General features: G+C 39.1%; 1 protein-coding gene across 1 annotated transcript; it reads left to right on the top strand.

Annotated features, from left to right (window-relative positions):
- Positions 1-18,112: 18,112 nt before the first annotated feature.
- LOC132106001 (NACHT, LRR and PYD domains-containing protein 3-like) lies at positions 18,113-68,028 on the top strand. Its single transcript, XM_059511582.1, has 7 exons — positions 18,113-18,362; positions 27,675-29,472; positions 29,869-30,042; positions 30,130-30,297; positions 34,969-35,142; positions 40,382-40,428; positions 67,448-68,028. The coding sequence occupies exons 1-7, from the start codon at positions 18,113-18,115 to the stop codon at positions 68,026-68,028; spliced, it is 3,192 nt and encodes a 1,063-aa protein (XP_059367565.1).
- Positions 68,029-72,089: the final 4,061 nt, after the last annotated feature.

Raw genomic sequence — 72,089 nt, 5'->3', positions numbered from 1 at the left:
TGAACTATAAAGCCTATTTTATCTCATGAATAATAGTTAAGCTTCAAATGGGCAACAACACGAATATGGAAACGGATTTCTCCCGAGCGAGAGAATGAGAGAACCTTACCTTGTGCTTAGCTTTAAATTATTATTATTATTATTTTGTTTATAGCTAAGCCTATATTATTATATACTGCAATTATATTTATACATTAGAATTATACTTATTATTTTATTTATTATTTTATTTATTTTAATTATTTTTAATTATTGTTTTGTTCTGATAAATTTGTTAAATTTAAAGTATTTGTTGTAAAGGGAAGGGAACTAATAATATCCTGTTAGTACATTATAACAAAATTAGGCCTGCCGTTATTATTTCTAAATGTAATAAAATGCAACTTATACATGACTTATACATTTCTTTCCTCTCACAAACATAATTAGTTTTTAGTGAGTAAAAAAAAATGCAGCAAATGAAAATAGGTGGTTAATCTGTTAAAATTATATTTATACATGACTATATTTTTTCGTCTCACAAACTTAATTTATTTTCTCCCGGGGTCTTCTCGGTGAGAAGAACACCAAATCGTGAACAGACTCCACTTCAGAACATAGGCCTGCCTCATAGAGGGGGCTCTAGCCTGAGTGATAGTGTCTACCACCGCCGGTGGCAGATCACTTAGGTTTCAAAGATCTTGTCGCGGGTGCCAAATGGTGCCCAACCCCTGAGAGAGGAGGTCCCTCCTCAGGGGTATGCGCCAGGCAGGGCCTGTCATGAGGAGCATGAGTTCCCAAAAACCAGGTCCGGGTGGGCCAGTAAGGCACAACCAACAGGACCTGTTCCTCGTAATCCCTGACCTTGCACAGCATATGTGCAAGCAGGTTCACTGGGGGAAACACATACTTGCGAGTCCAAGGCCAGCTGTGTGCCAGTGCATCCGTGCCCATGGGGGCCTGGGACAGGGAACAGTACAGCTGACAGTGGGAGGACTCGTGGGAAGCAAACAGTTCTACCTGGGCTTCCCCAAATCTACTCCAGATCAGCTGGACCATCTGGGGGAGTCGCCATTCCCCAGGAAAGGTGAGCTGTTGTGAGAGTGCTTCGGCTGCACGATTGAGCTCCCCCCGGATGTGGATAGCGTGCAGCGAATTGAGCCGCATCTGACTCCAGAGGAGGAGATGGTGGGCGAGTTGAGACATGCGATGTGATCGTAGACCGCCCTGTCGGTTGATGTACGAAACAGCCGCAGTGTTGTCCGTGCGGACCAACACGCCCCTATCTAGCAACAGTGGCTGAAACCGCCATAAAGCTAGATGCACTTCCAGCAATTCTAGACAGTTGATGTGCCAGTCAAGGTCAAGGTCCTTGTCCTGTCCAGCTGAAGCTGCCTGCCCGTTGCATGTCGCGCCCCAGCTCGTGTTGGACGCATCTGTTGTGACAACAACATGCCGGGACACTTGTTCTAAGGGCACGCCTGCCCATAGAAAGGCAAGGTCTGACCAGGGGCTGAATAGGCGGTGACACGTCGGTGTGATGGTGACACGATGTGTACCACGGTGCCATGCCCATCTCGGGAGTGCAACCAGTGGGAGTGCAACCAGTGCTGAAGTGGCCTCATATGAAGCAACCCGAGTGGCGTGACTGCGGCTGCGGATGCCATATGCCCCAGGAGCCTCTGAAAGTGTTTCAGTGGTACCACTGTCCTGCCTCTGAAGAAACTCAGGCAGTTCAGCACTGACTTGGCACGCTCGGTGGTGAGACGTGCTGTCATATTCACCGAGACTTACTCCGTACAGATATAAAGGATTCTCTGCACAGGGGAGAGCTTGCTCTTCTCCCGGTTGACCTGAAGGCCCAACTGACTGAGGTGGCGGAGCATGAAGTCCCTGTAATCACACAACTCCTCTCGGGACCAGGCCATAAAGAGCCAGTCATTGACATAGTAGAGAATCCTGATGCCCACTTCCCAGAGTGGGGCAAGGGCGCCCTCCGCAACCTTCGTGAAGACACGGGGGGACAGGGAGAGCCCGAAGGGGAGGACCTTGTACTGCCATGCCTGACCCACGAATGCAAACCGCAGAAGTGGTCTGTGGGGAGGGAGGATTGAGACATGAAAGTACGCAGCTTTGCTGCAAACCAGTCCTGGGACTGAACGCATTTGATAATACATTTCTGCATCAATGTCTTGAACGGGAGTTTGGCAGGGCCCAATTCAAGACTCACAAATCTAGAATAGGTCGAAGGTCACCGCTTTTCTTGGGTACAATAAGGTAAGGGCTGTAAAACCTTGTCCTCATCTCGGCTGAAGTGACCGGCTCAATTGCATCCTTCGCCAGCAATCTCTTCGCGCAAGACAGAGGCGTCCCGGACTTCCAACGAAGTCTCGAGAACACCATGGAACTTGGGAGGTCGCCGGGTGAGCTGAATCACGTAACCAAGTCAGACCTTCCGAATGAGCCAGCGTGACGGGTTGGGCAGCGCAAGCCACATTCCCAAACTCTGTACAAGTGGCACCAAAGGGACAGTCGACATGCCTGCAGTGGTGCAGCGATGGGGAGTTGTGTCGGATGGCCCAGAAGGCATCGCGTTCTGAGTCATAAAGCTATGTTCCCAGAGGCACTGGCCAGAGATGCGTGGAGAGGCGTTGCATCTCCGAACTGTGACCTCTTGACCACTGGTGAAAAGGGGCGTCGTGGGTGAGAATGAGGAGGCAGTGCGTCACTCATCGTCAACCCGCGAGCCTTGCAACTCAGAGGAAAGGGAAATTGCTCTTTTATTGAAAAAGTGGGTGCCAGCGACCGTTGGACCAGCGGCAGAACAGAAAGAAACGTAAACTGAAGATTCTCAACTTGGCCCTCCTCTGGGGGAGTGGCGCTGTCTCCACCAGATCCTGAAGAACAGTCTCCCACATCTCCGAGTTGCCCGTGTAAGGGCCGCTTAGTCATCTTCCTCGAGGACTTTGCAGCAGGAAGTGACACGGGGGGCACCACTCTCCTGCGCGGGGCTCCACGCGCTGGCCTCAAAGAACTCTCAGCATGGGGCGGAGCTGGTGTGGAGGACATAGGGGGCGCCCACGGCGAAGAGCAAGCTGAGGCACTGCCCGCGACGGAATGGTGGCAACCAGAGGATCACTGTAATGATCTTCAAGGTTGGGGTAAAGGAAGGAGACCAGGGTCGGCGTACGGGGCTCGTGAGAAGCTTTATTTACAAAAAGAACCAAAAATAAAACAAAGAAACAGTCGCGGCAGGTGCGCGCACTTAACAGCTTTCGCTTTCACTTTACTGTCCGTTTCTGCAGCCTTCTCGGTCCAGCACGAGTCCCCGTCTCTCTCGTCCTTCGCCCGCTGTCGCGCTCCTTAAATGGTTCCCCACGCCAATCACTCCCGCTGTCACGCTCCTTAAATGGTTCCACACGCCATTCACTGCAACGAGATCCAGATGTTACTTGTTTCTCACCTGAACCACTTACCGCCGCTCGTCTCTTCACTCGCTCTCCCGTTGCAGACTTCGCTAAACCACGCCTCCCCCGCCACATACCCCCACCGCCCGACTCAGGCCGGGGAGCCATCCGGCCTGCAGCCCCCGCCCCCCCATTCCTGGAGAGGAAGTCGGCCACAGCCATCTGCGCCCCCAGCCTGTGAATCACCTTGAACTTAAACGGCTGTAAAGCTAGCTACCAACGGGTGATTCGCGCGTTGGTATCCTTCATGCAGTGGAGCCACTGGAGGGGTGCGTGGTCCGAGCAGAGGGTGGGGTAACTCCCACCCCAGGAGATAGTAACGAAGGGTGAGAACCGCCCACCTGATGGCCAAACACTCCTTCTCTATGGTGCTGTACTTAGTCTCCCTTTTTGAGAGCTTTCGACTAATGTACAGCACCGGGCGGTCCTCCTCCCCCATCTCCTGGGACAGGACCGCGCCCAGCCCCCTGTCCGACGCGTCGGTCTGCAAAAGAAAGGGGAGAGCAAAATTAGGAGAGTGCAGGAGCGGCCCGCCACACAGGGCCGCCTTAACTCAGGTAAAGGCCCATTGGCACGGCTCCGTCCATTGGACCGTATCTGGTACCTCCTTTTTATTGAGGTCAGTCAACGGGCTGGTGAGGTCCGAATAATGAGGAATAAACCTCCTATAATATCCCGCCAGCCCCAAGAACTGCCTCACCTCCTTTTTGGTCTTGGGCCTGGGACAGGTTGCAATTGCTGCCGTCTTATCAATTTGGGGACGCACCTGCCCGTGGCCCAAGTGGAAGCCCAGATACTTTACCTCCACCCGCCCAACTGCGCACTTCTTCGGGTTGGCCATTAGCCCCGCTCATCTCAGCGCCCTGAGGACCGCCCTCACATGCTCCATATGCCGCTGCCAGTCCCCATTATAGATGATAATATCATCCAGGTAGACTGCGGCATATGCAGCATGGGGCCGCAGCACTCGATCCATGAGGCGCTGAAACGTAACCTGGGCCCCGAACAAGCCGAACGGAAGCGTAACAAATTGGTGTAATCGGAACGGCGTGGTGAAGGCTGTCTTTTCTTTGGACATGGGAGATAAGGGGATCTGCCAGTATCCTTTGGTTAAGTCCAATGTCGAATAAAAACGAGCCGTGCCTAACCGATCGAGCAACTCGTCAATTCGCGGCATTGGATAAGCATCAAATTTGGAAACTGCATTCACCCTGCGATAGTCTACACAGAACCGTACCGAGCCGTCCGTTTTGGGCACCAAAACTATCGGGCTCGCCCAATCGCTGTGTGACTCCTCGATTACCCACATCCCCAGCATGGCCTCTAATTCAGTCTGAACTACCTTTTTTTTGTGTTCAGGCAATCTATACGGCCGGCTGCGAATTACAACACCTGGCTCTGTCTCAATGTGGTGCTGAATCAGGTCCGTACGACCAGGTAGGGGCGAAAACACGTCCGCAAATTCTACCTGCAACTGCACTATGTCAGTGAGCTGCGAGGGCGAGAGGTGGTCCCCTCCTAGGGCCAGTGCAAGGGGTTTTCTTTTAATAATCGCTTATGGCCCGAGATCCTCCTCCCCACTCACTACCGTCGCTAGCAACTCTGACTCCTCCCCGCTCCATTTTTTAAGGAGGTTGAGGTGGTAGATTTGCCGTGAGTCGCCTCTATCTGTCCGTACTACCTCATAATTGAGATCCCCTATCCGCCGTGTGACCTCAAAGGGTCCTTGCCACTTGGCTAAAAATTTGGAGCTAGAGGTTGGCAGTAATACGAGCACTTTATCTCCCGGTGTAAATTCTCGCAGCTTAGCTCCCCGGTTATATAGCTGGCTTTGTCTGCCCTGGGCCTGGAGCAAATTCTCCATAGAGAGCCGCCCCAGTGTATGGAGTTTTGTGCGCAGGTCCAGGACATATTGAATTTCATTTTTGCTATCCGAGTGTCCGTCCTCCCAAGTTTCTCTCAGGACGTCTAGCACCCCCCGGGGCTGACGTCCATAGAGAAGCTCGAAGGGGGAAAACCCCGTGGAGGCTTGGGGGACCTCGCGCACAGCAAATAAGAGGGGTTCTAGTCAACGGTCCCAATTTTTCACGTCTTCTTGTACGAACTTCCGGATCATGGTTTTTAATGTGAGTTTAAACCGTCTGACCAGACCGTCCGTTTGTGGGTGATAGACGCTGGTACGCACCACTTTAATGCCCAACAACGTTTAACGTGCGTGACATAAACGCGGTGCCCTGGTCCATGAGTATCTCCTTTGGGATTCCCACGCGGGAGATTAAACGAAACAAGGCGTCCGCCACACTCTTTGCCGAGATGTTGCGGAGCGCCACTGCTTCAGGATACCGTGTCGCGTAATCCACTAAGACCAACGCGAAACGGTGTCCCCGTGCGGATCGCTCTAACGGCCCGATCAGGTCCATACCAATTCGCTCGAAGGGGACCTGCACTAGAGGAATAGGGCGCAAAGGCGCTTTTGGAACGGCCGGTGGGTTTACCAACTGACATTCCCGACAAGACACGCACCACCTGTGCACGTTCTCGTGAATGCCCGGCCAAAAGAATCGGGTCGTTAGGCGATTTGCTACTCCTAAGTGCCCTGCCATAGGATTACAATGCGCCGCCTGGAAAAGCATTTCCCGACGGCTCCGCGGTACTAACAGCTGGGTTGTATCTTCCTTTGTCTGAGCGTCGTGGGTCACTCGATACAACCTGTCTTTAATAACGGCAAAATACGGGTGGGATAGCGGACGCTCAGGGTGGAGGACCCGCCCATCGATCGAGCGGACCTGCTCGAAGGCATGCTTAAGCGTCTCGTCCTGGGATTGTTCCAGGGGAAAGTCATCGCGGCTGGCAAGGTTTAGCCTTGCCACGCCGCTCGGTTCCCCTGGGACCGCCCCGCTAGGTCCTGGGACAGATTCTCCCACCTGAGCGCTCGCCCCGCCCCCCGGCCGGTTCTTTCCCCCGATGGCACCCGCTGTCAAATACCCCAGTAAATGCTGAAACGCTGGCCAATTCGTCCCCAAAATTAGCGGATGCCGGAGGCGCGGACTAACGGCCACCTCCACACTATGCTTTTGGCCCCGAAATTTAATGCCTATGGCTTTTAATGGATATTCCCTTATATCCCCCTGCACGCACCTCACCTTAACCATGCGGCCCGTATCCAATGCCCCGGATTGTATCAGGCTTTGATGGATGGAGGTCTGGTTACAACCTGAATCCACCAGAGCCTGATAGGTACCCCTCTTAATACTCACAGGTATTTGGTACAGCCCGGCTTGACCGCAGCCTGCGGGTCGTCCGGGATCCGGACCAGTGTCCCCAGCTCCATCATCGGGCACCTATCCACAAAGTGGCCCGGATCCCCGCAACGCCAGCAGGCTGGCCCGGGTCTCCCCGCTGCCCTGGTGGTGGGAAGTGGCTCAGGGGATTGACGTGGGGAAGCAGCCGGAGAGTTTTCACTCCCCCGTTGCAGCCGGGAGGGGCTCTCCGACCCCGGAGCATGCCGCCAGCTGATCCTCCGCCAGTTGGATGGCCAGATCCAGCGACGCCGGGCGGTGGCACTGGACCCACTGGGTGGTCTTCTTTGGGAGGCGGGAGATGAACTGTTCCAGCACCACTGCGTTGATGATGGACTCAGTGTCGCCGTCCCCGGCCAACAGCCATTTGCGGCACGAGTCCCGGAGCTGCTGCGCCAACACAAAGGGTCGGCCCGCTTCGGCCAGCTCCAGCGACCGGAAGTGCTGGCGATGTTGTTCGGGGCTGAGGCCAACCCTCTGGAGGATGGCTCGTCTCAGGTCGGTGTAGACCAGGAGGTTCGGGACGGGCAGTTGTTGGGCCGCCTTCTGGGCCTCCCCCGACAGCAGAGGGATCACCCGGACGGGCCAGCTGTCCATCGGCCACCCACATGCCTCTGCCGTCCGCTCGAACAGGTCGAGGAACGCCTCTGGGTCGTCAGCGGGTCCCATCTTGGTGAGCGGCATGTGGGCGGGCGGGGCGCTGGGGGAGGCCATCTGAATGATCCCCGGCGGCAAACTGAATGACCCGTTGGGACTGCCATAAGACAGCCCAGCAAAATCACCCAGCAGCCGCACAGGACAAACACTGCGAAAGGGGTAAGAGGTCCGTGGGGCATGGCCCGTTGGAGAAGTTCTCACTGTCACCTTCAAATCTCCCAGAGCACTAGCCGGCGGTCCTCCGCTCATGGCAGAGAAACCGGAACAGGTAGTGACAGAGGGGTCTGCTCCTTTCCCTTTAAGAAAGGAGAGACACGATCACAGCATTCCTATGGTTACACACGCAGTGAGTGCAGGAACCTTCCACAAACACGTCTTCAGCATGCTGTATGCCAAGACACAGAAGACAACACTCATTGCCATTGTCAGAGAACAGGAAACGACCGCATCCAGAAGGTCACGGATGAAACAGCATCTTTAAAAAGACGCGAATCGTCCGTGATGTGCTCTTTTAGGAAAACTGCTCTTTTAGTTGAAGCGCCCTGGGGAATCGCTGAAAGGGACACCGCAGTTCGCACCATACCACCAACCAGAACAATTTCCCAACACACTGCAGATGAATGGCTTTGTGGAGTATAACAGCTTTCATACAACCACTCGGCTCCAAAGCAAAAATCTAATGAGTGGATGCACCTGTCGCCTATTTATACCCGTTGGCACAGGGAGTGGCTCAGGTATGTGAAATCCACTAGCCAATTTTCATTGCCGTTTTCTCTTAAACTCAGAGATGACTGGCCTCCCAAGTGAGACCCCATATGTCGTTCGTCATAACTCGCTGTGACTGACAGATAGGGAACAGGTTTATATATAATCATTGGTATTGTTGTTATATTCTACTGTCTGTAATGTTTTTATACAAAAGAAAAAAAACATCAGTTGCACAAATGAAAGATTCCTTTAATGCATCATAATTTTTAGTTCTGCCGATTTACCGTAAATGGGGAAGTCATCCGACTGGTTGACATGTGTATTTGCTTTGTGAATGGGTCATCTGAAAAAAAAAAAACTGATAAGCTGCTCAGTGTGGTGTCAGGAACACAATTTTAACAATAAATAATATTTTGCACATGTATTTCTTAGTGTGACTGTTAAATGGTTAACTCTGATAAAGGCAATTTATACCTCTATTGATATTTTTTTATTTATCATTATGTGTCATTGTAATCGCAACGCTACAGCACTGGGCCTCCCGCCTAAATTAAATGAAAGCTATCGAAGACCAAATAAAGTATTTTTAAGCCTTGCTTTGACGATTTTTTGTTTTTAAATGACTTATTCAAATTACCTACGGTTTTTCTGCAATCTCAGTGATCCTCCGAGAAAACTAATCCTGTCCGAATGCAAATGTCTGTCATTGCCGGTGAAATTTTTTTTCACAACTTGTTTCCTTGTGTGTTTTGGCCAACGTGAATTACCATAGATACTATAACCACACGCATGGTTAATATATTTGACACCCAGCAAAGAAATAACAATAATAAAAATATAACAATAATAAAATCAAGAGCTAGATCACATACACTGTTAAGATTGGCTATTGTAATATCAGCGTCAGGTAAGAGTACTCACGTTCATTTTATTCACTCAGTTAAATAATGTTTTAATTACATATGTACCTTTTATTAAAATTAAACATGGGTTTACTACAAATAAATGAAAAAAAAAATTAAATGGTTAAACTATAGTAATCACACATTAGCATGGTTTTGTTACAAGCTTTACTATGCTATTTGTAGTAAAACTGATTATACTAATGGTAATCAATCCGAATGACCATAGCCTGCGAAATGCACGCATACAGAGCGTGTGATCTCTGAAACCAGGGGCGTAGATTACGCGGGGGACATGTCCCCTCCACTTTTATCCAAGAAATTCGTCCCCCGCACTTTTTTCGGGTAAATGTGTTCGTATAGAGGTTTTCAAGAGCTGGTGTGAATAAATATAGATTTAAACTCAAAAAGACAGGATAGTCTGCACATGACCTGATGTTTTTTTCGGACCGAGAAGGCGAAATGAACATCACGGAGCACTAAACTCTCCTGCAGTGTGTCTTTCATTCATGCTCGAAGCCGGAGGGCGCTCTCGCGCAGAAAGTCATATCAGGAAACTCTTAATATGGACAACAGCGTCCAGCTATCGCTGTATGAAATCAGTTGTTTTCGGTTTTGTTTTTTTCAAGTCCAAATAAAATCTACAGCAGGTGATAAATAAAGTATATGAACAATGCAGTGCTAATTGACATAGCATTTATTACAGTATAGAAACTATTCTGACTTATTATGTGATAAAAAAAAGTGTTTGTAGTATATAAACAACTCATTATTATTTGTTATTGTCCAGCAGTTATATATTTCTAAGCCAATTAAAAGCTAGAAATTATAGAAAAATTTAAGTTGCCTATAGTATCCACTACCAGTGGATCTTTCAAAAGTTTTTGAACAGTAAGGTTGTTAAATGTCTTTTAAAGAAGTCTCTTCTGTTCACCAAGCCTGCATTTATTTCATCCAAGTACTGCAAATCAGCGAAATTTTGAAATATTTTTACTAGCCTATTTAAAATAGCTGCTTTCTATTTGAATATATTTCAAAATGTAATTTATTGAGATTTCAAAGCTGATTTTTTTTTTTGCATCATTACTCCAGTCACATAATCCTTCAGAAATAAATCTGATTCTGATTTGCTGCTAAAAAATAAAAAATAAGAAAAGAAAACCCTCTTATTATGATAATGTTGAAAACAGCTGAGTAGAATTTTTTCAGGTTTCTTTGATGAATAGACAGTTCAGAAGAGCCGCATTTATTTGAAATAGAAATCTCTTGTAAAATTATGTCTTTATCATCACTTTTGATCAATTTAAAGAATCCTTGCTAAATAAAAATATTAATTTCTATAATATATATATATATATATATATATATATATATATATATATATATACTGACAGCTTTTGAATGATATAGTGTATAATGTTGCAAAAGCTTTTAATTTCACATAAACACTGATCTGTGTATCCTTCTATTCATCAAAGAATGCTGAAAAAATGTACTCTTCTGTTTTAAATATCGATAATCAGCAAATCAGCATATTAAGAACGATTTCTGATTAATGTGACACTGAAGACTGGAGGAATGATGCTGAAAATTCACCTTTAATCTCAGGAATACATTACATTTAAAATATATTAAAATAGAAAACAGTTATTTTAAATAGTATAAATATTTCACAATATTACTGCTTTTGCTGTACTTTGGATCAAATAAAGGCAGGCTTGGTGAGCAGAAGAGACTTCTTTCAAAACATTAAAAATCTTACTGTTCTAAAATTGTTGACTAGTAGACTATATAGATTACAGAAATGTTTTATCGTAATGTTTTATATATATATATATATATATATATATATATATAAGATGGCTACGCCCCTGTCTGAAACGCCCAGATGTACAAAACTGTCCCGGCCGAATTGGTACATTAAAAACACAGACGTCAGGTGATAAGAATCTAAACTTAAACGTAGTTTAGAAAACTAGTCCTGTCCGAGTAGGGATTTAGACTACGCTTGACAAGCCTTAGTGCTCATTTCTGATTTATATTGCTCACTGTGGTTGATTTTAATTGGCTTGCTTTTTAAATTTGGCAAAAAAACAAAAATCCATACGGGGAACTTTTGCTTGCGGTATGGACATAACCTCAGTTATTTTGAAAATGATGTCATGGTATTTGGTAGAATTAACTAGAACATGAACATGATAACTATCATTATTGATCTCTGTGAATCATGAATTTAATATATTATACTTTCAAGAAAGCATTTGCAATCGGTTTGTTTTACCTTTTAAAAGCTGTTTTATTGTATGCTTTAGCCTGTGTTTTTGTTGCATTTAAACAGTTTTGACCAGCAGGCATCACTATCATGTTGAGTTTTGAATAATTTTGTGAAGCAATTGGTTCAACTGATTTGAAGCTTCGAAAAGGTTAATATCTCCCATCACTAAGCTAAACTAGACAGGACAGCAGCACTACAGGACAGAAGTCCATCCCTGCACCAGCTGCTCTGCCAGTTAATCCAGCTGCTGTGAGAAAAGGCTATATAGCCTTCTGGATCTTCATGAAATAGCCTACTTGCTGGGACAATAACTTTATGACGTAACAACACAGTGAAATGCAAAAAATTTCCTGGGAAAACCTACCCGAACCACTCAAATAACAAAACATTACTATAAAATAACTGCTGTGAAGTAGTTATTGTACTTAAGGTTATTGTACTTAAATTTTAAACCAAAAAATTTTACTGTCTGCAACCGTAATTGAACCTTAACACATTAACAAAGATTAAATAATAAACAATAAAAAAATTAAACAATAAAAATTGTTTTTGATAAAACAAAATGCATATTCACAAACTTGTAAAACAGCTTCCTAGGAAGTTCAGCAGCATTTCCTGAGAATGAACCTTTCATTTTAACTGCAGGCAGATCATAGTTTAGGCGGGATGACATTTCTCAACTGGCTAAAAGTGAAAGAAACTACTGACAGGTCAGTGAAGGAAAAAGAAAGATCTACAAATATTACCTTTGAGGTGAGTTTCATGTTTTAGTTGTTTTCATGTATGAATGTCATCTTAAGATGTAATTGCTGTGCTGAGGTCATTCTGATGATTTTATTGAAATTTGTCACAAACAAACGAGTGTTTTAGTGGGTGAATCAGAAAGCTACAGATTTTGATATTGTTGGCACATGGTGTGTAATCACTGAATTTATTAGCAAGAGTTTTTTTTCTTAAAATAGTATTTCTTATGTACTCTTAACGGTTAGAAACTCTTCATGCATCTGCAGACAGTTTTGATTAAATACTGTGTCTATAAGGGAAACATTATAATACTCGTTCTGTCTACAATGAGCAGCATTTTAACTTCATTAACACTCTTTTGCCTAAGTTCCCTGGGGTTGTTATACACAAAAGAGTTAAAAACATAGAAATACAGAAATTCAAACAAATGTAAAGAAATGGAGAAAACAGCTTAGAAAGTTAATAAGTCTGATTCCTGTAAACCCATTCAACTGTAAACAGCCCTTGGCTGTGGGTGTTTGGTTTTAGAAGACTGGCTGTGAAAACCTGTTTTCTGAATTAGCCGTTTAACTGGTTCTGAAGACAAAAAGAAAAAAAACACACATCAACCCAAGAGAAAGTGGACGCTAATGACGCCAAAAGAAAAAACAAAACAAAACCCCTTCTAGCTTATTTTAAAACTCTAACCTAACGCAAGAAAAGAAAAAAAAAGCAAATCTTCAGGCCCAAGCGCCACATACTTCCCTATTCAACTAATAAAAATTAAACATACAGTGGTGGCGTTCACCTCTTACCTAGGGTCTCTAAACATATTGAGTTACCTAAGTTTTGCACAATATAGTCACACGACATCTTCCCTATCCAATTTTCTAGGCAAATTCAAAAAGTGGGACGGATCCCAAATTTCTGAACAAAAATACCAAGGATTTTTGTATAAATAAAGCAAGTGAAACACGAGTAAACCGACAGCAAAAAAGCAGGAAACAAAAGGTCTCCATTCCCTTCTTTCAGCATACTTTTATCTTTACTGGCAGTGGATAGGTCATATTGTTTTATGATGAGTGACAGCTTTATGAGCCAATCAGCAGTCAAGGGAGGCGGCCTAAGGGATCTACAGGAAAAGGGGAGAGAGAGCAAGCAGGAGAGAGAGAGAGAAAAAGACAGGCACAAGAACAAGAACATTTATGGACGTAACACACATAACTATGTTGCAATAGTTTTGTCTAGGACTATACAGAAACACAAAAAAGTAAATGCCTCCTTTCAACTTAGAACCCAGCTGCTGCAGAGACTGCCACAGTCTCAGTCTCAAAAATGGATATATTTTTTTAAGCAAACACAGCGACACAAGCTTCAGTTTTCATCCTCATGGTTATGCAACCCTTTGACAAAAAATATATATTAAATTAAATGCAGTATAACACAGGAACTGGTCACATGACAAAATAATTAACAACTCGAACTCTAAGACTCGTAAGGTGAACTAATAATTTCTGTTTCTGGTACAGACTGCATACAGTAGCTTCAGTTTATGGGAATGTCAAGTCACCTTTATTTATATAGTGCCTTTTACAATACAGATTGTTTCAAAGCAGCTTTACAGTGATGTTTTTTTATTTGAAATGTGATCAACGTGTGTCTTTCTTCTTTCCATACTTTTGCTATTATTCTAGTGCAGTGACATGTTCGCCAAACTAAACAGCCAGTTTCAGTTCCCTTTCACACTGACGGCTCGATACTATGGAAACTTATTTTTGCCATGGAATAGAAAAAGAGGATTATGTCTTTTTATTTCACAATTCTGACATTTCTCGGAATAGAATTGCATGATATATAGACAGAATTACGTGATGATGTGTTAGAATTATACGATATAAACTTGCAATTGCAAGAAAATTGCAGAATTGTTCAAGTATAATTGCATTTGCAGAATTGTGAGTTAATATTTTTTTTCTCCTTTTTTCTCTCAATTTTGAATTCATATCTTAAAATATTGACTTTTTTTCTCAGAATTGTGAGAAAATGTTTGGGTTAAATGTGCACATGTGAAATCAATCCAATGGTGTGACGGAACATCATAGGTGGGTGACGTCATGTACAAGGGAAGTATAAAGCCGTCCCAAACAGTTGCAGACAGACAAGCAGGAAGTATGGCAAGATGATGCAGTGTTTTGTTCGCTCTTCATGAAACAGGGTTAAAGTCATAACTTGTCATTGCCACATCGCTTCTCAAAGTTAAGCTCCAGACAGAAGAGTTTTAGAAGCAGCCATACTCCCTGACAAACACGGCCAACTCATTTATATACAAGAGAAACAGTCTCAATTATCCACTTGCTCATCTTTTGCTCAGATGCTGAGGACCCCTTGTTAGGCAGAACATAGCAGACAAACAGCTGTTCAGATTTGCATCATAAGATCTAAGCAAAAAAAAGCCTGGACAGGGCAAAGCAAATTTTTCTTGGTCTGTGTGATGAGTGGGGAGGTGGCCGAGAGCCGTGGGAATGGAGCGAGGCTGGTGGAGTAATTGAAAATGAACAATAATTATATTAAACAAATAAGTTAGAATATTTTTTCTTAGACTACTTTATCTTCAGCTTAGAGTTTAAACCAGGAGTGCCTAATCAACTGTAATATGAATATTAAATACTCCTGTCCTGAGAGCAGCACATAGTACAATAAAAATAACAGTAATATGAATATTGAGTACTCAATGCCCTGAGCATTGCATAGTTCAAAATTATTATTTTATATATTTATATTACAGTAATATGAAAAAATGATATGAAATATGCTCTCACTCCTGCCCTGAGAGCAGCACATAGTACACTTAAAATAACATTAATATGAATATTGAGTAGTACTGGCCCGAAAACAGTGATAATGCTAATTCTAATGCTAACTGACTTTAAGAAATATCAGAGTTCACAATTGCCCGCCCTCATCTAGGTCTCCAAGCAAATCAACCTGGTAGGCCTGCAAGCAGCAACATGGTGTGAAGCCTGACCAGTCGCTAAATATGCTTTACCCACCAAAGCCAATATGGTTCTGACAGGCTTAGTGGGCAGCATCAGGGTCTTTGGGGATGCTGTCGAAGCAGGGGAGAGATAACTAGTAAGCGGCTCTTATATCTTTGGCATCGACCCATAACCATGATCTCCACATCATTGTGGAGATTGGAGAAAAACAGTAGACCCCGACACGGAGGTTGTGACAAATTTAAGTATTACACAAAGATAATCAGAGTAATTACAAAATGAAGTTTTGAAATAATTATTTACTTTACTAAGGGGAAAAGGCTGCCCTAACCTGCCTGGCATTAATAACTGGTTGTGGCAACCATTGCAATTGAGGGTTTATGATAACTGGTAATGAGTCTTTCACATCGCTGTTGACAATATGCAGAATTGTTTTAATTCAGCCACAGTGGAGGGTTTTTGAGCAAGAATAGACCTTTTAACCCCTTTGTATGTGTTATGAGGCATTTTCTCCTGAAAACCCTGAAAAGAACTTAATAATAATAATCGTACAGATAAGAGAAATACATCAATCGAATCTGTAAAGGGTCTACTTTTTTTTGTATACATAACAACAAAACTTTGTGCATTTATAAAATAAAGATATAACAAACAAGGTGTGCTGTCTGCAGCCTTTGTCTGCAATCTTCATTTACAAACACGTCATTAAAATGAACAGTGACGTGAATACTCAACGAGATATGACGGGTATATCTATAGAAAGCCTGGCATGTCTACATTAAACTAAACAAGTGCTGCCGAAAACGAATATTCTGTGATAAAGTAATCCATATGAAAACAACCCGATGTCCGTTTTTCATGTCTCCCTTCAATATCTTCTAATGTGACCACGCCCCCGCGCTGAACGCACAATTCAGATTTTAATGTTTCACTGAAGCGCACGGCTTGAATACGCCCACAGAACAGGGGCCCGTTCTACGTACGTCGCTTATTACATCCGAGATCAAATGACACATCCAAGATGATATCATCGTGCTAATCTTGATCCGGCTAATTGGGTTCTTCAAACACACCTGTTGTGTATGATTAGTATCGCTGGATTGAGTTATCTGAGATAATTGCGATAATTGAGATATTTTAAAATGACACCCGACGAAAAACTTGACAAATTTCTGGACTTTTATAAGGAAACAGCCAAGCAAACAAAACTACATAAATGTTATAATAGATACATGAAACCGATAATAGATGCATGTTTTTATTTTATTAAAAAATTTTTCATGATTCCCAATTATTTATATTCGCAATTTATAATATTTGTACAGTTTTTACATTTTTATTTCAATGTAGAAATTTATCTATTCATTTCATTTTATATTTGGACAGATTTGTTACGTGACAGCATTAATGAAAGTTTCTTAAGGGTCAATATCATGTTATCTGCATCTCCTGCGCTCCATCAAGCCACTCTTATAATAGCAGTCATCACTCAAAATAATGCACGACTCTATTATCTGTATAGCATGTGTGTAAGACTCTAATACAATTATGAAGTAATAATTTTAAGACAAATAAATATTTCAGTGAGTAAAACTGGCTGTGTCTATAGTAGGGTGTTATGGACTACACAGCATTTTTATATTATTTTTCAATAATTTTTTTAATGATTATTATTTTAAATTATTGTCCCTGGATCAGTACGATACTCTTGTAATAAAGTAGAGGTGGTAGCAGACATATTTTGAGTATCAGTTCTGGTTGAAAAGAAGCGATCTAATCCTGTTTACATGAAATAAGCTGCTCCCGAGCAGGTTTAAGCTTACGGACCTGTTGCTATGACAGCAGCTCCTGGATGAGCTTTGAAGAACCAAATGATCCAAGATCACGCCAAATCGTCAACATTCAAATCCAGCTAACTGAGTTAACGACGTACGAAGAACGGGCCCCAGGAGACAGCGCAGCAAGACTGTTCTTCAAGTTTTTTTCTTTTACTGTTTGCTTCGCGACGAGAGGAATATGACATAATTCACCCCAAAAAGATGTGATGTTGACTACCTCAGGATTTGAGATTTGGATTTCCTCGGGAAAAAAAAATTGAAGTGCTTTATTCAGCAGAGATCATAAACATGAGTAAGTCTCTTTTAATTTAATTATATATTTGTACTAGTTTTCACATAACGTGTAAACATTTTACTAGATCAAGTAATAGAGTGATGATTAAAATGCTGTGAAAGTGAAACAATAATAAACTGGGGCCGTCGCCGATGCTTGCACGCAAAGGGGTTAAGCCTTTTTTATACTTCTGCATCGGACCTACACAGTAGCATTTATGCCATAGGCTAAGCATCATTTTTAATTTATACTTCTGCATCATTGTCCGTGTCGACATGCAGTACACATGCAAACCGCTAGTCTGCAGTGTATACGTGCATGTTGTTCATGTAACCTGCAGTATCACGATAAAAGCCAAAAATGAAGCGGCTCGTGGAAGAAGGATTATAGCTGTGACTGTGGCAAAAAGAAGACAACAACGGAACAGGAGAAGATGGCATTCTTTCCATCTCCACAAGGACATGTACCACGGCAGATCAACATGTTTTTCACTGACAACTACTGTTGTATTAATTTATTTAGTATAATAAATAAGAAATTTGTTCTTTGCTTTGTTTTATTTTATATTAGAAGGTATAACATTAAAATATATTAAAGTGCACATAAACGCACACAAAACTCAAGTGCATCCGAAGGGGAGGATTTCCAGCAGACCAATCACAGCGTTTGCGGTCTGTGTAGAATGCTGTTAGATTTTTGGAGAGGTGCATGTCAGGCTATGGCGTAGGCCATGGTTTAGATTGGTCGTCTATTACTTAGATGCTGATTTTTACTGTAAAGTTAATCTTTTTTGAAACCTGGTTATATAATAAATGTATGAATAAGTCCATCCTCTTCAGTCAAATGCTGTATGCACCCTTGTTTAAATACTAATATATGTATGTGCATAGGGCCATCAACATGTTTACAGAACTGCTGTTTTTGAAGTTGTAGTGCTAGTGTGGTAAGACAATTCTTTTTTTGTCCAGCAGAAGAGATTCCATGACAGAATAAAATGTCTGTTTTACCTCAGCTTCTGGAGACACTGGAGCATCTAGAAAATAAAAAACTGAAAAAGTTCAAATGGCACTTAAAGCATGATGGTCTTGCTTCAATTGTTGATGTGGAAAAGGCAGATGTCTTTGAAACAGTGGATCATATGGTTGCCCATTGTGGACCAGAGGGAGCTATGGAGATCACACTGAATGTCCTTAGAAAGATGAATGAAAATCATCTTGCTGAACTCTTAGAGAACAAACTCAAAGGTAACCACATCTGCAAACCTAAGCTAGCATTACACAAATTGCAATGCGAAACAGTCAGAACAACCTCTAGATTAGTTCATGCGGGCTTTGAGCACATACCAAACCTCTGAATAATCAGTTTGATTGCCACTCCACTCATAGAATGTTTGTTTTTACAAGAGCTGTTTATGAACACACACAAAAGCATTTTACAGATACTGTACATTCTTTGTTCTAATTTTCTTTCTCCTTGCAGATCAACAAAAACGCCCAAAGACCACAAAGAGACACCATGAAAAACAAGGTAACAAATATTAGCATAACAGAAAGACTTACAGCTGTGCAGTGGTTTTGTATTATACATAAAGTGAACAAAGAAAAACAAGGACAAAACCTAAAGAACAAAGAAAATCTGAATCAGAAAGAGCTTGCGCATACAAGGAATTTGTTTTAGCAACATAAGCTTCCAGTACACAGAGACAACAACAACTCACAGACAAAAAGAGCAGTGGGGAAAGAACTCATCCCTGGGGGCACCAGTGTTGGTGGAGCAGCTGTTGGACATGAATTTCCCAGTCTCACTAACTGTTGCCTGATTCACCTCAGTACAGGGGGATGGTGTCTTGTAGTTTGTGATGGCTCTCAGACCTTTTCACACTGAAGATGAGTCACTGAAAGTGAACTGATCTTCCGACATTTAGTGTAGGTTCTTTTAACCACAAAAAAGGCTCTGTTAAAACAACTATAAATGGTTAAACTCAGCTAAACATCTATTTAAAAATTATTTGTTTTGGGTCTGTGTTTGGTGAAGATTAAACTGTAACCAGTGAATGTCAATGTTAAGAACAAAATTTAGCTGTTGCGACATGTCAGTGGTGCTACAGTGATATGACAGCAGCACGTCAAATCTTACAAGCTTTTTAATTCAGGATTTGCAAAATGCCTATTCATGAGAAATGGGACAGTTCCCACTTTATTTGGATCATTTAAAAAAAAAAGTAAACTGTAGTTTTAAATATTAAGATACACAGGGATGTACAATAGAAAATATGCATATGTGCATTATACTGTAGTCTTAAATATTAAGATACACAGGAATGTACAAGAGGCCAATGTGCAAACAGGTTGACACTGTCAGTATGTCAATGTGAGGTAGGGAATGATGAATATCTTACTGAAAAGTCAAAATTGAGTGGAGACATGAAAATGTTAAGAGGCTGGTTTTGAGTTTAGGAGCCTGATGGCCTGGGGGAAGAAACTCCTCCTGAGTCTCTCGGTTTTTGCCATCAGGCTGCGGAAGCACTTACCAGATGGCAGCAATCTGAAAAGATCGTTACTTGGGTGGAGGTAGATGTCCCGGAGATGCGCTCAGCTAACCGCACAATTCTCTGCAGTGCTTTGCATATGTTCATGTGAAAAAGTTAGGACACCCCATTGAATTGCATGGTTTTCCATATCAGGATATAAAAAATAATTTGGTTCTTTGTTTTTGCAAAGTTGCATCTGAACAAACCATAAGACTTGAGATAAGTTGAAATGTTTGGCCATAATGCTCAGAAAACCAAACAAAGCGTATTGGCACAAGCACCTCATCCCAAAAGTCACACATGCTGGTGGAAGGCTGATGATTTTGGACTTGTTTTGTAGCCACAGCCCCTGAGGTTCATTGAGTCGACCATGAACTCCTCTGTATAGCAGAGTATTCTAGAGTCAAATGTATGGCCATCCATCTGACAGCTAAAGCCTGGCCAAAACTGGGTCATGCATCTGGACAAGGATCCAAAGCACAGCAGAAAATCGACAACAGAATGGCTGAAAAAGAAAAGCTGAATGCTGTGGTGAAAGCTGTGTATAAACAAGTGCCCAGAAACCTCAATAAACTTGAGCAATGTTGTAAAGAAGAGTGGGCCAATATTCCTCCAGAACAATCTGATAAAGTCGTACTGAAAATTATTACTTCAAGTTATTGCTGCTAAAAGTAGATCTACAAACAGTTCAATCAAAGGGTGTTTCTTAGTTTTTCAACCATGGCTTTTTTAACTTGGCATTATTTTTGTGAAAAAAAAAACCATAAATAATAAATAAATAAGTTATGGCAGTGTGATATATCATGTGTTGTTCTATCTTCTATATTTCAAGACCTAAGAAATTCAATGTATTTCACTTATTTAACTTAATTTTTGTTTATAAGTTACATATTTTATTTTTAAAAAATCCTACTGTTGAAGTCCATAAAATATTTAAGATCTATTCTGTTACGATCGGGAACACAGGAACACAGGAGATGAGAGATCCAAAAGCAGTGTGAGTTTTAATGGGTAATCCAAAATCAGAATCCAACAAGCAGGGGGTCAAAACCAAAAATCAATCCAAAACAAACAAAAAAACAGGAACAGGAACTCGAAACTAGGAACGTGAGGAAACTGGGTGACGGAATGTAAGGACTCCATTAAATCAAACAGAAACAGTCATTACCCTGCCTATATTAACCGGTCTATCAAGTGAAGACACCTGAGTGCAATTAACAGGAGTGCAATTACTGTGATGAAGGGACAAGGCTTTGTGGGAATTGTAGTGCCTGCGGTGAGGTGCCTATGGGGAACTGAGACCACTAGTGGAAACCCAGGGAAACAGAAACAGAACAGACACCGTGACATTACCCCCTCCTGCACGGAACAGCTACCAGATGCTCCACCTGAACACACGAACAGACCAAGGAACACAGAGACCAGGAGGGAGGTGGACCGTCGGAGGACCAGGGGGAGGGATGGAGGGCCAGGTCCATAAAGGGAAACAGACAGAAAACAAAAAACTAAAACAAAAACAACAACAAAACACAAGTCCAGGAGAGAACAGAAAGTTCAGTGGCCCAGGGCCAAACCGACAGGGCAGGAATCCAGGGGTGGAGCAAGGTGGAATTGGAGCCATGCGGTCGAGACAGAAACCCACCAGGGCAGCACAGAAGACCACCACATCCTAGTGGTCGAGACAGAAGCCCACCAGGGCGGCGCAGAAGACCGCCACATCTGTGCGGTCGAGACTGAAGCCCACCAGGGCGGCACAGAAGACTACCACATCCGTGCGGGCGAGACAGGAGCCCACCAGGGCGGCGCAGAAGACCACCACAATCGTGCGGTCGAGACAGAAGCCCACCAGGGCAACGCAGAAGACCACCACAGCCGTGCGGTCGAGACAGAAGCCCACCAGGGTGGCGCAGAAGACCACCACAGCCGTGCGGTCGAGACAGAAGCCCACCAGGGCGGCGCAGAGGACCACCACAGCCGTGCGGTCAAGACAGAAGCCCACCAGGGAGGCGCAGAAGACCACCACAGCTGTGTGGTCGAGACAGAAGCCCACGAGGGCGGCGCAGAAGACCACCACAGCCATGCGGTCGAGACAGGAGCCCACCAGGGCGGCACCGAAGACCACCACAGTGGGATCGATGACACAGGAGAGCAGGTCTGGTTAGGCAAGTCTGAAACAGAGAACACAAACAGGTTAAGGGTGGCCTCCGTGGCCACGACAGGATCAGTCGAACGCTCAGAGAGTTCGGCTGAGACGTGACGAGGCTCTGGAAGTTCTGCAGAGATGAGGAGAGGCTCTCGTAGTTCAGCAGAGACGTGGAGAGGCTCTGGTTGTTCAGCAGAGATGTGGAGAGGCTCTGGTTGTTCAGCAGAGACGTGGAGAGGCTCTGATAGTTCAGCAGAGATGTGGAAAGGCTCTGGTAGTTCAGCAGAGACTTGGAGAGGCTCTGGTAGTTCAGCAGAGACTGAAACAGCAGAGACTGAAACAGAGAACATGAGTAGGTTAAGGGTGGCCACAACAGGATCAATCGAGCGCTCAGAGAGTTCGGCTGAGACGTGACGAGGCTCTGGTAGTTCAGCAAAGACATGGAGAGGCTCTGGTAGTTCAGCAGAGACGTGGAGAGGCTCTGGTAGTTCAGCAGGGACGTGGAGAGGCTCTGGTAGTTCAGCAGGGACGTGGAGAGATTCTGGTAGATCCGTGGTGTTTAGACTGTATTCAGGAAGATCGATGGTAACTTGACTCTGATCATGAAGATCATTGGTGACCTGACTCTGCTCATGAAGATAAATGGCGACTTGCCTTTGCTCATGAAGATAGTCGGTGACTTGACTTGACTCCTGAGGTCTAACTGTGGTAGTGCGTAACTCATGAGTGTCAACGGTGACCTGACCCGACTCTGGAGTGTCAATGGTGACCTGACCCGACTCTGGAGTGTCAACAGTGAACTGACCTGACTCTGGAGGGTCAATGGTGACCTGACCCGACTCTGGAGGGTCCACGGTGACCTGACCCGACTCTGGAGGGTCCACGGTGACCTGACCCGACTCTGAAGGGTCCACGGGGACCTGACCTGACTCTGGAGGGTCAACTGTGGCTGTCATCTTGTGCAGTGGCGCTGGGCTGGCGTCCATCTTGAGCTGTGGCACTGGGCTGGTGGCCATCTTGAGCTGTGGCGCTGGGCTAGCGACCACCTTGTGCTGTGGCGCTGGGCTGGCGGTCCTGCCGTATGTAGACCCTGGTCTAGAGTCGGCCATCCCACCGGGAGAGACAGGTGTGGCTGGGGTATTCCACGGAGGCTGATGTAGTAGGTAAAAAATGAATTCCCAAAAATCAAAAGCGTCCAACTGATCCATTTCTTTTCCATTTGATCTCATCCAGACCCGTGTAAAAAATGTCTTTCAGGGCCACTTGTGCCACACCACCCACCTCATTCCCCTCTTGGCGGAGGGTGGTTAATTTGATGAATCTCGCCCTTTGCTCCACCATACTGGCTGGGGAACGGGTATGAAGTCCCACACCGCTGGATCTAGACATGATGGAGTCCTTCTGTTACGATCAGGAACCCAGGAGACGAGAGATCCAAAAGCAGTATGTTTTAATGGGAAATCCAAAATCAGAATTCAACAAGCAGGGGGTCAAAACCAAAAATCAATCCAAAACAAACAAAGGAACAAGAACAGGAACTCGAAACTAGGAACCCGAGGAAACTGGTTGACGGAAAGTATGGACTCCATGAAAACAAACAGAAACAGACCAGTTAATATAGGCAGGGTAATGACTATCAAGTGAAGACACCTGAGTGCAATTAACAGGAGTGCAATTACTGTGATGAAGGGACAAGGCTTTGTGGGAATTGTAGTGCCTGCGGTGAGGTGCCTATGGGGAAGTGAGACCACTAGTGGGCACCCAGGGAAAAACAGAACAGACACTGTGACACTATTCATATTAAAATCTAATTATTGTAATATAAAGAACCTGAGCTGAACCAATCTGAACCACAGCTATTCACTTTCTTTGTTTTAAGATTGTTATTAATAGAGAGTCATTTTTAAACTAATTTCGACAATGTAAGCATATTGAAATAAGACATTTAGATATTAACTTAGTAAGTTTCCCGTTGTTTATCATGGAAATAGTCTTTTAACATTTGATCACCCTTGTACGTGTTACAATAAGCAGCTTTGATCTTTGAGTATTTTTTTTTATCTGATTTGATCTCTGATAAATTTTTGTAAGAAACATAAATCTCTTTTACGTTCTCTTCCAGTTGACAAAGCCCCAGGACAGATTAACAGCAGCACTGAGACTGGAGTCAGTGTTGATGTGAAAGCTGAAACATGTGCAACTGTAAATGCTCATTTATTGACTGGAAACACATTCACAGGACAAGTAAACTTTTACAACTCAACTGCTACAAGAAAAGGTACATGTACATAATTATGACAAGACACACTTTTTTTAGTAAAGACTGGTAATGTGATTTTAATCAGACACTAACTTTACTACCATTTTCACTTAATTTTTATCTATATATTCCGTTTATTTCCCTCATTCCATATGTATCGTTTCTATCTGCTCACGGATTAACTGAAATGCTCAGAGACAGCAGAAAAGCAAAGAGAAGAACAAGGTAAACCAATATTAACAACAATAAGACTGAGGTAATACAACACTGTTTTACAGCTATAAAATAATATATACTTACATCCAAGTTTATGGAAGTATATTAATCACAGATGTCTTTGAAGCAAAAATGCATGTTGAACTGCACTAATTGAAAAGGCAGTAGGCTACAAGCGGGTCTTGATGCAGACAAAGCAAAAGATAGAGAGAGTCATTCATTCAGAAAAACCTGATTGAAACCACGGATGTTTCGATTGTCAGTGCGAGTATGTATACAGAAAAAGCTGATTAAGACACAAAAGCTGCTGAGTCGAGATAATGTCTTAAATCCATCAGAGGCAGTTCACAGTTGCGGCTACATAATGGAAAAGTGATCCAATTCTCAAAAAGGGAACTTTAACACTTGAACTGCCAGGGGTCGTTGTATACCTTAAATCGCCAGAAGATAAACTTTTCCCATACACATGACTACTGTTTTAATATTGGCAAAAAACGTATTATGTCACGGTATTATGCCACGGTCGAGAGTCTTACGATTAAAAAAAAAAACATTTTATTATTCAACTATGTTTTTGTCCTGTTCAAGGGTATTTTAAGCAGGTTACTCTAATCACTTTTCTTAATGGTGAATATTGGCTAAACCAGCCTGCCATGACAATGAGAATACATATTTGGGTGGTGTAATAATATAATAAAATGTCATTCATGACATATTAAAATGTTATTTAAATGAGCCTAAAATACCCTAAATAGACAATAATGAACAATAGCCTAATTCACTGCACTGCATAAGATGCATGATTCATAAATTCAAGCCCACAGTTTCACCTAATTATTTATAAACTTTAGTTATATCATGTATCGTTGATTTGAATAAGAAAACTACACCAATAGACTTAGAGTAATCAATAAAATTGTTTAATTAATTACATAGATCAGAAACATATTTTTTCTGGAAACAACCTGACAAAAATAAATAACACAATAGCGAACAATAAAAATTGCAAAACATGAATGAGTATTTGTATTAATTTGTATTGTATTGCATTGTGCATTCATCGTGCACATTATTGTCCTTGGCTATCTGCACTTTTCGGCATTTCCATGCACGGTGCCATTTTCACTTTGGATGGACAGGACACATTCACCCCTGATATTTCCCCCACATCAGACTCACCCTCATTCATGGCATTTAGTTCCATCCATAAAATCGCCTTCTTTTATCCATTGCGACTAAAACTGAATACCGCAATCATAGTGGATGAAAGGCCCACTGTATGTGAAATGATGCTTACTTGGGGAAATGAGTATTTGTGAAGACGACTGGGCCAGCTGTTCATCAGTGCATTGATGCCGAGCAGAGCCTTAATCAGGGAGTGCCACAGAGCAGATTCCAGGGAGGAAAACAGATTTATCTGTACCTGGTCAGATTGCCAAATCAGCTGGACCTTCTGGGGATGGAGACTCTACTCTTCGATGAGTGTAACCTGTCGTAAAACAAATCTGCTGCATAGTTCAGGACACCTGGAATACGAATGGCCTGCAGAGATTTTAGCCTCTGCTGACTCCAAAGATGTGACATGACAGGAACAAATACAAGCCACCGTCACTGTGTTGTCCATACAGACTAACGTGCTTTGCTTGAACCCAAGTATGACCTTCAGGGCAAAAACCACTGTCAAAAAGTCTAATTGATATGCCAATGCAGCCGAGAGCACGTCCAGGTCCCTGAGACTGCATACCTTATGTCTATGGCACATGGCACCCCAGCCTATCTTAGAGGCATTTGTTATTACAACAACACACCTGGAGACCTTTGCCAGGGGTACCCCGGCCACCAGCAATATAGAGAGTATCATGGCAGGGACTTGGTTGTGCACCCCATGCTGAAGCGGTTTCATGTGCATCTACCGACAATCACACACTGAATCTGAGGGACATCAGTGTACCCCCATGCTGCCCCAGCATCAAGGGTGGTGAGTAAGAAGAAGCCAGTATATGTGTTCTAGAAGAACAAAAGTGCCTTTCATGATTTTGTCAGCTCTTCATGCACTCCTCATGTACTGAAGTGTCTCAAACCATAAGAAGACGGATGCTTGGCCAAGCCATCTGGTTCACGCCCACTCTCCAGTGCAGCAAGCGGGAGTTCCTTGTCCCAAACCTTTAGCAGACAGGACAGTGGAGATTCACAGGAAAAATGTTGGTTGTAGAGAGAGGAAAGGGATTGGCATAGGACACAATGTCGGGACTCAAACCCAGGTCACCAGAAGCATAATTGTGTTACTTGTCAGTGCACTTACCAGTAGGCCATCAGTGCCAATAGACTTGTGATTTGATGTCATCAATTACTGCTTCATTTATCCAAAATTTAAAGCAAATATATATTATTAAATTGAATTTATAATATATAAACTTCACAAATAGGACAAATAGTACATAATGAGAATAATTGTCCTATAGACATGGTTGTGTTCACATGATAGTGCAGTTCTATCCAATCAAAGGATTTGCATGTGTTTTAAAGCCTAATGTTTAAACCATCAAAGTAATTTACTCAAAGTTCTAACATGCTGTTTTCTAAACCCCCACAACTAAAAGCAGTGCCCTGTGATGGAAATCATGTTACAAGTGAAACTGAAATCACTGTCAGGTGTTGCTAAGGGATTTTGTGACATTTTCATTTACAAGTGGAAAAAAGATAATGAAATAACTGTCTGAAATGATTTATAATATAACGTCATATTTAAAGGATTAGTTCAACCTAAAATGAAAATTCTGTCATCATTAACTCACCCTCGTGTCACTTCAAACCCATAAGAACAAGGTCGATTTTATAGTTCTGTCATGACAACTCTCAGAGGGTAATGTACATGACAATGTTAATGTATTTAGTCTTGGGGGAATGGATCTGCTACGCTGCTACTGCTGCTGCGGCAGAGAAAGTACCGAGACTTGCTACTGCCAGTACATCCACAACATGCTGCTGTGAGCATGTAAGAAATATTGCTGCTGCAAACATAACATACATGAAATAACCCCATATAGCATACATGAACCACCTCGTAGCAGATCTATACAGGTGGTGCTGGGGAAGGTGGAGGGTTTCTTAAGAAAGATGCAACTGCTAAGGCAAAACACTAGTCAGGTATTTGAATGTTGACCAGCAAGCTCATTGGTTACCATTCCAGGAGAAAACCAATCAGCTGTGCCATGTGATGATGTCATTAGGTCAGACTGAGTTAGACCTATCGGACTGTGCTATCTAGAGTTTCATGCCAGAATTCTGTATTTATATTTATATATTTACAATATTATTATTATAATTAATATAACATTTATTATTATTATTATTATTATTATTATTTGATAACATATTTACTTACTCTTTGTTGTTGTTTTTTAAAGGCTCAGTTACAGAGGACAGTAAAGCAGCTCTTCATGATTACACAGAGAAATTGAAAAACAAATTAAAACAGGACTGTGAGAGGATATTGGTTGGTAATTCACAGACCGGCCATCAGAAATACCTGAATGATATTTACACTGATCTATATGTGGTGCAGAATGAGACTGGTGGAAGAGTGAATGACCATGAGGTGAGACAGATAGAACTGAATCTCAAACAGTCTAATTGCAAGGATACACCAATCGAGTGCAGTAACATTTTCAAAGTCAATATGGGTAGAAGAAACAGAAAGGTGCTGACGATGGGGATCGCAGGGGTGGGAAAAACAGTCTCTGTTAATAAATTCATCCTTGACTGGGCTGAAGGAAAAGAAAATCAGGACATATCCTTAATTTTTCCTCTGCCGTTCCGTGAACTAAATCTGATCACACAGAAATTGAGTCTAATGGAGCTGCTTCACAAATTCTGCTTCAGCAGTTCTGAACCACTTCCCTCTCTTCCTGAAGGTGATGGTGAGGTCATGTTCATCTTTGATGGGCTAGATGAATGTCGCTTCCCTTTGAGCTTTAAAAAAAATGACAGCATCACAAGTGTCCATGAAAAAACAACATTGAGTAATATGATTACAAGCCTGATCAAAACACATCTGGTTCCCTCTGCTCTCATCTGGATTACATCCAGACCAGCAGCAGCCAGTCTGATACCCCGAGACTACATTAATCAGGTGACAGAGGTGCGAGGATTCAATGATGAGCAAAAGGAGAAATACTTCAATAAAAACAGCAATCCTGAGGTTGCTGGAATCATCATCCGTCACATCAGGAAAATCAGGAGCCTGTACATCATGTGCCACATCCCAGTCTTCTGCTGGATTTCTCTCAATGTTCTTCAGCCTCTACTGGAACAAAAGGGCAATGACAAAATGCCCACAACTCTCACAGGGATGTACATAAACTTCTTAATTTCTCAGCAGCTAAAGATGGTAGAAAAATACTGTGATGACCCTGAACCCAAAGTCAATGCAATGTATTTTGATAAGATTATTCTGAAGCTTGGGGAGTTGGCGTTTAAACAGCTAGAGAAAGGACATTTGATTTTCTACAAAGAAGATCTTGAGGAGTGTGGATTAGATGTCAGTGATGGTTCTGTGTTCTCTGGGTTATGCACTCAGATTTTTCACAAGGCTGTTTCAACAAGAAATGTTTACAGCTTTGTTCATCTCAGCATCCAAGAGTTCCTTGCTGGTCTCTATGTGTTTTTGATTTACAAAGATGAGAAAGCCAACCCATTTCTTCAATCCTGGAAAGAAGAAGTTGCATGGAAATTATCCAAAAAGCCACTGTTTCACCTTCACAAGGCTGCGATCAACAAGGCCTTACAAAGTGAGAATGGACACCTTGACCTTTTCCTCCGGTTCCTTTTGGGGCTTTCACTGGAGTCCAATCAGAGTGACCTAAAGGAACTAGTACCAAGACTGAAGCTGAAAACAGAGAAAATTAAATACACTTCTGAATATATCAGAAAGAAAATAGAGAAGGAGAACTCAGTAGAGAGGACCATCAATCTCTTCTACTGTCTAAGTGAAATGAAAGATGAGTACGTAGAGGAAATCCAGAAGAATTTCAGAACAGGAAATCTTTCTGTTGAGACTCTGTCCTCTGCTCAGTGGTCAGCTGTGGTGTTTGTGCTCCTGATATCAGAAGAAACACAAGAAATATTTGAGCTGCAGAAATATGGAAGTTCTGATGAAGCACTGATGAGACTGCTGCCAGTCATCAAAAACACCAAAAGAGCACTGTGAGAGTCTTCTTTACATTCATTTATATAAACTGTAATTGGGTTTTATTTAACATATGGGAAGACTGTTTAGAAAAATAAAAAAATATATACTGTATACCATTTGTGTCTAATGATATTAAATGGCAATAAATCTAATGCTTTACTTATGGCCTTTTTGTATAGTGCAGTGTATGGTCTCACGAATAATTGTATTTACAGTTATAACATATTATATTTAACATATTATACATCAGGGCTTCAAGTAAATTCTTGTCAAGTTTAATCACATAATAGATTTGTATAAGATGTATAATGTTTAAAGCTTCACAGAAATGCTTTTACAAATAGTCTTAAGCTTTGATTTAAGTGTCTTAGTTTCAAGTAGGACTATTTGATTATTTGTTATTCCCACAGGCTACGTAACTGTAATCTCACTAGTCAGTCCTGTGAAAGTTTGTCTTCATCTCTGCAATCATCAAACTCAGCTCTGAGAGACCTGGACCTGAGTTGTAATGAGCTGCAGGATTCTGGAGTGGAACTTCTCTCTGAAGGACTGAAGAGTCCAAAATGTCAGCTGGAGATACTCAGGTTTGAGTTTGAAATATTTTTATTGATTTGATTTTTCCTGTTAATTATTAATCATCACACTGCTATGATTTATTTTGTATTTTTTAGACTGCCAATCTGTAGCCTCACAGCTCAGTGCTGTAAAAGTTTGTCATCAGCTCTACTGTCATCCGTCCTTGGAGAGTTGGATCTGAGTAACAATGACCTGCAGGATTCTGGAGTGAAGCTTCTCTCTGATGGACTAAAGAGCTTACACTGTCAGCTAAAGATACTTAGGTAAATGTTTTTTTTCTTCATAAATTAAACAACAAAATGCTACCTAAATAAAATGACTATTCAATTTCTTTATCAAAATACTCTCAATACAATGCCAGAACAGGAGACAAAATGTTTTTATTTATACAGATGGTCATTTATTTATTTATTTTTTTACCTGAGAAGTATGGCCCTATGATGAGAACATGATATGACTTTACTGTTTTCAAATCGCAAAGGTTATATAAGCATACAGTCTGAAGAGTTTCAAAAAGAAAGGTTTGAGAGTGTTTCAGAGTTAAGTGGAGCACTACATGAGCATGTCTTACAGTGGCTTGGTTTACAGTTTCCACTAAAACAAATGTTCTGTGGTTTAAGGTTTGAAAGCAAGGAATAAAGTCAACCATAAATGTTATTATTGCAATGTTACTGTTATTCTGTAAAATAAAATGAAAATCATGATTAAATACAGGATTTTAATTGTTGTGGAAACATAAAATATTAATATGTTCCCTTTTCAAGTAAAATAAAACACACACATATAAAAACATTCACTGACCATAAACAGCAACAGAATGATCCTAGATATAATTACTACTATTAAATTTGTGAAAATTTGGAGTAGTCAAGAGGACTTACCATACCATTACCATAAATGCAATAAATATTTTGATGTATAGATTTTAAACTGTGATGACATTACATAAAGCGGGCATGTGATCAGCTAGAGACAAAAATGCGTAATGCCTCTCGCAGTTAAAAACATGATGCAATATATGACATAGCGAAGGATTTTAAACTGCAAGAGTTGTGACGTATGTGTAGTACAGGTGCATCTAAATAAATTAGAATGTCATGGAAAAGTTAATTTATTTCAGTAATTCAACTCAAATTGTAAAACTTGTGTATTAAAATACATTCAGCGCACACAGAATTAAGTAATTTAAGTCTTTGGTAAATTTGTGATGATTTTGGCTCACATTTAACAAAATCTCAACAAATTAGAATACTTCATAAGACCAATTAGTGAATTGCTGGCCTTCTGAAAAGTATGTTCACGTACTTTACATGTACTCAATACTGGAGGTGATCAGTTTGTGGCACTGCTGAGGTGGTATGGAAGCCCAGGTTTCTTTGACAGTGGCCTTCAGCTCATCTGCAGTTTTTGCTCTGTTGTTTCTCATTTTCCTCTTGACTATACCCCATAAATTCTCTATGGGGTTCAGGTCTGGTGAGTTTGCTGGCCAGTCCATCACACCAACACCATGGTCATTTAACCAACTTTTGGAGCTTCTGGCAGTGTGGACAGGTGCAAAATCCTGCTGGAAAATGGAATCAGCATCTTCAAAAAGCTGGTCAGCAGAAGGAAGCATGAATTGCTCCAAAATGTCTTGGTAAATGGGTGCAGTGAAATTGGATTTCAAAAAACACAATGGACCAACCCCAGCAGATGACATTGCACCCCAAATCATCACAGACTGTGGAAACTTAACACTGGACTTTAAGCAATGTGGGCTATGAGCTTCTCCACTCTTCCTCCAGACTCTAGGACCTTGGTTTCCAAATTAAATACAAAACTTGCTCCCATCTGAAAAAAGGACTTTGGACCAATGGCAACAGTCCAGTGCTTATTCTCCTTAGCACAGGTAAGACGCCACTGATGTTGTTGGTGGTTCAGCAAATTCCTTGACACGTCTGTGTGTGGTGGCTCTTGATGCCTTGACCCCAGCCTCAGGCCATTCCTTGAAAAGCTCACTCAAATTCTTGAATCAATTTTGTTTGACAATCCTCATAAGAATGCAGTTCTCTCGATTGATTGTGCATTGTGAAGTGTGTTTTTCTTAACACTTTTTCTTTCGACTCAACTTTCTGTTAACATGCTTAGATACAGCACTCTGTGAACAGCAAGCTTCTCTGGCAATGAATGTTTGTGGCTTACCCTCCTTGTGAAGGGTGTCAATGATTATCTTCTGGACAACTGTCAGATCAATAGTCTACCCCATGATTGTGTAGCCTAATGAACCAAACTGAGAGACCATTTTGAAGGCTCAGGAAACCTTTGCAGGTTTTTTGAGTCGATTAGCTGATTAGCATATCACCATATTCAAATTTGTTGAGATGGTGAATTGGTGGGTTTTTGTTAAATGTGAGCCAAAATCATCACAATTAAAAGAACCAAAGACTTAAACTACTTCAGTCTGTGTGCACTGAATTTATTTACATTTACATTTATTCATTTAGCAGACGCTTTTATCCAAAGCAACTTACAAAAGAGGACAGTGGAAGCAATCAGAAACAACAAAAAGAGCAATGATATATAAGTGCTATAACAAGTCTCAGTTAGATTAACACAGTACATGTAGCATGGGCTTTTAAATAATATAATAAATAAAAAGAAGACAGAATAGAAAAGGAATAGAGCAAGCTAGTGTTAGAGGTCTTTACATACATATATATGTGTATATATATATATATATATATATATATATATATATATATATATATATATATATATATATATACACACACACACATAAATGCATTATAAATGAAAAGAATATAGAATACAAAAAGATTAGAAAGGTAGTTAGAATTTTTTTAAGAATATAATTAGAATAGTGAGTGCTAAAGTTAGAGGGTCAAATAAAGATGGAAGAGATGGGTTTTAAGCCGATTCTTGAAGATGGCTGAGGACTCAGCTGCTTGGATTGAGTTGGGGAGGTCATTCCCCCAGGAGGGAACATTTAATTTAAAAGTCCGTAAAAGTGACTTTGTGCTTCTTTGGGATGGCACAATCAAGCGACGTTCACTTGCAGAACGCAAGCTTCTAGAGGGCACATAAGTCTGAAGTAATAAATTTAGGTAAATGGGTGCAGAGCCAGACATAGTTTTGTAGGCAAACGTCAATGCCTTGAATTTTATGCGAGCAGCTATTGGTATTTAATACACAAGTTTCACAATTTGAGTTGAATTACTGAAATAAATGAACTTTTCCATGACATTCTAATTTATTGAAATGCACCTGTATGTAGCCTTACCATTTGAACGGCGAGAGGCATTACACATTCTCACAAAAGCTGTTTAGCTTCATAAAGTTTTAAATATAGATATTTTTCTTACAAAAGCCTATTGGTACCCTTCAGAAGGCCTTTAGTAACCCCTGGAGCTGTGTAAAGTATTTTATAATGGATGGATGGACTTTTGGACTAAATTTTATTATAACTACAGTTTTCTGTTTACAGTTTACTGTTTTCTCTCTAAAAGAAGAAAATCATACACTTAGGGAGGCTTGAGGGTAGTAAATCATCAAGTAATTTTCATTTTTGGGTAAACTATCCCTTTAAATTCCTTACATATAAAGTGAATAAACTAGTCATAGTTTTTTTTCCTTTACAAAAAACAGCATCCAGCTCATAAAGCTTATATATATTGTGTGTACAAAACAGTAAATAGCACAATTCATGCATGTTTTGACTGAACAGTTGTTGCATGATCATCTATTTATTATAATAAGTCTGAGTAATTCTGATTCTTGAACAGTAAACTTTGAAGTGTCAGCTTTGTGAACATATGTTGATTATGTATCTAGTCAAAAAGAATCATGAGCAGAATCCTTTTTATTTTGGGTATGTCATTTCTTTCTCCATGACTGGTAAGGGGTTAACACAAATTTTAAAGCCCTAGATATTAATTTGGAGTTAATTAATAAATAATACATTCTTGAATAATATTTGTGCACAGAAGAGAAACAGGGGGTGAAGTACTCTCCAAATATGTACTATTTTGAGATTTTTTAAATATAATTATGAATAGTTGTACAAGACTTTGATATAGATAATTGACTTGGCTGTCTCTCAAGAGCTGGATCTAAAACACAATGGAAGTCTCCTCTAATGATGACACTTGTTTCTTGTAGATTTGGAATTGCTTCAAATACTTTAGTAAAAAATGCTGTGTCAAAATTTGGGCCATATAAATTCATAAGCTATCGTCATGTTGGTTTCAAGTCTAACAAAAAACAGTAAAAGTATAGTGTATTACGGCTAAAGATGCTTGTCATGATGAAGAGGTTGAATACTTTTGAGACTGCAGAAGTAATTAAAAATTTTTCAGTTGAATTTGGGGAAACCACTTAAAAGATCCACTGTGTTGAACTCTTTTACTGGTATAACCTACTGCAAATAAGATGCATAGCCAGACACCAGCTTAGCCATCTTCTGTAGAAAATTTATACAGAATCAAGTTAGGGTCTCATACAATGAAGTTCAGTGAGATGTTGCCTCCAGTAGTAGTCACTGAGCAGGTTTGGTTGATGGAACAGGAAATGACATGTCAGAGGCTGATCTGTTTTCTAAGTTGAGAATACTGGTGACTTTTTAACTGTTGTAACAATTTACTGACTCTCCATTTCCATCACTATCGTTTATCAGTTACTGCTGTTGTCTCCAGAACTACAGTCATTAAATCACTTTTACAGTATATTTGTAATAATTTTATTTGTTACATATTCTCCTGTTCAGCAGAAAACATCATGAAGATACATTTTGCCCATTGTGAATCAGTGCTGACCTAAGCTGTAAACTGTTTCAAATGATTCAGTCTGATTTAGTGAACTGGTTCATCCAGTTTATAAAACAAAACTGGTTCAAAAAACAAATTTGTCATCTGGGCTGTTGCTGTGTTTGCTTGTAGGTTGTCTGGTTGTATGGTGACAGAGGAAGGCTGTGGTTATGTGTCTTCAGCTCTGAATTCAAACCCCTCACACCTGAGAGAGCTGGATCTGAGCTACAATCACCCAGGAGATTCAGGAGTCAAGCTGCTCTCTGAAAAACTGAAGGATTCAAAATTCTCACTGGACAAACTCAAGTATGTTGAGCAGAAGTCACACTGTATGTGTGTGTATATGTTAGGGCTGCACAATTAATCGAATTTCTAACCGTGATTACAATTATGGATGCCACAATTATGTAATTGTTCAAGGCGGCAATTAATCACTCAAAGTCCACTTATATTATTCTGTTTGCTTAAGATGCGTTTTTTTCTTTCTACATTATCTTTAGATTTTTTTCCCTTTATTTTAATTTTATTTTTAGTGTAACATTTTATTACCATTTCATATTTTTACTTTTTTTTATAATTTAAAGAAGAATCTAATGCATAGTTGACATTTGAGGCTTAATACTATAGAAAAGCACAAAGTTTTTCATTTAGCATGCTTTCATCTTGTTTATTTTCATATAAATATACGACATGCAGTTGCATCAAACCCTGATATAAACGTCATTCAATGTAAATTGTGAAAATCATAATTAATAATCACATTTACAATTACAAAAGAATAATCAACAATTATGATTTTTGTCATAATCGTGCAGCCGTAGCGTGTGTTTGTATGATTTGGTATATGGTTATCATGAGTGATGAGGCCCCAAACACCTCAATTGCTTCCTCTTCTTCCTCATATGCATCATGGATTGCATATATGCCAGGCATATTGAAATGGTGAACGGTTTCATATCAGAGCTTGGTTCGAACTGGACCTATTCTGAGGGCTGTCAAATTCCTCCGTCCATTGAGCCATGCCAATGACATGTCAGTGCTGCGCAAGCTCTATACACACTTACCGTACAAACAAGTGAGAACAAATCTCTTCAGTAATAACTCCAATAAGTAGGCTATCAAGGTTAATTTATTAACTTTAAACATCAGATGAAGTGATTCTTTTCTTGTTAAAGTGGTCATATGATGCTTTTTTTTAAAAGATCATTACTTTGTGTATTTGGTGTAACAGAATATGTTGACACTTTAATGTAAAAAAAACCCCATTATTTTTCAAATTATTGTATATTATTGTAGGTCCTCTATGCCCCGCCTCTCTCAAATGTGTCATTTTGACACCAGTAATTTAAACCTCCAGAATATAATTTTTTTTTACAAAGGTTTGTGTCTCAGGTAATTTGTCTTTGTTGACTACTTAAATAGCCTTTTAAGTTGACATCCACCCACCACCCCACCCCTTTTAAATCCAGAATACCCATTGCATGACTATGGACACATAGACACCATAAAATCTTACTGATTGACCTAAGATTTGAAAAGTATATATATATTTGGTGTTTTATTTTTTTTTATAATATTTCTGCAATCTATAACATTTGAAAAGAAACAACGATTTATTTTATCAAGGATAGTAACACGAGTTATGTTTGGGGTCAATTTGACCCCGGGAAAAACGAACACAATTTCAAACATTTAGAAAGATTTTATTTTTAAACAGAGCATCATTACAATCAAAACATCAGTAAGGAACACATAACAGTCCTTTTTGTTATTAAGGATTGCCTTACGTATGTAACCATGGTTCCACGAAGGGAACGAGATGCTGCGTCCGAAACGCTATGGTAACGCCCTTCTGAATAATATGTGAAATCAAATCTTTCCAGCTCTGAATAATATGTGAAATCAGTCTCATAAATGGGTGTGATGTCATAGGCGGGTGATGGCCAAAACGCTATGGGAACGAGAATGCCCACGCTGCCAGACTTGCAAGTCCCAGCCTAGTGTGTAAACAAGGAGCCCAATTAAGGCAAGAGAAAGAAGAGCCGTGAGTAGCTCGCAGATCTAAACCATAAAATCTGATGAATGTGAGGGGCGTGGACTGTCCAGCTGCGTTGCAAATGTCCTGTATAGACACACCTGACAAGAAGGCCTTGGAGGTTGCCATACTTCGGTTCAAGTGAGCCTTGAATCCCAATGGTGTGGGAAGATCAGAAGACTCAAGGTTTTAGGATAGCATCCTGATCAACCACTTCTTCTGGCTGGAGGCCTCAGCCACAGTGCACTCCAGAGGAAACATGTAACCAGAGGGTGTCTGCCCACTGAATGGCCACCAAGAGGGGCGCGGTAGACTGGAATGGCCGCCACATAGACCCTCAGTGTGGACTGGGTCAAACCTGCAGAGAGAGGGGCCTGCAGGAACTCCAGAACTGTCCCAACTGGGCAAATAACTGGGTCGCGCTGGCAGTCTTTGCACCAGGAGGTGAAAGGTTTCCACCTCAAGATATATAGTTTCCTCATGGAGGGAGTTCTGGATGATCTCAGCAACCTCAGTTGAGAGACCAGGCTTGCTGTTGCTTCTCCTTTTGCCTTGTAGACTCCTGCCAAAATGAGCAACCCAATGTAGGCTTTCAAGTCAGTCATATCGACGTCTTTCCAACCATCCCCATACACACGCCTACCCTCTAAGTTTGTCATTTCAAGTACATTGTATATCAAGTGGGCCCTGGAACCATTTTGATGATATTAGCAGCACTAAGTCTACCCTGTTGTTCAGGTGGTGAGCGGGATCATGATAACTTTCCATTTTTTTAAGGTAATGGGTTTGTGGGTGGTTGAGAGACAACAGGAGGGTCAACATTAGGAGTCTCATTCTCATCTGAGGAGGATGCCTCATAATCAGGGTCCTCAATATTATCATCGGTCTCAGACACATTCTCCTCTGTCACTTTCACCGTCAAAATCTCAAAATCTCATTGACAGAAAATCTTTGCTTAGATGTAATTTTCAAATGAGAGAGATGGAGAACATATAGAGCACACAGCACAAAGAGAAATGGTTTAGAATGCTTCTGTTCATGCTTTTATAATGTTTGCTCCTCCCCTTTGTTTGGTAAACCATGAGAATTAGGTTTTCCCCTCCCCACGGCACGGGAAACATCAAAGTTCTCATGAGAATTATGTCCCATGTCATGTGAACTACTTACATTTACATTTAATCATTTAGCAGACGCTTTTATCCAAAGCGACTTACAAATGAGAACAATAGAAGCAGTCAGGTCAACAAGAGAACAACAACAGTGTACAAGTGCCATGACAAGTCTCAGTTAGTCTAGTATAGAACGCATAGGTTTTTTTTTAATAAAAAGACAAGAAAAGGAAAAGTGCTAGTGTTAGTTGGTTAAGTGCAGGCGAAAAAGATGAGTCTTTAGCTGTTTCTTGAAAATGAGTAAAGACTCAGCTGTACGAATTGAGATTGGGAGGTCATTCCACCAGCTGGGCACAGTCCAGGAAAAGGTCCTTGAGAGTGATTTTGAACTTCTTTGGGATGGTACCACAAGGCGTCGATCACTTGCAAAGCGCAAACTTCTGGAGGGCACATAAGATTTAACCAATGAGTTTAGGTAAGTTGGTGCCGTGCCAGTGGTCGTCTTGTAGGCTAGCATCAGTACCTTGAATTTGATGCGAGCAGCTACTGGTAGCCAGTGTAACCTGATGAGGAGCGGAGTAACATGAGCTTTTTTTGGCTCATTGAAGACAACCCTCGCTGCTGCATTCTGGATCAATTGCAGAGGCTTGACAGTACATGCAGGAAGGCCCGCCAGGAGAGCATTACAATAGTCCAGATACGGATACAGATACTTCAGATACGGATATGTTAGGTTAGAGCCCTAAATCAGAGGGAAGTTTTTTGAATATAATATTGAATATGTTAAATTATAATGAACATTATGTAATTATAACATGTTATAGTGACCTCAATAAAACAACCAAAACAAATGTGAAATTTTTATATTTCTTATGTTTTATACAGCTGAAAGAGCCTGGGGTTAAATTGACCCCAAGGAACACAGATGCTACAAAATGTTTATAGGACATTGTAAACATAAAATTAACCTGCTGATATTTTTTCAGAGTTGTCCCCATTAAATTAGGAAAATGAATAATTTTTTTTTTAATAATGTATTTACAGATGTTAAATATTGAATGGGGTCAAATTGACCCGAAAGTTAATAGGAGGGTTAAAATCCAAAAACCAACCTTTTTTGGCTGGGTAGTGTATAACAGCAATACTTTAGAATGTTGCCACAATTATGTTTGAATATGCAAAAGATATGATGAGTTACAGTGACCAATATTTAAAATTGCATATTAATCCTAATGCATGTAACAAAGTAACTTATTGTAACTTTAACAATGTAACTAGAACTATTAAACTGAAATGTGCATTTCTCTGTATAAAAAAAGCTAAATTATTCATTACAAAAACAAATAAACAACTATAAACAACAAAAAATCAAAACAATAAATTTTGATTCCTAAGCCTATATTCCTAAGCTGTATTATGGAATTTCTGCAGAAAGACCTTAGTCAGGCTTGAAAACAAAATTAATATGATTGATATAATATCTTTACTTCGAGAAATACAATAAATAATAACAATAAAGTAAATAGTGTTCTTTAATAATAAAAAATAAAAAATACAAAGCACACAATAACTTTATTCCAAAGTACATATAAAACACCCTGAAACCAGAAAAGTAATCAGACTGACCTCAGGGAAAGAAAAAAAATTATAAAACAAAGTATGACAACAAATTAAAGTAATAAAAGATAATAAAATGAGTAAGATGTGCAGATTTAACATTTTTAGCAGCTAAACATAATAATTATGAAGGTATTTCACAGAAATATTAAAAACAAGAGAACTCTGTATTCTCTGTCATGCTTGTTCTGTTGTCAAATGTCTTATTGACTTAAATGCATGTTTCACTTGTTCAAGGCTTTGCATTGATTAAAGGAGGATAAAGTCAAACATGCATTTTACCCTGTTGTGGCTTTAGCTTCAGAAAGAGTTTTTTTATGTAAAATTGCATAAAGTTTTGTGTGTTGGGTAGGTTTAGGGGAAGGGTTAGTATATACTGTTTGTACAGTATAAAAACCATTACATATATGAAGAGTCCCCAAAAAGATTGCAAACCAGACGCTTGTGTGTGTGTGTATGTACTTGCATTCCAGACCTCACAAAGTACAAAAGATACAGAATCTTTGACGTTGCGGTGTGCTTAACTTATATTCATATAAGAATGTTGAAATTATTTTAGGTTTATGTGATAGCAAGGTTTATGGATAGTGTAGTGAAGGGCCATAATGATGTCTTATAAGATTTTGCCAAACATTCTTATATATGATTTTTAAGGGGTTGTCATAAATACCTCTATCTTACTATATTAGTGAGGATATTGTGACCCCACAAAGTGGAATTAACAAGTGTGTGTGTTACTGATTGCATCAGACGTGCAGAATGAGACACTGTCTGTGTTTTATAGTGTGGATCATGGAGGGGAGTTCAGGATTACAGCAGGACTACGCAAATGTACGTCTACACAGACACACACACATAACTTTAGTGATTTTTTTTAAACTATATTATAAATGAATATTTTCTTTTGTTCAGATGCCTGTAATCTCACACTGGATCCAAACACAGCCAACAATCATATCATTCTGTCAGAAGAGAACAGAAAGGTGACGTATGCAGAAGAGAATCAGTCATATCCTGATCATGCAGAGAGATTTGATAGGGTACCTCAGGTTCTGTGTAGAGAGAGTCTGACTGGACACTGTTACTGGGAAGCGGACTGGAGTGGAAAAGCTCATATATCAGTGGCATATAACAGAATCAGCAGGAAAGGAGGGAATCCTGACTGTATGTTTGGACGGAATAGAAACTCATGGAGTCTGATCTGCTCTGATGACAAATTCCTTGCCTCTCACAATAATCATTCAATTAACACCAGTGTCTCTTCACACTCTTGTAGGAGAGTAGGAGTGGATGTGGATGTGCCAACTGGCACATTGTCCTTCTACAGCATCTCTGACTCAAACAAACTCTCACACTTACACACATTCAACACCACATTCACTGAGCCTCTCTATGCTGGATTTAGGTTGACGGTTTATAACTCCTCAGTGTCTCTGTCAGACTGAAAAGCCTGTGAGCAGCAACAGAGACAACACACACACACACACTTGTTTAATAGAAATACTCTCACTTTTCATATTGTAGTGCTAACCAGCATTTTTCATGAGCTCTGACCAGGTTTGTGTCCTTTTATTTACAGATAATCTTATTATGTGAAATGGGTTTGAATAGTGTTCAGAATTACAGATTGAAGGTCCAGAATTATCTGTAATTTTACAACTTGTGTGTATGTAATTGTTGTCTCAGTGTAAAGTGTAATGCCACTCGATGGCGATGTTCAGTATAATTTCTTTCTGTGATTTACACTATGCTATATACTCATGGCCTTAGTACAGCATTGAAATTACTAACCTTAGTGTTACAGGATGTTAATAGAACATGCAATCGACAGTCTCATGCTCATGCCTTGTTGTTGTATGGCTGCTCTGTTGTGAATACCTTGACTGAGTTACACTCTCGTGTTTGCCTATTATATTATGCTTATACAGACACATAAACATGGTGTCAGAAGATGCCTAGTGCGTGTTCTTAAGTTTAAGTTGTGCTGATTCCAATCTAAGGAGTTTATCGATTATGGACGCTGATAATGCTGTGGGCATGCTTCGCCCGTCCAGCGGCATACCGGCTAACATACCTCCGCCATTACCGATGAACATGAACTGAGACTAGAGCTGAGTTTGAGGATTATGCGCTGGTCACTGAAAAGACCAGTGATGGGATCTGAATGCAGACATGTTTATCGGAACAATTTGAATCTTACAGAAGAACAACAGACAGACGTTAAAACCATCCTAGATGAATTGGAAGCATACTTCAAACCTGAAAGGTACGTGTTCGGCTATTGTAAACAGGAGGAATCCATAGACAATTTTGTGACCAGATTGAGAGAAAAAGCAACGATTTGTGATTATGGTGGATTAAAGGATGAAATGATTCATGACAAAATTGTACTGGGCATTTCAAATGAAGGAACCAGACACAGGTTGTTAAGTGAAAAAAATGTAACCCTGCTCACAGCCATTGTGATGTGTCGCACAGCTTAACAGACTGCTATGCATATGAGAGCGATGGATGCGGCATGCATGCCTGCAACTGTTCTCATTGTTTCTAGGAAACCATTCAGGCCTAACAAGCAGATGCAGAGTAATTCACCAAGGCTCTTAGACACAAGCAAGACGTGCCGATACTGTGGTAATATGCATTCAAGGGGCCGGGATCACTGTCCAGCATGTGGCAGAACATGTAGACTCTGTGGAACTGACAATCACTTTGCTAAAGTATGACTTAAAAGCAAAAGCAGATCTACAGAGGGGAGGCTTCACTGTACTGAACATTCTAAGAAGCCGGTTGGGGACAGTGATGATGACATTTACGTAGTTGAATATATTCATATACTAGGGCTGACCGATTGTCCAAGCCACCTAAAAGGCTGGATTTGTAATAATAATAATAATAATAATAATAATAATAATAATTTGCCTAATGTTCATATAGCACTTTTTTTTAGTGTAAAAAGGGGATTCCTTTTGTTCATACTTGTAAACGGGGATGTTACAGGATGTAATAGATCATGCGATCGAAAGTCGATTGCTCATGCCTTGTTGTATGGCTGCTCTGTTATGAATACAATGACTAAGTTACACTTTCGTGTCTGCCTTTTATTTTATGCCTATCCAGACATATAAACACTGAGATTTAGATGACTCTCTGTTGGAGAAATGGATGTGTTCACCAATTTAAGAGAGCAAAGAGAGAAAAACAGTAGGGAGTTAAAGGTGCGTTCACGTCACCTTGTAATTCGTGAAATTTCAAATAGTAAAAAGCATTCACGTCCTCCTACAGCTCGTTATTAGAGATGCTCCGATCAGCATTTTTGGGGCCGACCACAGATTATGATCACCAAGATCATGATCTGCCGATTGCCGATCACTGCCAATCACAGAATGGCAGGGGAATGGGGAATCTTTTATCTATAATCTAGCAGAGTTTGCACCATTTGTAGAAATTAAACTAATTTTAAATTAACTCTATTGATTAAAAAAAACTGTAGAAATACAGTTGTGGCCAAAAGTTTTGAGAATTACATAAATATTAGTTTTCAAAAAGTTTGCTGCTAAACTGCTTTTAGATCTTTGTTTCAGTTGTTTCTGTGATGTACTGAAATAAAATTACAAGCACTTCATACGTTTCAAAGGCTTTTATCGACAATTACATGACATTTATGCAAAGAGTCAGTATTTGCAGTGTTGGCCCTTTGCAATTCGACTGGGCATGCTCTCAATCAACTTCTGGGCCAAATCCTGACTGATAGCAACCCATTCTTTCATAATCACTTCTTGGAGTTTGTCAGAATTAGTGGGTTTTTGTTTGTCCACCCGCCTCTTGAGGATTGACCACAAGTTCTCAATGGGATTAAGATCTGGGGAGTTTCCAGGCCATGGACCCAAAATTTCAACATTCTGGTCCCCGAGCCACTTAGTTATCACTTTTGCCTTATGGCACGGTACTCCATTGTGCTGGAAAATGCATTGTTCTTCACCAAACTGTTGTTGGATTGTTAGAAGAAGTTGCTGTTGGAGGGTGTTTTGGTACCATTCTTTATTCATGGCCGTGTTTTTGGGCAGAATTGTGAGTGAGCTCACTCCCTTGGATTAGAAGCAACCCCACACATGAATGGTGTCAGGATGCTTTACTGTTGGCATGACACAGGACTGATGGTAGCGCTCACCTTTTCTTCTCCATACAAGCCTTTTTCCAGAAGCCCCAAACAATCGGAAAGGGGCTTCATCGGAGAATATGACTTTGCCCCAGTCCTCAGCAATCCATTCACTATACTTTCTGCAGAAGATCAATCTGTCCCTGATGTTTTTTTTGGAGAAAAGTGGCTTCTTTGCTACCCTTCTTGACACCAGGCCATCTTCCAAAAGTCTTGGCCTCACTGTGCGTGCAGATGCGCTCACACCTGCCTGCTGCCATTCCTGAGCAAGCTCTGCACTGGTAGCACTCAGATCCCGCAGCTGAATCCTCTTTAGGAGACGATCCTGGTGCTTGCTGGACTTTCTTGGACGCCCTGAAGCCTTCTTTTCTTTACAAGAATTGAACCTCTTTCCTTGAAGTTCTTGATGATCCTATAAATTGTTGATTTAGGTCTTTGCAGGTCACCGTGGTTAACAATGGAAGAACAATGATTTCAAGCATCACCCTCCTTTTAACATGTCAAATCTGCCATTCTAACCCAATCAGCCTGACATAATGATCTCCAGCCTCGTCAACATTCTCACAAGACGATTAACAAGACGATTACTGAAATGATCTCAGCAGGTCCTTTAATGACAGCAATGAAATGCAGTGGAAAGGTTTTTTTTGGGATTAAGTAAATTTTCATGGCAAAGAAGGACTATGCAATTCATCTGATCACTATTCATAACATGCTGGAGTATATGCAAATTGCTATTATAAAAACTTAAGCAGCAACTTTTCCAATTTCCAATATTTATGTAATTCTCAAAACAGTAGGCTAGAGTCAAGATCTTTAAGAACCACCAAGTGTTTATTTTAGGAAATTAGATAAATTAAGGCTACTGTAGGCCATCTTTCCCGAATAAGGCAGAATAACATAAAATTATTCCAAACAAAGAGGGGTTAGGCAGACCAACACACATCAGATCAGCTTAATGGGATGTAGCCTCTTAAAACACTGATTAAATTTAATAGTTGGCAGCTATATGTAAAACTCGTTACACCAAAACTGGCTACTGCCACAAAGAACAAAACTATGGCAAGTTTTTTTTTCTGTTATTATTATGAACATCTGATGTACTTGAGGAACCAACTACATCAGATCCAAAAAATGAAATAATGTAATCTACTGTATGCCAATGCTATTTAGGGCTGTCACTTTTTATTCGATATTCGAATATGCATTCGGACATGACGTGAAATATCCGTAATCGAACTATAAATAAAATATCCGGTTTTTAAAATGCCATGTGTAGCGCATTTTTTACAGTCTATGATTAGACAGTTTGTTTTTTTATTTTATTCTTTGCCATCTTATCCAGTAGAGGGCACTCTAGACATATTGTAGAATTGGCCCATGACCAAATCAAGCGAATAATAGCTAGCTTACGGTGTACACTTTAGGACATCCTCAGACCTCAGTCATTAAATGAAAAGGCGTCATGCCTCAGACTAAAAGGCTTCAGTCTCAGGAAAAACGACGTCAGGTGTCAGGTCTCATACAATTCGGGCATCAGGCATCAGACGAAACGGACTCAGGTGAAGTATCGCGTTGCCCCGCCCCATGTGACGTCACACACACACCGTTCAGAGGAAGTGGTATATAATGGTTGATTGATGGCAAAAGGAGGTAAGCAGTGTCTGATATATTATATTTTTAACAGTTTTATTCAAATGTTACACTAATTTAGGGAAGAGAACATGCATTTCGAGAGTCATGTATGCACGTTAAAAAAGTTAGTTAGCCATATTGCAACCAGCAAGCTTTTATTTTGGCAAAGTAGTAAAATTACCCTTACAAAAAATGACCATGGTTTTACTATATACCGGTATATACAATAAGTAGACATTCAAAAGGCCCTTTTTACCACCGCACGTACCGCCGCGGCGGTATAAAGTGCATTTGCAGCCTTTGACTGCTGAAGTTATCAAACAAGCACATCAAAGCACATTTTCGCTAATAGACGTCAGTTTTGCCTCACTGATGTGTTAGATTTGATGGCTTCAGTCAGGGAAAATTAAAGAAAAACACTCTAGTTCAAATACTTAATATTTAATATCCACAGACGAAAGTTTGGTACTTATGTGCATTTCTTAGAATGAATTCAAGCAGGATAAATGTCAAGCCTGTGCCTGAACCTGTGATTATATTTTCTCTAAGCTACATGGTATTAAACCATATTTTAGATTTGACACATTTAAAAGGTGTGCATTATTATTTATATTATATTAATTATGCGTTATATTATTCAAAAGAAATTGTGGTTTACTTTGCATCGGAGCATTAAAAGTGGTAGCCTATTTTAGGGGGGTAGGCTACATGGATTAGTATGCAAAATGTCAATATTTTCATATATTATGCCCATATTTAAATTTATATTTTCAATATAAATATATTTTTTCCTTTAATAAAACAACATGCATTTTTGTTATTCGTTACCTGTCCTTTAACTTATTGTTTATTTATGATTTAAACCGATTTTTCAATCAATATTCAAATGACGAGGAAATTTTACAAAACAACTTTTAACATAGTTCTTTATTATTCATTTAGCAGTCACATTTATAACTGCAACAAGATGATAAAAAAAACAGTAATGTTTTTACCTTAATGCTGGAAAGACCTTTAATTTTATTTATTTATTTAAAACTAGCCCATCATGCATCTAAACATCCACTCGGCCTTAAGAGCTGTTAAGATTAAAACTGCAGCTCAGCAGGGAGTCAGTGTCATGGACTGAGGACCTGTTAATATATTTTCATCTCGTTATGCCGCTGGTTTAGTTTTTTTTTTCTTATAGAACTTATTTGTAAATAAGTTGATTTTCGGCGGATGTGCTGTGCTTGTGCTCCCGCGGTCATCTTCATTTCTTCAGGTGAAACGTCTCTCTCACTCACAGCAGAGTCTGTGAGCAGCAACAACTTCCCCTCCGCGCGCTCTGATACCAGAAACACGCTTCACCTTCACTCCGTGAATAAAGTATTTCAGTATGTTTGAAATGTTATGTTCATAATGTAGCATATAAAATAATAATAATAAAATAAATAAATAAAAAATTAACAGGAGAGTTTCAAAGTGGCTTAAGCTATTTTGTGTAAACTTTTTTCCCTATATCACATGCCAAAGTAATAACGTTGTAAGCATTAAATCTTTAATTGCTGCTTTCATGCAGTGAACATTTTATTTGTGATGAAAATAACAGTACATTTTTGTCAGTTATTATCTAAACAGATCGATTAACTTCTTCAAGATTTCAAAATCAGAAAGCATGCTGATAATGTAGTAGCACTGTAAGATTACATTTGTTTGAATGCATTATTGCGAAAGCGATTGAGTGTGTATCTGTTTAAATCATGCTTTAACCCGAAAATAATCAGTAAAAGAAACAGACAAACTCTTAACATCCCGCTTGACTCTTGCAGTCATTGTAACCATCTGATGAATCTATAGCTAAATACAGTAGGTGGCCATCCTATCTGGGGCTTACTGCCGCGTGTAACTGTAATTCAGTCACGTGTGAAAATCATTCGCGAAACTACTGCCAGGTGGGGCAAAGGGACGGATTGCGAAATGAATGTAATTGTAAAATGAGATGAAAGAAGGAAATAAAACAACAATAACATTATGATATAACATTGGAACATTAAAAAAAATTTTTTTTTTTTTTACAATTTTTAAAATGTAGGATAGTCTTAGGCTACAGTCTACTAAACAAAAATTAAAAGAAGACCTTAACACAAAGGATCATATGCATGCTATTTTTATTAAACAGTAGATATTAAACTATATATATATATAAGCTAAATGTTTTAATTTCATTTTCATTTCGGTTCATTCTTGGTTTAAAAAAATCTTCAGGTTCCATATGCAGAGCGAAATGGGAACGGTCCAGCATTTAGCAATAATTAGTATTAACTCTGTTATTATTCTTGATTTTTCAAACTACCAGCATTTTAGAATTATGCCTTATGTGTGACCAAAAATTAAGTATTATTTGTTTCAGCTGTTTGAGCGTGCTGGTGCCTCGCGCATATTCACTGGAAACAGCAGTCGTTCACCAGACATTTGGCGTGAGCACTTTGACATTGTTAATTATGATTTTTTTTTTGCTCGATACTGAAACGCACACAGCCTATTTACCTCATGAATAATAGTTAAGCTTCAAATGGGCAACATCACAAATATGGAAACGTTTGATTGCTCCTGATTGAGAAAGCCAAACCTTACCTTTTGCTTAGCTTTAAATTGTTATTTTGTTTTATTACTAAGCCTATATTATTATATACTGCAATTACATTTATCCATTAGAATTATATATTTTTAATTATTGTTTTGTTCTGAGAAATTTGTTAAATTTAAAGGATTTGTTGTAAAATATTTTCTAATAGCCTATTTTTTTCCTCTCACAAACTCTGATTTATTTTTTAGCGTGTTTAAAAAAAAACATGCAGCAAACGAAAATAGGTGATTGATCCGTTAAAATGAAACCTATACACGACTCATATTTTTTTTCCTCTGACAAACTTAATTTAATTTTTAGCGTGTTTAAAAAATAAAAAATAAAGAAAACATTCAGCAAATGAAAATGGGCGATTAATCAGTTAAAATGTGTTACTCTTGGTTAACAGTAATTATAATTATTTTACTTCAGAACAGAGCCTGGGACTAATCTAGGTTATCCATGTTTTTTTTTTTTCATTGCATCTGAAAATGACTTTGTTCATTACATTCAGCCTCCCACAAAACTCAGCTGTGGACGATTTAAAAATGTTTGATATAAAGCAGTGGTTCTCAAACGCAGCCCGTCACGAATTCAAATGCGGTCCGCACCACATGCTGAATAATAAAATCAAAAAACTTTATCATTTTCTAAAATTTCATTGTTTACATCAATTAAAAAAAAAATGCTACTAATGAAATATAAGCTATATCCTAATGTTTTTATGTGATTTTTTTTTCTTCATATATTATTTTCAGACATGAGCACTGGCATAAGCATTTAACGAACACATACAAGCGCGCGCTTTGGCAGAATTCAATTCAAATAGTCATCAACAGCCATTAGGTAAAATTGCGCATCAGAATGTACATTTGTTTTTTAAGGGAGAAAAAAAAAAAAATTAAAAAATGCCAGCGAATGAACATGTACAAACTGTGAATAGTCGCAGTATCAGTATTGAAGGAGAAGTGCTGGATTTTCGTTTTTTTTTTTTTTTTGCCCTGCAACTCACTTGAAGAAGTTCAGATAAATGGAAACACCATACACTATGTAACAATCCTTATCGTCATTGGAGAGTGTGTGCCGAGGCTCTGAGCAGACGACCGCACGGACAGGTGCGCGTGGTCAGTAGGCTTCAAAAGCAAAATTGCACATGTGCAGGCAGAGTGAAAAAGCTCATTGCTACTCGAACCTGTGCAATCCGTCAGTAAAAGAATATAAAGACAGTCAGATGTGCAATAATTCTGGGCAATTGCAGAGCGGACCATCAGCCTGCGCATTCAGAAGTATAAATTGAAGAAGTCTGCATCGGCCGTGTCTGCATCCGGATTGCTCATGCGGAAAGTATAACACAGGCGTTACAATCGCAACTTCTTTGTGTTATTCCTTTCAAGCTGAATCTCAAAAAATTGGTCCCGACAGCATCAGGTGTTTTATTTATGGGGAGTAGAATTGTTTCTTTCAATGAATGTGATCGATTATATATCATAATAGTTAGGCTACAATATTATAAATCAGGTTGGTTTGTATTGCTGACGTAATATGTAAATTATATGCGTAGACTTGCACTTAGACCATAGTGCGGCCCGCTGGAAAAAAAGGTTGAGAACCACTGATATAAAGGTTGCTGTCCCATTTTATACAGGAATTGTTCATTTAAAAAAATCTAATTATATTGTTAGTTCTAATTATATTGTTAACACAAGTTCATTTAGAACTTTTTTTTTACTTATAAACTCCTTGAGAATTTAAAGTTAGTTTAATAGTATTTAAATTCAAGTTTAAAAAAAGGTTTTAATTGCTTAAATTATTTTTATTAATTAATAATATGTTATCATGTTTATTCTTGTAAAAAAATACGTGTTTATTCTTTAGGAAAACAAGGGAAAAAATAAGGGACAATCCGAATATTTGTTTTGCTTTACCTATTTATGTAAGCTACAATTATTCAAATAATTGTAATAATAATAATAAAATAAATGTCATTAAAAAATACCATTGGCCTGAGTAATTTTGACCATTATAGAATTGTGACTTTAAAGATTAGTCATTTAGGTGGTAAAAATACTGTGAAATTAATAATGGCATGGATTTTAGAGCATAACAACTGAAGGTTTATGAAACATTAGCCAATAAAGCATTTTTTTAAACAATGGAACTTAAAGTTGTGAACTAAAATATTATTTCAACCATACAGTGTGAATAAATAAAATGCATAATTTTCATAACATTTCATTATTCATAAAATGCATAACGTTTCTGGTGTTTGGATTTGTACTTCAATATAATGAGCTCCAAGTTTAAGAATAGCCCTAGACTAGTTTCTCTCTCTCTCTCTCTCTCTCTCTCTCTCTCTCTGTTTAACAGCATTAGCTCAATGATATACGTCTTCCTTCCGTTAGAATTTTCCTGCCTTGCTAAATGTAGGGCTCATGCAGGGCCGGCGCGTGCCTATAGGCGAACTAGGCAGCCGCCTAGGGCGGAGAGAGAGAAGGCGAGAGAGAGAGAGAGAGAGAGAATTATTAATTTATTTGTTTGTTTCACATTAGGTATAAATAAAATAAAAGCTATAAATAAATAAAAAAACTTTACATTTCGAATAAAAATTCCCACATGGCAGCGGCCTATTAGTAGGTCTATATGCATGCAAAATACTTTAATGTATATTCAAAAATGTCAAACCGAATAAATTTATCTGGTCATGAGTAATCGCCTCCGTGGAAGAGCGCTTTTCGCTGCTTAGAGACCATGGGCGCGTATTTGGATTTTAAGATGACATCACATCTCTCAAAGAAAAGGAGAATAGAATAGCCTTCAGGATTGCTTAGGACTGGAAAAGGCCCTGACTCATGGAGATTCGCGGATGTTGATGGGCATGAATTGTTTGAAGAGCTGACTGCTTTGGGCAGACGCCTGGTTGCTGGATCTAAACCACTGGATGCGCTATAATTCATCTGTGAAAAAGGGATGGAAAACAATTTTCCAAATGTTATTGTAGCATTGAGAGTGCTTCTCACTCTCCCTGTCACTATGAGCTATGGAGAACGCAGTTTCTCAAAGCTTAAACTGATAAAAATGATCTCCGAAGTACAAGTTAAACTCGAGGACGCAACCAAAGCGTTTGCCGATGCGAAAGCCCGACACGAACGCTTCTGAAATGTAGGTGTGTAAATGTGTGTATCAGTCAAGAAAACAAATCGAAAACTCCAGTTTTGTGAGCTAAAAAGTTGAGTGCACATGTTTAGTTTTATTCTGTACACTATCTATTAGCCTATAAAACAGAATTTATACTTAGCTGTTGCATTGTGTAGGCTTACCCTTTTCACCTTTTTGCAGAATGAAAAAATTAAAAACTCTGAAAACATACTTGCACGTTTTTATTTTAGTGTAATTTCATAGATTTAAAAAAAAATATTTACATGCATTTTAAGGATCCCTAATTGTGAATGTGAGGGGGGCGGCACGATCGTGCTCTGCCTAGAGCGGCATTTGAGCTTGCGCTGGCCCTGGGCTCATGATCAATAAGTTGTATTCGCCTCAATCTGATTCAGTAAAGTCAAACCGCAGACAGTGAAGCCTCGAGACCCGTGCGCTGTGAGGCGGGAACAGAGGATTCCGCTTGTTCTTAAAGCCTCTCGCAAACATCCACGATCACAAATAACAATGATTTTCGTAAAATAATGATTCATTATTAATTGATGATTTGTTATTATCATTATGGTCTTGTGAAAATAATAATATGGGCTGCGAGAAAATTATGAATACAAAGAGTACTTCTGAGTGAAAGCATGTTTCAGCCCAGTAACACACCGTTCCTCAGAGCCAAAACACAGACCGAATTCTGTTCAGCTGGAGGGGGTTGGGTTTTGGCTAGTTATTCATGGATTGTGGGGGTCGAGATAAAGGTGTGAATTGCTCTTTCATATGGACAGAGGCTTTCACTTGCTGAACTGGTTTATATACGACTGTTGTTTTGGCTATATTCACAGTGCTGGCTCTCTCCGACGAGAGAAATGCAACATTCACACATTACACTATTCCTTTTCGTCCTAAAAACGTTTCAAGCTTTCAGTAGATATATTTTTAATGTACCTATGTGAGACACCACGATATTATGTTAATTAAAAAATTATACATTCATTATCATGAAAAATTAAAGTGATGAGACGGCGCCTCCCTGTCATTAATGCACATTAATAATTTTTGCACAAACACTTGAATATGAGCTTCTTATCACGAGTAAGATTCATGCCAACAGCCAACATATTTAGCTTGATCAGAAAGTTGACTGCAAGAGTCGAGCGGGATGTTAAGAGTTTGTCGGCTTCTTTTACTGATTATTATCGGGTTACAAGATTGATTTAAACAGATTCACACTCAATCGCTTTTGCAATAATGCGTTCAAACAAATGTAATCTTATCTGATTTTGAAATCTTGAAGAAGTTAATCGATCTGTTTAGAAAAAATAACTGACAAAAATATACTGTTATTTTCATCACAAACAAAATTTTCACAGCAGAAAGCAGCAATTAAAGATGTAATGCTTACAATGTTATTAGTTTGGCATGTGATAGGCTATAGGGAAAAAAAGTTTACACAAAATAGCTTAAGCCACTTTGAAACTCTCCCGTTATTTTTTTTATTATTATTATTTTATATGCTATGTTATGTTTCTGGTATCAGAGCGCGTGGAGGGGAAGTTGTTGCTTCTCACAGACTCTGCTGTGAGTGAGAGAGACGTTTCACCTGAAGAAATGAAGACGACCGCGGCAACACAAGCACAGCATATCCGCCGAAAATCAACCTGCAGCAATGCTCGTTCATCGACTCGCCAAGCTTTACTTTTGTAGGTCACATGGCAGTAAATAATTCGATAATATGACCATGCAGTCAATACAGATATTTAATAAAAACATTAAAACAAGCAGAGCTGTAAAATAAAACAATAATAAACGCACACCAGTTCTACACTGGACACAAGTGGAATGATCCAACAAAAGACAGCAGAACCCAGTGATGGATGCACTGGACTCGATCCCCATCAGTGAACTGATGCTCGTTCTGTTTATGATGAAATGTTCTGACACTGTGTTCAGATGATTTGACACTATAGTGTGATGTCATCAAGTTTAGACACACTTTTCGCTGTGGGACACAGATGACAACTTTCGCGTCTGGTGTAGACACAGACAGTGACTGCTCTATTTACAAATAAGTTCTATAAGAAAAAATAAAAATAAAAAAATCTAAACCAGCGGCATAACGAGATGGAAATATAAACTAGAAAAAATATTAACAGGTCCTCCGTCCATGACACTGACTCACTGCGGAGCTGCAGTTTTAATCTGAACAGCTCTTAAAGCTGAGTGGATGGTTAGATGCATGATGGGCTAGTATTAAAAATATAGCATCTTTCCAGCATTAAGGTAATAACATTACAGTTTTTTTTTTTATCATCTTGTTGCAGTTATAAATTTGTCTGCTAAATGAATGATAAAGAACTATTAAAACTTGTTTTGTAAAATTTCTTCGTCATTTGAATATTAATTTAAAAATCGGTTTAAATCATAAATATGCAATTTTTTTTTCTAAAATAAACAGGGATTTTTTTTTAGGCTATATGATATTACCCTACTTTAAAAACAAGTAGGAAGAAGATTCCCTTTAAAAGTACTTTAGTTGTCAATTACTAAAGCTTTTTTTTTTTTACATCGTGTGAATGTTGTTGATTATAATGAGAGAACTTGAGTTTAATTGTGAGGACGTTTTATTAATTCTTTAGAGTTTCAAAGATTTAATCGTGCCGGTTTAATTTTATTCGTTTCTTGTTTTAGGCAAATTAGGCCTAAATAATGGGAACGAAATTATACAGTGCTTCACATTTAAACATGCAACAATTTCTTAATCAGTTTACAGACAAATGTTTTTTCCCCAATAAGTTAAAGGACAGGTAACGAATAACAAAAATGCATGTTGTTTCATTAACCCTCTGCAGTCAATTAACACGGATACGCCTTAAGAGTCATTTTCTTCTGATAACCCCGAAAAGAACTTAAATTACACTTTCAGTTTTAATCGTACAGATAAGAGCAATACATCTATCGAATCTGTAAAGGGTCTACTTTTTTTTGAAACAGACATAATAACAACCAAACTTTGTGCACTTATAAAATAAAGATAACAAACAAGGTGTGCTGTCTGCAGCCTTTGTCTTCGCCGATCTTCATTTACAAACACGTAATTAAAATGAACTGTAACTCCGTGAATACTCAACGAAAATACATGAGAGAGATATCTATAGAAAGCTTGACATGTCTACTTTTAAACTAAACAAGTGCCGCCGAAAACAGATATTCTGTGATAAAGTAATCCTTATGAAAACAACAAAATATATTTATATTGAAAATATAAAATTAAAATAGGCTATAGGCATAATATGAAAATATTGACATTTTGCATACTAATCCATGTAGCCAACCCCCCTAAAATAGGCTACCACTTTTAATGCTCTGATGCAAAGTAAACCACAATTTCTTTTGAATAATATAACGCATAATATAATATAAATAATACTGCACACATTTTAAATGTGTCAAATCTAAAATATGGTTTAATACCATGTAGATTAGAGAAAATATTATCACAGGTTCAGGCACAGGCTTGACATCCTGCTTGAATTCGTTCTAAGAAATGCACATAACTTCATAAGTACCAAACTTTCGTCTGTGGATATTCAATATTAAATATTTTAACTACATTGTTTTTCTTTCATTTTCCCTGACTGAAGCCATCAAATCTAACACATCAGTGAGGCAAAACTGACGTCTATTAGCGATAATGTGCTTTGATGCGCTTGTTTGATAACTTGTGGTTAAAGCGCCACTCAGCGGTCAAAGGCTGCAAATGCACTTTATACCGCCACCACGGCGGTACGTGTGGCGGTAAAAAGGGCCTTTTGGATGTCTACTTAGTGTATTTTTAACATGAATTCTTGCTGAATATGCAGTTATATTATGGGCTGTTGGCATGAATTGTACTCGTGATGGAGCACTCTTGAAGCGAGTGAAAAACACGACGCTTATATTCAAAATTATTAAAGTGCATTAATGACAGGGATTTGCCGTCTCATCACTTTAATTTTGTTTGATAATGAATTTATAATTTTTTTTAATTAACATAATATCGTGGTGTATCACATACATTAAAACATCTACAGAAAGCTTGAAATGTTTTTTAAACGAAAACGAATTGTGCAATTTGTTAATGTGGCATTTTTCTCGTCGGAGAGAGCCAGCACTGTTAATTTCATCTTGCAGCAGACAAGAAAACATTTGTTTATTAATAAATAATTAAAATGTCCCATTTTTCACAATTATTATCTGCATGTGCTTTGTTGCAAACTTAATGCATGTGCTTGAGCGCGGAATATATTAAGTTTTGGTTATGTAAATTTAATATAAACCTCTGATTACGAACGACTAGAACTAGAAAAATCTTACGTGGGGGCAGACCATTTTTTTGTCTATAATCAAAACAACAGTCCTATATAAACCAGATCAGCAAGTGAAAGCCTCATAAGACACTGTCCATATGAGAGCAAGAGATTCACACCTTTATCTCGACCCCCACGAGCCATACATAACTACCCCCAAAAAACCCAACCCCCTCCAGCTGAACTGAATATGGTCTGTTTTTTGGCTCTGAGGAAAGATGTGTTTTTTACTGAGTTGAAACTTGCCTGCACTATTCATTATTTTTTCGCAGCCCATATTATTATTTTCACAAGACCACAATGATAATAACAAATCATCAATTAATAATTAATCATTATTTTACAAAAAATCATTGTTATTTGTGAACATAGCGTTTGCGGAAGGCTTTAAAGACCAAGCGGAAGGCTTTAAAGACCAAGCAGAATCCTCTGTTCCTGCCTCACAGCAATATATGTATATATATATATATATATATATATATATATATATATATATAGTAATGACTGTTTAATGCAGTAAGACTTTGTGTAAGGGTCTTTCTTTTACATTTTTACTGTAGCCTAAGACTATCCCACGTTTTTAAATTAACATCCTTAAAAACCATTATAAAATTTTAAGTAAGTTTAAATGTTATAATATAATACTATTGATGTTTTACTTGTCCTTTCATCTTAGTTTACAAACCGTAATTTTATTATTACAGTCAGTTCAAAATTCGTCCCTTTGCGCCACCTGGCGGTAGTTAAGCGAATTATTTATCTATTTATTAAATTTTTATTTAATTATTTATTATTCAAGCAACTGAATTCAGTTAATGCCGTGGCGGTAAAGCCCATTTAGCTAGTCCTCCTACTGTATATATAAAACACCAGAACGCAATACTCCACCTGAGTCCGTTTTGTCTGTTGCCTTTTTTTCTGAGTCAGTTTCATCTGATGCTTAATTGTATGAGACCTGATGTCGTTTTTCCTGAGACCTGAAGCTTTTCAGTCCGATTTGTCCGATGCTTTTACTAGCTAGTAGCCAGGCACGTCTGTGCACTCCGAACGTGTGTTCTTAATCCAGATCAAGTTTCTTGCAAACAATATTAAGAAATGAATTAGGCTAGGCTATATGCCTTACTCCTGCTGCTTTTTAAGTTGTCACGTTATTGTTTCTGCCAGTTAATACATTTGTGATTGAATCTCCATTAGGCTAAGTTTTTTTTGTTATTTTTTATGCGCGTTCACGTAGATATTCGAATACATTGCATGATATTCGATATCCATTCGAATTAGATTTTTCTCAAAAGTGACAGCCCTAATGCCATCCTTCATAGATAACAAAGCAGAGAAACAAGGAGGCCAAGCAGATAGTTACTAACCAGATGAACTTGGAATGGGATGAGGTCACAGCTACTTGTAAAATGTAGCCTTTTTTAAATATTAAAATTAAACAATTGGCCACAAACCGCTTAAAACCTAAACTTGCTGGGCCTCGGCCTACTAACACAGAGTACAAAATCATTCAGGTCTCAATCATAAAAGGCAAATTTCTCTTGATGACTATGAGCATCTCCACATTTTTTGATCTCAGCCGGTTTCTTTTGTCATCAATAACGTTTGCAGCCATGCTAAACAGTCGCTCACTATCTACACTTGTGCATGGTGAACAAAGATATCCTCTTGCTGTCTGTGAAAGTGCAGGTGAGCGGCCTTTATTCGCCTGCCAAAAAGCAAGTGGCTGTCCACTGCGTGGCATTATGGCCTCTAATAGATATTGGTTGATCTGTGAGGCGATTGTGATTTCCTCATCAGTTTGCCAGTTCGGCAAATATTGCCTGTAATGAGCTTTTGTCTGTTGACCTGCTGGAACTGGGAACCTCCGCGCTGCTTGTACTTGGCAGTTCAGTGTGGCAATGGGCTGTAACGGTGTCCCGAAACAGATCACGCACAGTTGCTTTGAGTGCCTCTGGAAAGTATCCGTCTTTGTATCTGAAATTAATATAAAAATGAAAAACTATGGTGTTACGTGCTAGCTTTTTTTTTTAAGTCTAAGGGAACTAGGCATAGCAGTAACAAAGTTTTGGAGAGAGAGAGCACAGGTCCTTCTTGTCTCTAGTCCCAGTAACACACATCCCAAAACTAGTAAGCTTAGAAAAAGTATTTATTGAATCAAAAGAAAAAGGATAAAAGGAAACACACTTCAGGAGGGGGCAAAGGCCGAACAAAACAAACAAAAAGGTTTCTAACTTGATTTTAACCATAACTTACCTAAACATTAAAACAAAAAGTAAATAAATAACAAATAAAGTTCCCTTTCTCCCTAACTACCCATAACCAGGAGAAAAGCAGATTCAAACAAAAATGGCACAAAAGAGTGCTTTGTAGTGAATCAGAAGAGCCGGCTCCCAGTTTTTTTTTTCATTTGGCTGGTTACCTCAAGGCAGAACTTTGTTTTGATTGGTCAGCAATCGCATCGCGGCCAATTAGATGCGAGTATATGAGATCATAACATTATGTAAAAACAGAGAGGGGATGAAGTGAAGCGGCACTCCACTGCAAGTTAACGAGTCGTAACAACGTTAATGGGAGGGGAGACTGTGTATTGTGGCAAAAACAGGGCAGATAATCACAGAAAGAAGAATTAGGATCAGTCCATCAAAGCTGAGGCATCTGATTTTTTTGAATGCCAATCTTCAATGAGGACATTAATACTGTTTGCTTGAGTTATATTTTGGTATATGCAATAAAATGCTTGATTAAAATATTAAACAAAAGAATGGTTTTGTAACAAAATAAATGCACAAAATTAAGAATGGTTTTGTAACAAAATAAAATGCACAAAATTAGGCAATTATAAGGATTCTCATAAAAACACTGCACATGAAAGGTTTTTCAACACAAAAACCCATCAATTTTTGCGAAGTTATGGTAAAACAAAGCCCTAAAAAAAATCCTAAATTAAGAGCCATTCAGGAGTCGAAAGAGCCGGTTCTTCTTTGGGAGCTGAGCCAAACCATCACTAGCACCTCCATGGAGGTTTCCTTAAATTCTAAATTATATATACACCAATCTCCAATTATATATACAATTGCCCCAATAGTTAACAGATTTCAACTACATAACAGGATTAAGCTATCTGGAACAAGGGGAAAAGAAGTCCATGTGGCAAGTTAGCATCTGCAACCCTCTTTCTCTCCTTGTTGTGAGATGGTGCCGGCTTTATATGCTGACATTCTCCCGGCTGCAGCCAATCAATGGAGCTGAGGTTAATGGGCAGCAAATCAACAACAGGTGATCCCAATCACCAGCATGAGCATGGTGGCAGTAGACATCACACCACAAAACACATTAAATGATAACAAATAAAATACGTCTTAGGACGCAACATAGGTGAAATCAATTATAGTGACATGCCATGCAGGCCACACACATACATTTGTGTCAGATTACATAGTCACAAAAATTTACCCTTTAATGATGTATGTATCATATTTGATACATGCATTTCTGAGACCCATTTTTACATTTTGTTAAAGGGCCTAATAAAGACTTCAAATTAAAAAAAAAATAATTTTCTGATGTCCATTATTTCTTGGCTTAGGTGTTAAAGGGTTAAATACTACCAGAGTAACTCATTTTCAACTATGACAAAAAATATAAAATATTTTAGATTACCATAAGCCGTCCTTCAAATAAGGCATAAGAAAAGCCTTATTATCTATTTAGAACAAAGAGATATTTGGACAAAGATTGAAAGACAGGGGACGACTAATGATAAGTGATATACGTTTATTTTACCTTGGATCTAGCACCGTCGCAATTGCATAAAGCTTCTGTGTATCAATGTCAGCAAATCGTCTTCTGACAGTTTCCAGTAGTACGGTTTTTGATGTTTTCACACCATTGTCAGACTCCACCATCTTCTCTAAGAGTCGGGTGAGAGCTCTTATACACTCAGGGGCGTAGTTTATGGGGGGGATCGGGGGGAGGTAACCCCCCCAATATTCAAATCCATCAGTTACAACCCCCCCAATATTTCAACATGAAAATCACAGTAGATCAAATGAAAAATATAATATGAAAAAATATATAATTCATTTATTTTGTAAAAATAATTTTGTTCCTAATCAAATATGAGTATGTCATAATAAATCAGACAAAAAATACTCCCCCTCCATTGAACCGATTGGTAACGCCCAACCAATGAGTCGCACTTTCACCAAAACACGCGAGTGGTGTTTGAATGGGAGAGCACACGGTTAATGTTAACGCCAAAAATGAAGAGAAGCGCTGCACAGCGGACTATATTTAACTGCTGGTCAGAGAGGAATGCAAAAAAAAAAAAATACAGCATGTACTGAGAATGAGGAGTACAAACCACATATATTTTAGCTTGCTAATCCATTGCAATGTATTTAGCTATATCTAACAGTATAAGAAGTTAACAAAGCAGCTGCCTGTTTTGCTAATATATTTTTCAATGGTGTCTGTAATTATCAACGACAAAAGTATTCACATCGGTGTTTGTTTTCTTACTAAATTAATCTGACTTTTGAACGAATTGGATGAATTAACGATTTAAGTGGCTAACTCATTAAAAAAGGTTTCAATACTTAATTTCTTTCTTTTGATAATCTCTACTATGTTAGAATTTTATGAATGATGATTATGATTATACACAAATATCATAACGTTATGAGGTGTATAATCTCTTAACATGTTTTTATAACAGATTCGAGGTAAATATAGCTGCAGGGTAGAAAAGTCAGCAGAGGGAGAGGAGGAGCAGGTGATCAGGTAAAGAAGATGCCATTCAATCAATAAAATAAAATAGGAACCAGTATAGAAAAACAGCAGCTTTGTAAAGTTAGGCTACACATTAATGCCTTTAATGTTTTAAAGATGTGTTTCCCTTTAGAAAAAATTAAAATGCATTAAGGTGGAATGTAAAAATCTTAAAATAAATGTTGTCTCTTTCATATATGTATATGTTGAATTTGTAATCAGTTAAAACATTTTGCCAGATAGATAGATAGATAGATAGATAGATAGATAGATAGATAGATAGATAGGAAGAAATAAAGTATCCAATAACAATACAATTTAAAAAAAATTTTTTTTGAAAAAAATAACGGGCAGCATACAACGTTCAACCCCCCCAATGTTCAAACCAAATCTACGCCCTTGTATACACTGAATCACATTCGCAGCGGACGTGGTTGATGAGCTAATTTGTTGTGTGAGCTCTTCAAACGGGGCGAGGATAGAGGCCATATTTTTAATTAATTTTCACTGGTGAATTGTGAACGTGCATGGCAATTTGTGTTCTGCAGCATAAGCTGCAAGCACCAATTTCTGTTCTAACAGACTTTGGAACATGTACAATGTACTGTTCCATCGAGTGGACACTTCCTGGTGGAGTTTTTTAATCGGCTGGCCGAGTTGCTATTGAACATTTTCCAGCAGGGTATATGCAAACGGAGAATGCTTAAAGTGCCCAACAATGTGTCTCCCTGAGGCTGCGACATCCCAAATACTTTGCTGGGATAATACACCCTCATGCACAGCAAGCTGGAGAGTGTGTGCTACACACGGCAGGCCAGGGAAATCTGCATCTCTCATTGCTTTCTGCATGTTTATGGCATTGTCTGTTAAAATTGTGTGGATTTTTTTCTCTTTGTATCCCCTGTGACTGAAACATGCCACTAAATGCGTTCACCAAAGCCTCTGCAGAATGTGACCCTGTGAAATCCTGACATTGTAGCACAATGTTGTGTCTTTTGAAGTTTGAGTCAATTTAGTGTGCTGTTAAACTTAGCAGGGACATTGGACAGGCGTCTGCACTCCATATATCGTTTGTGAAGTTAAAATGTACAATATCCTTTAGAAGCCTGTCAATGTGTGTGTACAACGTTTGGTACAACATGGGGAGACACACATCAGGTAGGTATTTCCTGCCTGGGGGGTCGTATCGTGGATCAAGGCAGCTTAGCAGGCGACGGAACCCTTTATTTTCCACAACAAATAGAGTTTGTTCGTCGAGGCAAATGAATTCCATAATTCTGAACGTGATGTCTTTCCACCTCGTACTATCCCTGCTGTATGGTTCACGTCATTTAAATGTATCACTCACAGTCGGCTGGTTAAAGGATTGGGATGTTGTTGGCTTCGGCTGGTTTAGTTTCTCATACTCGGCATATTCAGTTGTATGGCGTGTTCTAAGATGCCTAATCATGCTAAGTGGTGTTAAAATGATGTTGCTTGCTTCCACCTCAAAGGAATTTCATCACGACATACTTAACTTTACGTCTTTATCGGACACTTGGAAAAACTTCCAGACAGGAGAATTCATGTTGCCACTGACAAGCTCCGCTCTGCTGTTGTGTACCTGTGCGACGTACATGCATGTGTGAAAAAGTCATGTGAGTAATTTACGTCACGTGATCTGCTTTTTTGATCGACGCTTTTGGGGTATGCCATTCAAGCTATTTTTAGCAATATCGTGATCGGTGGCCGATCAATCGGAGCATCACTACGCGTTATTACAGCTTCTAGGCTGTGAGTTCTCTGAGAATTATGGCTTATACTGCATGCCCACTGAACCTTCCTTGGATCCAGAGAAAACGGCGGCACTTCCAGTAGTAAAATGTAGATAAAGAGTTATTTCATAGTATTGTAACACTTTAGAATACTGTCCTGTCATTAATGAATAACTGCACAGGAAAAAACAGTAACACTTTCTATGAAGCCTGTATTCTTAATGCATTATAATGTATGTGTCTCAGGGTGACGTGAAGTGGACCTATTTTGGCCCAATGTTGTTTCCCTGTGGGAGCGATTTCAATGTAACATCAGGCCGGTTCCGGGTCCTTCCGTGTAAACAGTCCGGCCAGGCTTAGTAAATGGGAAAATGAGCATCAGCATCAGCTGTGTAACGAGCGGCGATTGAGCCGCGAGAGAGACACGTTTGTGTGGAGAGGGGGGGATACACAGAGCGGGGAGAGACTGCATCTTAGGAGGAAGTAGCCTTAAATCAGCGGTTTTGATGGATCTGGATCCATAAAGGGAGATAATGTTAACAGAGGAAGAGAGGCAGTGGATCTATGTTACTTCGTCAAGCAGTTAAGTGTCATCTGTAATTTTTATTAGGAAACCTAATGCCTTCAGTACCAGCTCTATATAACAGTTTGGTGAAACTGCCCCGGAGTTTATTGAAATCCGGTTTGAAGCCTCTAATGCCAGTTGTGTATTCGTAGTACACTTCCCACACAGTTTTGGATGTACAGTATCGTCAATTGGGAGGAGGGAGTCGGCTGGGACCGCGAGTGGAGACCTTATTCACTGTGAATTGTTGTAAGTTGCAGTGCTTAGTGTGAAGTGAACCCGTGTGACCATTTGAAGTGATTGATGCATGCACAGGTGTGGACAATATAATTTTGTGTCTGCTCGTGTCCCCAGTTGGCATACTCGCTGGTCTCGAGTGGCGAATTGAAATTAGCTAACTGCTCTGTGTTGAGTGTATGCTGTACAGTATTGCAGCTCCATCCTGTCTGATTTGAAGAGGATTTGTTGAATATTCATGCATTGCTGTTTGACTCCCTGACTCGAAGAGGAAACGCTGTGTGAATCCCTTACCAGTGTCTGCTTCATTACTTACCTCCGGCTGTCCGAAGAGGAACCGCTTGTGGGAATCCCTTACCAGTGCCTGTCCCATCACTTACCTCTGGGCGTCCGAAGAGGAATCGCTGTGTGAACCCCTTACCAGTGTCTGCTTCATTACTTACCTCCGGCTGTCCGAAGAGGAATCGCTGTATGAATCCCTTACCAGTGTCTGTCCCATTTCTTACCTCTGGCTGCCCAAAGAGGAACCGCTGTGTGAACTTCCTACGCAGCCTGAAGAAGAAGATCAGCCTGTGTCTTTTTAGTTTAGGATTTAGCCTATTTTAATTCAATAAAATACAACGTTTAAAACTGATTACCTTGTCTGGTCTTGTGGTGTCTTTGGATAACTCCTCGAGGTGGTACGCTTAATAGAGGTGGTGTGAGACATGGGGGGAGGCCACCCCGGCCTGTGACATATGCATAATGCATTCATAAAAAACATTATAACATGTTGTTTCTACTAATGAATAATCGTAACAATAGTTATAGAACATTATAATACTTAGCTAGCTGTGGTTGTAACATTTATTATCAGAGTATGAGGTAAAACCAAATGAACCCTGAATTTATAATCCATCATAATGGTATTCTCATAATGCACACATAACTTAAAGGTCCCATGACATGGATTATTTCCTTTTCTTTAAATGCTTTTTAATGTTTCCTTAGGTGTACTTATATTGTTAGTATGATTTTTACATTTAAAATTTAGAAATAAAAAGCATTTTTATATCCTGATATTTGCCCTCTGGCTTGAATGCTCTGTAGGGAAGTCGTGGCCTAATGGTTAGAGAGTCGGACTCCCAATCGAAAGGTTGTGAGTTCGAGTCCCGGGCTGGCAGGAATTGTGGGTGGGGGGAGTGCATGTACAGTTCTCTCTCCACCTTCAATACCACAACTTAGGTGCCCTTGAGCAAGGCATCGAACCCCCAACTGCTCCCCGGGCGCTGCAGCATAAATGGCTGCCCACTGCTCCGGGTGTGTGCTCACAGTGTGTGTGTTCACTGCTCTGTGTGTGTGCATTTCGGATGGGTTAAATGCAGAGCACAAATTCTGAGTATGGGTCACCATACTTGGCTGAAAGTCACTTCACTCACACTTCACTGTTTGAAGGGTTTGAAGGCATAACAGCGTCATTCATTGTAACGGCAGTTTGGGCAAGAGTGCAGATAATATATACTCGCGATGTGTGACAGCTCCGAAAAAAAGGGACCGTTCTTTGATCGCTCTCTGTAATTAAATCACAATTTAAATAACAGATTTGTTTCATGCTACTAAGAGAAACAACGTGAAGTTGATCGTTTAGTCACTGGCTTGATTCACTGATGCATAATCAGTATTAAACGATTTAGAAAGAAAGTCTGTGTGATCTTGAATAATTAGGGTTAGGTTAGGGTTAGGGTTAGAAATCACAGAAATCACTGATCACAGATCAGGCATTAATGAACTAGTTACTCACTGTTTGTGCCGGTGCTGTCGAATTCATATCATAAAAGTCTGTTTGTAACGCCTGTGCTGACATTGCGACTGAATTATATGTAAATATTTGGCTGGGCAAAGCAGAGAAAGGTAGCAATTCTCCTTACAACGTCACATGGAGGAGATTCCAGATCAGCCCGTTTGAGCTTCCATTTTCTCAAAGGCAGAGATAGATAGCAAAATCTCGATTTACACCGATTAAAATGTCTAGAAACTCGGGGACCATATACAGGCTAGGGGAACTCATATTAATTAAAAAAAAAAAACTCAGAAAGTGAAATTTTTATGTCATAGGACCTTTAATAAAAAATTATAATGTATTGAATCATTTCATGAATAACCATAACAGCAGTAATAATACCTACCTATTTGTAGTTGTAACTATTAAGAATGTGAATATTTATAACACAAAGGTCTCATATCTTTGTTTACTGAAGATCTGCACAATATAATAGTATATCTCATGAGTGGAATTTTACTGCCATGACAGAACACAGGAAGCAAAATGCAAGTAACGATTTATTTAATAAATGACAGTAAATGAGAAAGGCTTCAGTTGACAGGGGGTGGCGCAGGGACCTCGATGGCAGCACGGGACGGGTGTGATGGTGAATTGAGTACGCTGGTGAGGGATGATGAAAGATCCAGGTGATGACAACGTAATGCACAGAACACAGAACCGGAACGAACCCACGAGAAAGAATGCTGAGCAGTAGGAAAACAATGTAACATGACACGAGCAGGAAACAATGCATTCATGAACCGTGACATTTACCGCTTATGATGACGAAAACAAAGTCTTATAAACACCCTCTCTCCTCGGACAGCAAGCCAAATACGCATAACCTTTATTTAATTATAAGTAAATGTGAACTCGTGAAGTGATGTTTCTTTAACAAATTTTGGGAGGCGCATGTACAGATCATTACCATGGCCAGTACATCATTAACGATTGCACAGTTTACCAATCAACTCAAGAGAAAACACCTATAAATAAACAAGTCCTAGCTTCGTCATCTCTTGACTTTCAGAATCCCTCTGCCACCCTGATCTCGCACCATCAGCCAAGTTTCTACCCCAGCTCAGGTAGAAGCACTCAGGGGAGCACTTTGGGCTGGGCCAGACCCCAAATACTCCGGACAGCACGCCAAATACGCATAACCTTTATTTAATTATAATTAAATGCGAACTCTTGAATTATTATTAACAAAGCACAAGTACCAATAAAAATTACATACGGATGAGCTTATACCTTCAAAAATCCTTAAACAGGGTTAAAAAGGTTAAAACACCATGAGGTAAGCTTCTCCATGAAGATAGGGAATTGTGCTGCATTCACGTCACCGTGTAATTCCTGTAATCTTGAGATGAGAGCACGTTGACGCTATGTTCACGTCCTTTAACTGGGAATTATGCTTTTCAACTCCGTGCTACGTTTTTTGATTATGTTCAGATTAAGAAATTAATCTACATCGGCAAAAGTCAATTACATGATCTTTATAACATGAATATTACAGGTAACACTTTAGAATACTGTTCCACCATTAACGGGAACAAATGAGTAACACAGTATTAACACTCTAGTAAATGTTATTAACCAACAAGAAACTCAGGTTCATAATTAACAAGAATTATGTATAATTTATAATTAATTCTAAAGTAAAGATCATAGGAACCCACTAGTAATGACTCAAGTAATACCAAATCCGTCAGAAGTAACCACTAATGATTTGCATCAGTATTCTTAAGTGAATCCTGAACTTTGGTTTCATGGGGAGATTGGATGGTCTGGTCTGAACTGGATTGATAACAACATGTTTGAGACTAAGGAATATTAGTAGTTCTAGTTTATTAGGAATGTGCACTGGCTCATTTTGTAAACATATAAACATTGGCGCTATATTTTGGTTGAATTTGAGGTTTCCACAAAAATTTGTTCATTTATATTATTTTTAATCCTATTCATTATTTTTAAGTTTTCTGAGAGAAATACCCTTTGCTTGTTTCTTGCACTGACTGACATCCAAAGCACATAATTAAGATGCCTCTGATGGTACCCGATCATAATACACATATGGACAGAATTACAGCATTTCCGTGTTCAGGAAAACATAATCTGCTGTCTTAAGTGAACATTTTTTTTTTTTACTTTTGAGGAAAAATATCTGATGTCTAACATTATATTAGATCTGTGCATTACAGTCAGTTTTAATATATAGGCTGTCTGTTGCATTAAAAATATAGTTCACCCTAAAATTTAAATTACCATACTAGGTGTGCATGACTTTCTTTTTTCAGATGAATACAATCAGAGATATTTTCAAATTTATACTGGCTAAACATCCAGCTTCCGGTGGACCGCGACTTACGAAGAATGCGTAACCGCTCTCTCAGTTCAAACCGCGATGCACGGCATTACGCAGGACATAACGTAAGTGCTTTGAACTCCGAGATGTGTTGCGCATTCTTCATAGGTCAGATCAATAATGTAGTTGAATAGGTGTCCCCAACTAAGCAAGCCAGAGACGACAGTGTTAAGGAACCCAAACTGAAAGAACAGAGGAAAAAAACCTTGGGGGAATCCAGGCTCAGTCGGCCTGGGGTCAGTTCTCTTCTCTTCTATTGCACCTATTGTAATGTGCCTATGCACTTATTCTGTGTGTGTTACTGATTGCATCAGACGTGCAGAATGAGACTATGTCTGTGTTTTATAGTGTGGATCATGGAGGGGAGTTCAGGATTACAGCAGGACTACACAAATGTACGTCTACACAGACACACACACACAAATCTTTAATATTCTTGTGTAAATGTTTTCTATTCTCTTTTCAGATGCCTGTGATCTCACACTGGATCCAAACACAGCAAATACTCGTCTCGTTCTTTCAGAGGACAACAGAAAGGTGATGTGGGTGAATGAGGATCAGTCATATCCTGATGATCCAGAGAGATTTGATGTGTGTCCTCAGGTTCTGTGTAGAGAGAGTCTGTCTGGACGCTGTTACTGGGAGGCTGAATTGAGTGGAGATGCTGCTATATCAGTGACATATAAAGGAATCAGCAGAAAAGGAGGAAGACATGACTGTGTGCTTGGATCCAATAAAATATCCTGGTGTCTGATCTGCTCTAATTACAGCTTCACCGTCCATCACAATGATAACATCACTCACCTGAGTGTCCCTTCACTCTTCTCTAATAGAATAGGAGTGTATATGGATGTGTCGGCCGGAACTCTGTCCTTCTACAGCATCTCTGACTCAAACAAACTCACACACTTACACACATTCAACACCACATTCACTGAGCCTCTCTATGCTGGATTTATAATGGCGTTCCTCAACTCCTCAGTGTCTCTGTGTCAGACTGAAGAGCCTGTGACCAGCAACAGAGACGTCACATACACATCTGATTAAAAGAAATCATAGGTATGATTGGCAAAGGACAAAAAAGCAGGAAACTATACGGTGCACTTACCATGACGCGGAGACAGCCCCCCCCCCCCCACACACACACACAGTGACATTATTTATATAGTATAATAATAAATTAATAAAAAGTATTGTACAATTTATAAATTAAATAATTAAAAAGGTAAGAAAAAATATTTATTACACATCTAAATTGAATGATTGAACAAAAAAAAAATCATAAAAGGAGTAATGTGGGAAATATGCTTCAAAGACTGGGCAAAAAATAGGGATGAATTCCGAAAAATCTGTCAATGATTTGGGGCGGGGTGTTCGAGTTTATGGTTTCAATTTTTACAGTTTTTTACTGTTTACTGTAACTGTTTAGTTAATTTTTGCTATTTCGTTTTTTTTTTTTACTATTAAAAAAAAAGAAAAGAAACAAACCTCCAGTACACTTAGGGCTGGGCAATATGAGCAAAAATTCATATCTCTGTATTTTTTAGCTGATTTGCGGTATACTGTAGCCTATATATCTTGGTATTTTGTATTTGGATTAAACAAATAAAGTGAATGTAAGCATGTAGGCACATATTATGTGCAAAAAGGGTTAAAGTCACATTACATTTTAACATTGCAATCTAAAAAAAAATATTAAAGCATAAGTTAACGTTACTAAACTAGAAATGAAAATAATAAAAATCACAGACTAATTAAGTAAAAAGGCTATTTTGATTAACCCATTACACTTGTGCTATCCTACAAATACACTTACTTGTAGGTTTAAAATTCTGAAAATGTCACATTTATTGTCCAGCTACAAGTATTTCATCAAAATGTATACTTTAGTCAGAGTTATTGCGCTCCTATTTCATTGAGCGCTGTCTGTTTGGAGCGCATGCGCTCTTTCTAAATGAAGTCTGTGGAGTTTAGCTGAGAATCGCTAAAGCTGAAACTCATGCACTTCTGACACCAAAATGGAAATTTTCTATTGGATTTTAACATTTACAGAATATACCTGTGAAATGTAAGTCAAGCATTAAGGAAAACAGCACATCTCAAACACATTAAACAGCACGTCTCTGTCAGCCTCACACGCAGCCTTTCTGTCAAAGCTTCTAACGTTGCTTGTTTTGAATACTGCGCGTGGACAGAGGCGTCACTAGATTTTTGCATAGTTTAGAGTTACAAATCGTACCAGCGTACTTTGAGGTCAAAATGCGTAGCCGGTACGCAAAATGCATACAGGTTGGCAGGTCTGCGTAGAACGCGTTCATGTCAAGTACAGTTTTTGGGAAAAGCGGGTGGAATTGCGGCGAGTGTTTATAACCTTGCACATTGAGAGTGCTCTTCAGAGCTAAGATACATCGTTATCGGGAAACTCGACCCAGATCAGATTTAAGCATTCATTAAAGTGAATCGGTTCAAATGAGTCATTAGTTCGCAAATCGGACGAGTCATTAGTGGACAGATATGCTCATATGCTCCGCACATATAACATTACTCCCAAATATATTTTTAGGTAGCACAGATTAAATTTCAGGAGCATATGCGACAAAAATGTTGGCAATTTCAAGCCTTGTAGAAGCTGCTAAACTTTCTAGCTAGAAATAAGCATTAACCAACATGCCGTTACTTTGCTAAATTAGCCCAGAATCATTTAACATTAATGTTATGGAATCATGACAAAAGTGATCAATAGATTGGTTACATTTTACTAGACCTGCATATAAAAATGAAAGACAATATATTGGATTTGCTCACATGAATCATCCGTGTTCACTGTCTTCGTCAGTCAACTGAAGCTGTTCACGTGAGTAGATGATTGGGTGAGCGCGCATTCAGAACGGTGCGCGTACACTTTGAACTTTAATCGGGTACAAATTATTGGACTACTTGCGGAGTGACACGACGACATGAATCAGAGGCACAAAAAAACGTTGACAGCGGTGAGCGGTCATTATGTTTACCAATACCTGAACCCAGCCCCAACCCCCAAACTTTTTTTTTTTTTTTTTTGCATGATTTACGAGAGCATAATTTTCAGGTCGGAAAAGCCGGATTTCCGGATTTTTCCGGAAGAATCACACCCCTGAGAAATACGCTCACTTTAAATAATCCAGTATATTGTAATGCTATGCATATTGTAGTGTATAATGTACTCTAGGTTATAATGTTTTATACATTTTAGTGCTATCAGTTACCCAGTGTAGTGAACAGCAGGCAAGATGTCAACCCCTTTGCACACAGATTTTGGAAAGTTTAAGTTTAAATCAATCGGATTCATTTGAACAACAATTAGACACCTTTTTGGTTTCATTTAAATCAATACTACCTCTTGTACATCTTATTAGGTGTGAGTTATCATGTTTTGGAGATGATCTTGTCGAGTGTGTCATGTTTTAATATGACTATGTGGTATGGACTATTTCTAGTTATAAAAAGGAAAACTGTATAGTGCAATTGTTGGACAACCACAAAGACAATTGAATGAAATCTATTGAATGAGAGTTAAATAAAAAGCACAGGTTATTATTGAAGATTGTTCTCATTCTTTGAATGTTAAATTTAAGCTTTTACCACCAAAAAGAAGTTTTAAGCAACCTCAAGCATTGTTGACTTTTATGTGATTTGTGTAATGATGTTAAATGAATTTGTGTGGTGAAGCCAAATACAAATGTCCACTTGTGATTAGTTATTAAACTAAACTAGGGATGCATAAATAAACTAGATTTTTGCCGATATCTGATATGCCGGTAATTTTTTTTTTTTTTTTTGCTGATAGCCGATAACGATATATTTCCTTTTGTTTGGATACACCAAGTCTCTCTCGTTTGTGGTAATCATAAACAAATTATTTTTAATTATTGTTAGTTTCTAACAGAAACGTATTTTTAAGAACAAAACAACAAAAACAATTATGAAACTATTTTATAAAGACAATACATTGAAAGCTTTGAAAATAATTATAAATCAACTATCAATCGCTGCATTTTTTGTAATATTATTTTAAGATTTAACATTTGTAGATGGTCTAAGGCAAAAGAGTTGTAAAAACATCTCTTAGAGCTTATAATTTGATTAAAACAAATAAACATATTACACATTAATGAATGAATCTGTATATATATATATATATATATATATATATATATATATATATATATATATATATATATATATTACAAGTGTCATGTTTGTGTTTTTTTATTCATGTAAGCTATAGCTTCTGATTTTTTTAATCAAAACATACTCATGGTTTTATGACTGATACTGCTTTATTCAGAAACACATTTTTCATAATTCAGTTAAAAACATTATACATTAATGAATAAATTGGTACATATACAATTATTTAATTTACAAGTATCATGTTATGTAAGCTATAGCTTCTGATTTTTAAATCAAAACATACTCATGATTTTATGACATTGATACTGCTTTATTTACTCTTTATTTATGTATTTTACTTTTATTTTGATACAAGTAAGTCAACAGCACCCCTATGTTAACACAACTCCTTAGCAGACGGGCTATAGGATCCGGGGGAGACTGCCGCTGCTGCTAGTGACTGTTTACTATCACACAACAAATGCATTATCTTACACATCCATTCTCAAATTAAATGCAGTGATCCAAAACAGTGACTCTAATCATCATTCAGACAAAACTTTGCATCAAGATGAACACACTGCTGATTGTGATCTAATTGCTTGCACACCTAGAGCACGTTGAGTAAATCCTCTTATCGGCAAGACATGTCGGCACATAATTCTTTTATATCGGGCCAGTGCCGATATCTACATTTTAAGCCAATATCAGCCGATTTTTGAGAATTTTACATGTAAATGAAATTTTAATGTTCACATAGAGTATGCATACTATCAACAAACTCTATCGTTTTACTGCAGAGGAAACTGAAGCTGCATCTGACGTGGCATTAGATATATTTACACAGACTGTTAATGAAGCTTAGAAGACATAAATGCATTTATACCACAACATTTCAAATGCATAAATTATTTTATAAGATTAATGTTTTAAATATTTGTGAACATAAAAGTCAG

This window comes from Carassius carassius, chromosome 26 (assembly GCF_963082965.1).
Source record: "Carassius carassius chromosome 26, fCarCar2.1, whole genome shotgun sequence".
In the NCBI taxonomy this organism is placed as follows: domain Eukaryota; kingdom Metazoa; phylum Chordata; class Actinopteri; order Cypriniformes; family Cyprinidae; genus Carassius; species Carassius carassius.
The sequence above is the reverse complement of the archived record's forward strand: the minus strand, read 5'-3'. Positions and strand labels throughout refer to the sequence as shown.

Excerpts from the sequence above, each read along its gene's own strand:
- LOC132106001 (XM_059511582.1), top strand. The coding sequence starts at position 18,113 with ATGTCTGTTTTACCTCAGCTTCTGGAGACACTGGAGCATCTAGAAAAT. Across the intron at positions 30,043-30,129 it reads TGTCAGCTGGAGATACTCAG|ACTGCCAATCTGTAGCCTCA; the intron begins GTTTGAGTTTGA and ends TGTATTTTTTAG. Across the intron at positions 30,298-34,968 it reads TGTCAGCTAAAGATACTTAG|GTTGTCTGGTTGTATGGTGA; the intron begins GTAAATGTTTTT and ends GTTTGCTTGTAG.